This window comes from Microtus oregoni, unplaced genomic scaffold (genome assembly GCF_018167655.1).
Source record: "Microtus oregoni isolate MIOR12 unplaced genomic scaffold, Mior012 000010F_ref0000083, whole genome shotgun sequence".
Classification (NCBI taxonomy): domain Eukaryota; kingdom Metazoa; phylum Chordata; class Mammalia; order Rodentia; family Cricetidae; genus Microtus; species Microtus oregoni.
In genome coordinates this window covers 4,094,790-4,166,878 of record NW_024543069.1, presented here as the reverse complement: position 1 = coordinate 4,166,878, position 72,089 = coordinate 4,094,790, and the positions used below count along the sequence as shown (strand labels likewise).

General features: G+C 41.6%; 2 protein-coding genes across 2 annotated transcripts in view; one reads left to right on the top strand and one right to left on the bottom strand.

Moving 5' to 3' along the window:
• The window catches only part of Asic5 (acid sensing ion channel subunit family member 5), a 19,166-nt gene extending 14,254 nt beyond the window's left edge, over positions 1-4,912 (top strand). Inside the window, exons 8-10 of the mRNA XM_041659532.1 lie at positions 1,022-1,190; positions 3,375-3,466; positions 4,752-4,912. Of these exons, the coding sequence (XP_041515466.1) occupies positions 1,022-1,190; positions 3,375-3,466; positions 4,752-4,912 (422 nt within the window). The remainder of the gene's footprint in view (positions 1-1,021; positions 1,191-3,374; positions 3,467-4,751) is intronic.
• Positions 4,913-30,211: 25,299 nt separating this feature from the next.
• On the bottom strand, positions 30,212-71,866 carry Gucy1b1 (guanylate cyclase 1 soluble subunit beta 1). Its single transcript, XM_041659498.1, has 14 exons — positions 71,729-71,866; positions 71,135-71,208; positions 58,012-58,112; positions 55,244-55,362; positions 45,596-45,793; positions 44,212-44,442; positions 43,058-43,174; positions 42,048-42,181; positions 38,386-38,583; positions 35,797-36,034; positions 33,458-33,598; positions 32,925-33,079; positions 32,500-32,626; positions 30,212-31,419 (listed from the first exon to the last, which is right to left on the bottom strand). The coding sequence occupies exons 1-14, from the start codon at positions 71,729-71,731 to the stop codon at positions 31,396-31,398; spliced, it is 1,860 nt and encodes a 619-aa protein (XP_041515432.1). The 5' UTR covers positions 71,732-71,866; the 3' UTR covers positions 30,212-31,395.
• Between the last annotated feature and the right edge of the window lie 223 nt (positions 71,867-72,089).

Sequence of the window (72,089 nt, the reverse complement as noted above, 5' to 3'; positions counted from 1 at the left end):
GTCAAGTAGACCAAACTAACAATTTCACTCTTCTATTAAAGTCTTTCTTTTCTAACCCATTGTAGAAATATCTTTAAGATGGCAACAGCAGAGGAAACATTTTTCTTTTAAGTGGTGATCAAATATTTCAAGGTCTGGATATAAAGTAGATTTATATTCTTTAGTTTCCAAACCAATTACACAAATGCCATAATGCCACATTGAAAACAAAGAATAAGAACTACACTGTCAAGTTTGTTTTCCCATCACTGAAAGCAAGAGGAAGAGCCTGGGAAAAACAAATGCATACAGTCGTTGTTTGGAGATGGCTGTGGGATAACAGAATCCCAAAGCTCTTCATACAATTGTGTGAATACAGTGTGCACGAGCATATGAGTGTGGCAGAATATGTGCATGTGGGTATGAGTATATGTGTAGGGTGTTACTGTATATGCATGTGTCAAGGCACATGCATTCATGTGTCTGTATGAGAATAGCACATGTGAGTACGTGGGTATGCTAGATTGTGTGTGGGAGGGTGTAGGAATGTGTAGTAGTGTGCAGGTGTAGGTAAAAAGGTGGCAACCTGCTCAACAGAGAACCTCAGTGGCCATCTGAGAATCTAACAAGGAAATAAGGAACCATAAGTCAACAGTGTTTCACAGCAATTTACAACAAGTCTAAAGTTAAGAGTAGATTAAGCCATGGACCTTCAGAATTATGTCTGCAGGTTCCTTTCAAAAAAGGGGGCATGGCACAGACCACTCTCAATCCTGTTCTATCCAAACAGTTGATCTTTTATAGAAATAATCTAGGAACGTCCTAGAATTTCTCATTCCTAACGAAGATCTGACCCCAGTGACTCAGTGGATGAAAGATTCACATTCTGTCCTGTTGGTTGGTTAACAATAAAATACAAACCTGTTTGAGGTTGTGGGCGTAGTTAACGATTTCTTTTTGACGTGATGTGCCTGAGAAGGCGCAGGCTTCCCATTGTGGAGTCATGTCTGAGTCCGCTACTCTCCTCTCATGTTCCTTTCAGACCACATTGAGCTCGGGGGGCTGTGCACGATGGGAACACACAACTCCAGCTGCCCCGTGTCATGTGAAGAAATAGAATACCCAGCTACTGTTTCCTATTCTACTTTCCCAAGCCAGAGAGCATTAAAGTTTCTTGCGAAGAAATTGAATCAAAGCCAAGAATATCTCAGGTAATCTGGTTAATTTTACAATAATTAACATGAAATTCTCTTTAATGAACACTTGAAGTTTCAGGAAATGACACAGTGGTCAGTTGAGGAAGGCAGTTTGGAGGTCATTGAGCTAACAGTGACAATAGGACTTTAGAGTGAGGGACAGTCATTACAACATCTATTAGCCCCTTATTTCAGCTTGGGAAGTTAAACTGTATTATTAGCCTGCGTGCAAATTAAGAGCACAATGGAGAACAAGAAGTCAGGAATGTTAGTAAAATTTAACTCCCATGACAACACTGTAACTTCTTTCATTTTGATAGCTGTTTTATAACTTGTAAACATGATAACTTCATCTGATGAGCTATTTAAATATTGTACATTTTCCTGTTACCTAACATTAGACTAATGGAAATTAACACATTAATGGTGCATTTTGAACTAAGTATATTAGAGTATTGACTCCACAAACAGTAAACAATAAGGAAATTGGTGTTTAGAGCTATGTTCCTTAGATATGTTAGAGAATACCTTGTTTCAGGAAGCATTGCTAATAGAGCCCTTTCTTAAAATTGTTTTTGCTGTCTAAAAATCATGTGGTAATTGATTTCAACTTCATTTTACAGCAGAGACAAGTTAATATTTAGCCACCTGTTGGTTAAGTCCATCTTTACGCTGTTGCAATTTTAACAAATACATAAAAAGCATGTGTTGGGTGTTCAGAGTTTGGTAGGCATGGGAATTCCTCAATGAATGAAGTTTACAAGCCATGCCTTATTGGACATATTTCTATTGCGGTGGAAATGGATCATAAGTATGTAAGTTAAATAAAATGATGCTAGATGCTGTAACAGAAAAGATAGAGGGAAAGTCATCCAGAGAAGTAGGAGAAAAGACTTGCCTTCAGATTTGCGGAAAGGCTTTGAGCAGAAGTGAACCAAACTCTACAGCCATTGGTCTCTAAAGTCCATGCAGATGTTTCTCAGAGTTCCCTGTGAGTATCAGCGAGAGCAGCCAGAGTGTCCCGATTCAGCAGGTCAAAGAATAATTAGTGGGGGCTGGAGAGATGGCTCAGTGGTTAAGAGCATTGCCTGCTCTTCCAAAGGTCCTGAGTTCAATTCCCGGCAACCACATGGTGGCTCACAACCATCTGTAAAGAGGTCTGGTACCCTCTTCTGGCCTGCAGACATGCACACAGACAGAATATGGTATACTAAATAAATAAGTAAATAAATATTTTAAAATAATTAGTTATTGTATGAAGAGCAGAGGGTATTTGCTGAGGTGAAGTAATGAAAATTGTATGCATTAAGCACAATCTCCAGTCAGATATCTCTAACAAACTCTTGAGAGTATGATGGCTTGGGTAGCAATGAGAAGAGTAGTTAGTAGTGTGTGTGGCAATGGGACTCTATATAGATGCTGATGGTTTCACAAACAGGGTTTCCTGTTAGACCACATGGGGGTGCTAAATGAAAAATAGCAAGGGTTTGCCTTGGAATGTGTTGGAATATGCTAAATTATTAGACAAGCAAACGGAATTACCAAATCAAATACATGATTGGAATTCTAAAGCATAGGTCTTGGTAGAAAGAAAAGAGTTGGGACCCTTGACTGTATCAATATAGGTTTTAATGTCATATTGAACCACTCTGGACATGCATGAAGGTTTACAGAGGGCATTAATAAAATACAATCTTTGCTCAAGTATGTCAACAATAAATGGGAAATTGCACTTATCAGCAGGGCAGCTTCTACTTTGGTCCATGTTTAATTTCTCACCAAATTGCACTTATCAGCAGGGCAGCTTCTACTTTGGTCCATGTTTAATTTCTCACCAAAACCTGTGAGCCCAGCTCTACTACACTAATAGAACAATGAAAAGATGCTACTTCTTCAGGATAATTTAGGCAACTTGAAAAGTCACAAATTGAATTATTTATAAATGTAATGGGCCACAATTAGATGATCATATGTACTGTCTTCAGAATGAAGTACAGAAACATTATGTGGGGGCTGTTTTCTTTTTTTTCCCCCAAATGTCCCCATGGCAAGAGTACCTTCCAGATAATGCTAAAGGAATTAACACTGAGCTCATACATGCTGGATCTAATGCAATGGTAAATAGCTTTTGAATCTATGACGAGGATTAAAAGTAGTGGTGACAGCTGTAAGCTATGTTCATTCTGTTTCCACCCCCAGCGAGAATCTTGTGAACATTGAAATAAACTATAGTGACTTAAACTATAAGATAACACAGCAACAGAAGGCAGTGAGCATCCCTGAGTTACTCGGTAAGTCTGTTGACTTCTTCCTCAGCTGTTTCCTGTTTAGGGGTTGGTTAGGCTATCAGAGGAAAAAGGATCAATTGCCCTGTCTCTTATGAGGGACTAAGGACCAGGGACCAAGTGTTTATCCTCCCTAGGAACCACCAGTGACTACACCACACAGGATTTTGCCAAAGCAGCCACTGATGTGTATTCTAGAGTTTCATGTAGTTATCTTCCCTTCAGGCTGCTCCCATCACCACATGACTACTGTAGAGTATTTCAGGAGGTTCAAATCTTCGGTCTTTCACCAAGGGCTTCATCCCCCAGGGAAGGGGGAAGAAAGTTCCCAAGCAAGCAATCTTATTCATTCCCTTTATGACCGCTGACAGCGTATGCTATTTATAACTTGGAGTCTTTAACCAACTGCTGATTTCCTAGCTCCAGTTATACACTAGAGGAAGCCACCCAGGAGTCAGGGGGAGAACATTCAGTTCAGGCATCAGCTTAGATGGAGCCAATGAGAGCGAGTTCGCAAGGAATTATCCCAGTTCTTTAGGAGTCCTGCAGAAAACACAGAACACATCAGTTTCCTAAAGACGGGTGCAGGTGGAATATGAACAAACGCAATCTTCCTTAGAAGGCAGTACTAGAGCAAGGATGGGGAGAAACAAAGGGGTGGTTGCTGGGCAATTAGGGCATTAGGTTTCATAGGAGTTCTGGGGAATGAGGGAAGGTTTTAGAGGTGGCAATGATGAAGGAAAAAATAAGAGTGCACACTGTGTCTTAGAACTGCACCTTATAAAGTGTTCAAACATAAATGTATATGCCAATGTAAATTAAGACCATTTTTAAAAATGCAGTGTGTTAAATATATTTTTGGTTAAATGGATCAAGATGAATGCTTAATACAAAATATAATTAGGACCCTAGCAGGGTAATTTGCATGCAAATTGTCTTGAAAAACAGCACGGATCCTGTAAGACCATATGGTACCAAGATCCAGGTCTGCTTTGCATTTCATGAGGGCACGTTACATTGTGGTTAGTTTTACCTGGCATTCAGATCTTCCAAAGTCTAAAGTCAATCCATGGAAACATAGTTTCATACCTTCTCCTGTTGGGGATGATTTGTGTGAATACTGCTGTCAGGTATTACTAGTTTGTATTACCTTATACTAACTTTCAAAATATGATTAATGGATATTCACATGTCAGCCATGATCAACTTATTGGACTCAAATGTATACTATAACAATGTTTACTTTTGTTTCATGAAAAATATGTAATTTCTTTATGGATTTTTATTGCAGCCGATGTTGGCGGTCAGCTGGGACTATTTTGTGGAGCTAGTCTGATTACAATAATAGAAATTATTGAATATGTATTGACCAATTTCTACTGGATATTCATTTTCCTTTTGATGAAAATACTTGAAATGATCCAGAGGTCTCCTCCACCTCAGGCAGTATAGAAGAATGTTAATATTATGTTAGAACAAAGCATTGTTTTTTTTCTTCATAATACATATAATTATAATGGCTCATTCATTGTTACAGACTTTGTCATAGTTTGGAAAGTCTAATAAAATCATTGAAGATTCCTATTTCTGTATTGTTTAATATAGTCTGTATTTGTCTAATTATTTTTTTTCCATTTTTTTATTGAGAAAAGGAGAAAAAAAACAAGTTTCCACCTCCTCCCAGCCTCCCATTTCCCTCCCCCTCCTCCCACCCTTCTCCCCCTCCTCCCACCCTTCTACCCCTCCCCCCACACCTCTCCCTCTCCAGTCCAAAGAGCAGTCAGGGTTCCCTGCCCTGTGGTAAGTCCTAGGTCCTCCCCTCTCCGTCCATTTCTAGGAAGGTGAACATCCAAACTGGCTAGGCTCCCACAAAGCCAGCACATTACGTAGGTTCAAAACCCCGTGCCATTGTCCTTGGCTTCTCATCAGCCCTCATTGTTCACCATGTTCAGAGAGTCCGGTTTTATCCCATGCTTTTTCAGTCACAGTCCAGCTGGCCTTGGTGAGCTCTCAATAGATCAGCTCCACTGTCTCAGTGGGTGGGTGCACCCCTCATGGTCCCGACTTCTTTGCTCATGTTCTCCCTCCTTCTGCTCCTCATTGGGACCTTGGGAGCTCAGTCCAGTGCTCCAGTGTGGGTCTCTGTCTCTATCTCCATCCATCACCAGATGAAGGTTCTATGATGATATGCAAGATATTCGTCAGTATTGCTATAGGATAGGGTCATTTCAGGTTCCCTATCCTCAGCTGCCCAAGGAACTAACTGGGGACCTTGGCTTGGGCATCTGGGAGCCACTCTAGTTTCAAGTCTCTTGCCAACTCTAAGGTGGCTCCCTTAACTAAGAATTGTGCTTCCGTGCTCCCCTATCCAACCTTCCTTTATCCCAATCCTCCTTTTTCCCCAAGTTCCCCCCATTCTCCCCTTCTCCCTTTTCTCTCCCCATCTCCCCTTACCCCCATCCCATCCCACCCCCAAGATCTCAATTTTCTCCCTGGCCATTTTGTCTACTTCCCATAGCCAAGAGGACAACTATATGTTTTTCCTTTGGTTCACCTTCTTACTTAGCTTTTTTGGGATCACCAATTGTAGATTCCGTGACCCTTGTTTATGGCTAGAAACCAATTATGAGTGAGTACATCCCATATTCATCTTTTTGGGTCTGGGTTACCTCACTCAGGATAGTGTTTTCTATTTCCATCCATTTGCATGCAAAATTCGCGAAGTCATTGTTTTTTACCGCAGCGTAGTACTCTAATGTGTAGATATTCCACACTTTCTTCATCCATTCTTCCATTGAAGGGCATCTAGGTTGTTTCCAGGTTCTGGCTATTACAAATAATACTGCTATGAACATAGTTGAACAAATGCTCATGTCGTATGATAGGGCATCTCTTGGGTATGTTCCCAGGAGTGGTATTGCTGGGTCCAGGGGTAGGTTGATCCCGAATTTCCTGAGAAACCGAAACACCAATTTCCAAAGTGGTTGCACAAGATTGCATTCCCACCAGCAATGGATGAGGGTACCCCTTCCTCCACAGCCTCTCCAACAAAGGCTATCATTGGAGTTTTTTATTTTAGCCATTCTGACAGGTGTAAGATGATATCTCAAAGTTGTTTTGATTTGCATTTCCCTGATCGCTAAGGAGGTTGAGCATGACTTTAAGTGTCTCTTGGCCATTTGAACTTCCTCTGCTGAGAATTCTCTGTTCAGTTCAGTGCCCCATTTTTTAATTGGGTTAATTAGCATTTTAAAGTCTAGTTTCCTGAGTTCTCTATATATTTTGGTCTGTTGCGGGGTTGGTGAAGATCTTCTCCCAGTCAGTAGGTTGCCTTTTTGTCTTGGTGACAGTGTCCTTTGCTTTACAGAAGCTTCTCAGTTTTAGTAGGTCCCATTTATTCAATGTTGCCCTTAATGTCTGTGCTGTTGGGGTTACACATAGAAAGCGATCTCCTGAGCCCATCTGCTGTAGGGTATTTCCCACTTTCTCTTCTATCAGGTTCAATGTGTTCTGACTGATAGTAAGGTCTTTAATCCATTTGGACTTGAGTTTTGTGCATGGTGATAGATATGGGTCTATTTTCATTCTTCTACAGGTTGACATCCAGTTATGCCAGCACCATTTGTTGAAGATGCTTTCTTTCTTCCATTGTATACTTTTGGCTCCTTTATCAAAAATGAGGTGTTCATAGGATTGTGGGTTAAAATCCGGGTCTTCTATACGATTCCATTGGTCGACTTCTCTGTTTTTATGCCAGTACCACACTGTTTTCATCACTGTAGCTCTGTAATAGAGTTTGAAGTCAGGGATGGTAATGCCTCCAGACAATCCTTTATTGTATAGGATTGTTTTGGCTATCCTGGGTTTTTTGTTTTTCCATATAAAGTTGATTATTGTCCTCTCAAGATCTGTGAAGAATTTTGATGGGACCTTGATGGGGATTGCATTGAATCTATAAATTGCCTTTGGTAGAATTGCCATTTTTACTATGTTGATCCTCCCAATCCAAGAGCAAGGGAGGTCCTTCCATTTTCTGGTATACTCCTCAGTTTCTTTCTTCAATGCCTTAAAGTTCTTGTCAAATAGATCTTTCACTTCCTTGGTTAGAGTTACCCCAGGATATTTTATGCTGTTTGTGGCTATCGTGAATGGTGAAGCTTCTCTGATTTCCCTCTCTGCTTCCATATCCTTTGTGTGTAAGAGGGCGACTGATTTTTTTGGAGTTGATCTTGTATCCTGCCACATTACTAAAGGTGTTTATCAGCTGTAAAAGTTCTTTGGAGTTTTGGGGTCGCTTATGTACACTATCATATCATCTGCAAATAACGAAAGTTTAACTTCTTCCTTTCCAATTCGAATCCACTTGATCCCCTTATGTTGTCTTATTGCTATTGCTAGAACTTCAAGCACTATATTGAAGAGGTATGGCGAGAGTGGACAGCCGTGTCGTGTTCCTGAGTTTAGTGGGATGGCTTTAAGTTTCTCTCCATTTAATTTGATGTTAGCTGTCGGCTTGCTGTATATAGCTTTTATTATATTTAGGTATGACCGTTGTATCCCTAATCTCTCCAAGACTTTTATCATAAAGGGATGCTGAATTTTGTCAAATGCTTTTTCAGCATCTAATGAAATGATCATATGGTGTTTTTCTTTCAGTTTATTTATATGATGGAATACATTGATAAATTTTCGTATGTTGAACCAGCCCTGCATCCCTGGGATGAAGCCTACTTGATCATAATGGCTAATTTTTCTAATGTGTTCATGGATACAGTTTGCCAGTATTTTGTTGAGAATTTTTGCGTCGAAGTTCATGAGTAAGATTGGCCTGTAATTCTCTTTCTTGGTTGAGTCTTTGTGTGGTTTTGGTATCAGAGTGAATGTAGCTTCATAAAAGGAATTTGCCAATGACTCTTCTGTTTCTATATTGTGAAATACATTAAGGAGTATAGGTATTAGTTCTTCTTGGAAGTTCTGGTAGAATTCCGCATTGAAACCATCTGGTCCTGGGCTTTTTTTGGTAGGGAGGTTTTTGATAACCTCTTCTAATTCTTCGCGAATAAAAGGTCTATTTAGATTGTTCACCTGGTCCTGGTTTAACTTTGGTATATGGTATTTATCTAAAAAAGTGTCCATTTCCTTTACATTTTCCAGTTTTGTGGCATATAGGCTTTTGCAGTAAGATCTAATGATTCTCTGAATTTCCTCTTTGTCTGTGGTTATGTCCCCCTTTCAGTTCTGATCTTATTAATTTGCAAATTCTCTCTCTGCCCTTTAATTAGTTTGGATAGGGGTTTGTCAATCTTGTTGATTTTCTCCAGGAACCAGCTTTTTGTTTCATTGATTCTTTGTATTGTTTTCTGTGTTTCTATTTTGTTGATTTCAGCCCTCAGTTTGATTATTTCCAGTCTTCTACTCCTCCTAGGTGAGTCTGCTTCTTTTTTTTCTAGAGCTTTCAGGTGGGCTGTTAAGTCTCCAATGTGAGCTTTCTCTGTTTTCTTTAAGTGGGCACTTAGTGCTATGAACTTTCCTCTTAGGACTGCTTTCATAGTGTCCCATAAGTTTAAGTATGTTGTTTCTTTATTTTCATTGAATTCCAGGAAGACTTTAATTTCTTTCTTAATTTCTTCCTTAATCCAGGTATGGTTCAGTAGTTGACTATTCAGTTTCCATGAGTTTGTAGGCTTTCTGGGGGTAGCATTGTTGTTGAATTCTAACTTTAATCCATGGTGATCTGATAAGACACAGGTGGTTACTAATATTTTTTTGTAACTGTGGATGTTTGCTTTGTTACCGACTATGTGGTCGATTTTTGAGAAGGTTCCATGAGCTGCAGAGAAGAAGGTATATTCTTTCCTATTTGGGTCAAAAGTTCTATAGATGTCTGTTAAGTCCATTTGATTCATTACCTCCATTAATTCTCTTATTTCTCTGTTAGGTTTCTGTCTGATTGACCTGTCCATTGGTGAGAGAGGAGTGTTGAAGTCTCCTACTATTAGTGTGTGCGGTTTGATGGCTGCCTTGAGTTTTAGCAATGTTTCTTTTATGTACGTGGGTGCTTTTATATTAGGGGCATAGATGTTCAGGATTGAGACTTCATCCTGATGAACTGTTCCTGTTATGAGTATAAAATGCCCCTCTCCATCTCTTCTGATTGATTTAAGTTTGAAATCTACTTTGTTAGAGATTAGTATGGCCACACCTGCTTGTTTCTTAGGTCCATTTGCTTGATAAGCCTTTTCCCAGCCCTTTACTCTGAGTAGGTGCCTGTCTTTTTGGTTGAGGTGTGTTTCTTGTAAACAGCAGAATGTTGGATCTTGTTTTCGTATTTAATCTCTTAGCCTGTGCCTTTTAATAGGTGAGTTAAGTCCATTGACATTAAGTGATATTAATGACCAGTGGTTGTTAACACCGGTCATTTTTTTAGTAGTAGAGTTTGTGTGTTTCCCTTCTTTGATTTGTGTTTGTGAAGGGTCTCTAGATATCTGAGTTATTGTGGTCATTGTTGGACTCCTTGGTTAGTGATTTTCCTTCTAATACTTTCTGTAAGGCTGGATTTGTGGCTGCGTATTGTTTAAATTTGTTTTTATCGTGGAAAATTTTATTTTCTCCATTTATAGTGAACGAAAGCTTGGCTGGGTATAGTAATCTGGGCTTGCATCCATGGTCTCTTAGTTTCTGTAGTACATCTATCCAGGACCTTCTGGCTTTCATGGTTTCCATGGAGAAGTCAGGTGTAAGTCTGATAGGTTTACCTTTATAAGTAATTTGGCCTTTTTCCTTTGCAGCTCTTAATATTCTTTCCTTATTCTGTATGCTTTGTGTTTTGATAATTATATGCTGAGGGAATGTTTTTTTTTTGATCCAGCCTATTCGGTGTTCTGTATGCTTCTTGCACCTTCATAGGTATATCTTTCTTTAGGCTGGGAAAGTTTTCTTCTATAATTTTATTAAATATATTTTCTGGACCATTGAGCTGCACTTCTCCTTCTTCTACTCCTATTATTCTTAGGTTTGGTCTTTTTATTGTGTCCCATATTTCCTGAATATTTTGTGATGAGAGTTTGTTGGACTTGCTGTTTTCTTTGATCAGTGTGTTTTTCTCTATGGTATCTTCAGAATCTGAGATTCTTTCTTCTAACTCTTGTATTCTGTTGGTTATGCTTGTTTCTGTAGACTCTGTTTACTTAAATTTTCCATGTCCAGCAGGCCCTCTGTTTGTGTTTTCTTCTTTGCCTCCAGTTCAGTTTTCAAGTCTTGAACTGTTTCCATTATTTGTTTGATTGTTTTTCCTTGGTTTTCTAGGGTATCATTCACTGATTTATTCAGTTCTTCAAACTTTCTGTTATATTTCTCATCCATTTCTATAAGGGCGTTTTTTACATGCTGTTTAAGGGCATCAATCCCTTTCATGAAGTCAATCTTTTCTACTTCTTCTTGATTAAGGTGTTCATGTCCTCCCGTTGTGAGGTCGCTGGTTTCTGGTGGCTTCATGTTGCTTTTCAGCTTGTTGGGCGAATTCTTGCCTTGGCGTCTCCCCATCTCTTCTTCCAAATGCTCCCTTATGAATCTTCTTTTACCGGATCAGGTCTCCTTGCCTACCCAACGCTGGCTCTCCCCAACATTGGCTCTCCCAAATGCTGTTTCTCTTGGCGCTGAGTGGGACGGTCGCAAACAAAGAGCCTACCCTGCTTGGTGCAGGCAGGCGATAGAAACAAAGGGAGTCCCGCCCACTTGAGTGCCCTGAGGATTCGGACCCAGTGCCCAGACAGGCTGGGCTGGGTGATGTTATTTGCAGAAAGAGGACAGTGGGGCCGAAGTGGGGAGGGTTCTGGATGGGAGCTGGGTGGGCTAGGAAGAAAGAGGAGGTATGCAGGGAGTGGAGGCTCTGCAGAGAGCCCAAGAAGGATAGGGGGCCAAGGAACCTCTGAGCTCCCCTTCGGAGGCTGGCGCCGCGGGGCCAGAAACTCACCCCAATAATGCTGTCTCTCCTGGCGCCGAGAGATCAGGCCTCCGTGCTGGTGGGCAGGTCACAAACAAAGCGCTTACCCTGCTTGGTGCAGGCAGGCGATAGAAACAAAGGGAGTCCCGCCCGCTTGAGTGCCCCGAGGATTCGGACCCAGTGCCCAGACAGGCTGAGCTGGGTGATGTTATGTGCAGAAAGAGGGCAGTGGGGCCGAAGTGGGGAGGGTTCTGGATGGGAGCTGGGTGGGCTAGGAAGAAAGAGGAGGTATGCAGGGAGTGGAGGCCCTGCAGAGAGCCCAAGAAGGATAGGGGGCCAAGTAACCTCTGAGCTCCCCTTCGGAGGCTGGCGCCGCGGGGCCAGAAACTCACCCCAATCTAATAATTTTTCTATTGTAAACTGGGCACAGAAAATAGTAACAATTACATAATGAATGGAAAAAATATTTTATAACTAAATATGGTAATCACATCTATTGAACTGTATATGGTTGTGAGGATTATTTTAAATGTCAACCTGCCACAACCTACAATCACCCTCAAATAGTCTTTGAAGAATTCTGTAGTCTGGGTTGGCCCGTGGACAGATCTGCTGTTAACTGACTCAGCTCAGTATAGGCAGCACCATTCCCTAGGCTGGGCCTGAACTTAAAAAACTGAAGGAAGCTACAAGCAGTCAAGAGAACCCATACATCTATCTGCTCTCTGCTCTTGACTGTGGATGTCAGGTTTTAAGTTCCTGCCTTGACTCCCACTCGGGGATGGACTGTGATCTGGAATCGTAAGTCAAAGAAACCCTTTCTTCCTTGGTTGCTTTTTGTTGAGGGTATTTTTATCATAACATCAAAATCAAAGCTAGAACAATGGATCATTAAGACAATTGTTCATTTAGGAACTAGTGTACATAACTTATGCTTTCTAAACTTAGAATTATTTTCATTAAATCAGAGCATTTTTGATCTTTCTTCTGCATGGTTTTATAACTGATTAGGGGATGCAGGAATCTGCATTCCCTGTACAGATGGATTTATAAAATCAATGTAATTGAAACTGGAGCCGAATCTGTGGGGTAGAGAGGGCTGCACATTCCCTTCTAGCAACTCTTATGTGCTTATTTAAGCTAGACAAAAACCCAGTAGTTCCTTTTGTTATGTTTTAGGCAATCAACCACTTTCAGCCTCTCAGAATGCTCATTCAATAGAGAATTGCTCAAAAGCCTTCTTTAACATACAAAATGATAATCAAAGAACTCTAACTCCCGGGCTGAGGGTGCAATTAGTTTCAGTCTGCTGCAAAAACAATATCTAATTCCTAGTTCTTTCTGTTTGGTTACATTTTCTTCCCGGCTGCATGGCATCGCCACTCTTGTTGGCTCAGGTAGTTAAGGGAGAAATGGCCTGACAACCATCACATACTGACGTGAAGGACATTGTTGAGAATGAATATTGATTATCAACTGTCTACACTGGTTCCCAGAATCCAGGTAATTCCTGTCATTTAAATATATAAGTGTTATCTGTTTGGGAATTGGTGGTGAGAAAAGAAAATACCTGTGCTTTGAAAAAAGTTTTAAATCTTACCTTGAGGAAAGTGGGCTAACCTCCAAGAGCATTGTGAAGTCTGTGACAGGATCAATCTTGGGGAATGATTGCCGCAATGAGCCACCCCCAAATGTTACACTCTTGACTCAAACAGAAGTTGATGTAATAACAAAATCAAACACCTTATGCAACCTCTTATCAAAAAGGGACAGGTCACATGATATCCTCAGTCTGATCTGTTTGGTAGAAGTCACGTGCATATAAATAATGAGCAAAAAAAAAAAAATCTGAGTTAACCCAAGGAGAGGAACCTGTATTGAGCAATACACAATAATAAGGAATATTAGGTGAAAAAATACTAAAGCAAAACATGATACTTTGGGAATGTCTGAAAAGCAACAGGAGAGAGGAACCTGACAAGTTCATGATGGCAGAGACAGTGACTTTTTCAGGGTGTAAAGACACTCCCACCTTTAGATCCAGTAGAGTGTGGGACATTCCCTGCCTTACCCAATGGGATGAGTTTCATAACAACACAAAAGTGGAGCAGGAGGAAGGAGACAGAAACAAATGCTGAATGTCCTCTTCTCAGAAGTTGGCAGGAAAAGGATGATTGAGTGGCTTGATGATTGAAATCTCGGTACTAAAGCCTATAATTGTTAGTGCTAAAATCCACTGAGCTGGCAATCCTACACAAACCAGTTCACTTAGCCTTGGAGAAAAGGCAAGGGCACTCCTGAAAATCAAGAGGAGCAGTTGGAAGGTGCAGTTCTGGGATAGTTGGGTACCAGAGCTAAATAACAAAGTGAAGTCTGCAGTTTAAGGAGCAGAAGATGCCTGTGAGAAGCAGCCATTACACCCCAGCCTGCCAGAATACACTAGCTGTGTGAACACCGGACTTTACCTGACTGTCTTAGAGTCTCGATCTCTCCTCCTCATCTTTCTCTAACCTGTGACTTCACCTCTGGAAGGATAACCAACTCTTAGGACTCCGCACTGCTCCTCAACAAATATCATGGGATACAGTGACAGAATTCAGTTTCTTAAATAACACTATTGTGCTGCTTCTCCTTAGGCATAATTCATTAATTCTTGTCTCATCTCTTATCAGATTAATCATATTAAGTAGCACTTTTAGATACTTTTAAACGCATTTATGAAGGCTAGTTTGGCAGGGCAGGATATACTTTAATATTTCATCAGTTTCTTTTTCAGAATAATTTCCTTTTCATAAAAATGCTCATCTTTCCCTGAGTTTTGTGCTCTCTGCATTCTCTGACAAATAACCTCCACTGGCTTTAACCATGATTTAAGTTTTCATCAAAATGTAAGACATTTGAGCAGTAAGAAACATTTACCTACAACATCACAATGAATCAGTATATCCAACTAGACAATTGGATGCATTTTATGTAAAAATTAATATAGAAAAGTATGTTCATGCAATCTCTACTTTCTTGAGTATTAAATGTTTCAAAAACTGGAAACTTCAAATCAGAATTAAATGAAATGAAAGGTCATATATTCACTACTCAGGTTTAACCTAACCAGCATCATCAAGATTACTTCCTTCAGACTTTGCATTCATGGAGTCCTCTATGCATATTCTTAACACAATGTTTCTGCCCTTAGATTTAGAGCCATTTTTAGCCTTGGCCAGAGGAGCCACTTTTGCTGTGGGAAACAACACAGAATTTCATAGCTCTGGTCAGAGTGCTGTGAATTACTGACCATTGACAGCTCAGCACTAAGGAGACATCTGTTTCAACCATCTCACTCTGCAAGGACATTGTGTGAGACATTGGGTCAGACTATAAGATCCAGAGGACAGAAAGGGATTCCACAGGATGCTGTCTTCTGCACACAACATGCTCATGGCACTTAGGAACTCACTGGAGTTATGATTGCTTGCACAAGCTCTATACAAGGCCAGGTCAACAAGATCCGTCAACACCCCAGTAGGTAGCTCTAACTGGACTCAGTAGGCTACAAAAAAATATAGAAGTAGATGAAAATTGAAGGGGACATTGTTGCAGGAGGTCCTCCCACTCCTCCAGCCTATCACCGCTGAGGTACCAGCCCATTGGGGTGTGGTTTCTCTCCCTTTAAAAAAGCGGCCACTTCCCTCTCCTCTCCACTTCCTGCTCCGCTGGCGACTAGACTCCTTTCCTGGTTGCGTAGAGGGCTGTTGCCTGGGACAGTGATCTGTAAGTTTTTTCCCCTTTAAATAAATACCACCCTAATAATCATAATCCCAAATTGGTGTGGCATTGTTTGTGACTTACGCCTTCATTTTGGCACCCAACGTTTGGTTTCAGAACCTTTCCTTTCCCTGCTCGCAGCTGCGAGTTCGGCTTGGCAGCCACAAGTTCGGCTTGGCGGCCACAAGTTCGGCTTGGCAGCCACGAGTTCTGCTTGGTGGGCACTAGTTCGGCTTGGCAGGAGCCCTCTCTTCCTCAGCTGCTGCCTGTGCCTTGCAGCTGTGGCCTTGGACTCCCCACGTGGATTTAAACTCCACAGGCCCACATAGTCTCTGCCCACGTGGTTTGCTCTTTTCTGAGTCGCTTTTAAATCTCCCTTGCAAGCACAGCTCTTAAGTGGCGCGAACCAGAGCATGTGGTTGCTGAAAGCTGCAACCCCTCAGGGTGACTCTGTCACGTGGAGGCATAAGCGGCTTCCAGATTGCTCTTCTCTACCCCGGGATTCTGGGTTTCTGGTTCCGTCTCTGGAATTGATTTAATTACATTTACTTTGTTGAGAAACTTGCATTTTCCAGTTTTTAACATCTACTAAGGCACTGAAACAGGACCATGTTTTCACCGCGACTCTGCAACAGCGCCACCTGCTGGATAATAGGTAATATGGCAGTTTTCGTTTCTAACGCAAATTTTACTGCTTTGTTTTCACTAATACAATGGATTAGTAAATTTATATTTACTAATACAATGAATTACATCATACAAGGTTTATATGATTATGGGGATACCTTAATTTGCTTGTTACTAGGCTTCAGTTTTCTTTTCCATATTCTATCATTAAGGAAGAATATGGCACTCCTAAGAACAATTGAATCTTTACGTACTAATAATGAACAGAAGAATATGGTACTCCTAAGAACGATCGAATCTTTACATACTAATAATGAACAGAAGAATATGGCACTCCTAAGAACGATAGAATCTTTACAAACTAATAATGAACAGAAGAATATGGCACTCCTAAGAATGATAGAATCTTTACGAACTAATAATGTACAACTAATTGACAGGATTAAAATTATTGAAAATCAGAGGTTATCTGAACAAGTGGATACTATGACAGACAAAATTGATTCCATATCCAAGGGTATTAGAAAGTTACCTGAAAGGGTTCAGGCTGTTGAATTTGACCTTCAGACTTTATCACAAAGTTTTGATAAGGTAACAGACAGAATGTACCTCCAAGATGGGAATCTACATGATATACAAGAAAAGTTTAAGGAGGACATGGTATCTTTGAAGGAAAAAATTAAAGCTTTGGAATCACAGGTGCAGAATGGGGACCAAAAAATTGATACCTCAGTGAAATCACTGGAAATATATACAGGTCAGGAGATTCAGGATTTAAGAGAGACAATGATAAAAAGATTTGAAAAGATTGGAAAAATTATTGCAGCTGGTGAACAGAGTAAGGAGGCACAAAGACAGGATACAATGCCTCCACCAGCTATTAGAACTGGCTTACCCAGGGTTCTAGCGACATACCCTATACTTAATTCTGACAAAGCGTCAACTTCTAAAGGCTCAAAGGGAGTCAGAGAAGCTAGATGGACGCCAATAGCAATGAATGATCTGAAAGAAATTAAGCAAGCTGTTGTTAATTTTGGCTTGCACAATGCATATGTAAAGGAAATGATAAGGACTTGGGCTTCTAATGCTAGAGCTACCCCCCATGATTTCCATCAGTTAGTGTCTGCAGTTTTAGATAATGGACCTTCCTTGATGTTTGGAATTTATTTCAGAGAAGAATCTAAACATATGGAACAGCAAGGAAGAGCAAAAGGTATTGAGGTTTCCCAAGATCAAATTCTTGGTACAGGAGAATATGCTGATCCACAGGTCCAAGCTCTTTATGACGATGAAGTACTGTGTCTATGCCACCAAGCAGCTTTAAATGCTTGGAATAGGATACAAGATCCAGCAAAAAGCGTTGAATCATATACCAGAATTAGGCAGGGACAGAGAGAACCCTTTATTGACTTTTTGCAAAGATTAATTAAGGCTCTGGACATAGGGGTAACAGACCCAGAAGCTAGACGAATACTTCTTGAATCTCTAGCTTTTGAGAATGCAAAGGAATTGCAGGCAAAGAATTTCTAGGAATAATATCTCTTCTGGGAATGACAAAATAGGAGACCTCGGCCTTCAGGTAAATGTAGGAGATGCGGTAAAGGCCGACATTGGTCCAACGAATGTAGGTCAACAACAGACAGACGGGGCAATCCGATATCATCGGGAAACTCCTTGGGGGGCCTCTCGCAGGCCCCCAAGCCAACAGTGGCCCAGTCATTCCCAGTCACAGTGGAGAACGTGCCTCACCAAGAAAATTAAAAGCTCCAATTTCTGCTGTAAAAAGTAATACTGGTCTAAATGAAGAATTACGTGTGGAGGATGAGTCAAAAAACCCAATAGGACAGAGTAAACGTATATTTTGGCAGACTTCTATTAATGATCAAAGACCAAAGCTAAGAGTCTGTATAAATGGCACTTTTATTGAAGGCTTATTAGACACAGGTGCAGATGTAAGTATCATTACCCCAGAATCTTGGCATCCGAATTGGCCTCTTCAAGAGGTAGATGTTCAGTTCCTGGGAATTGGAACCCTATCTCGTGTAAAACAAAGCACAAGATGGGTTGAATGCATAGGGCCCGAAGGGCAAATAGGAAGACTAAGGCCATATATAGCCAATATTGCCATAAATTTATGGGGCCATGACCTGCTACAGCAATGGGATACCCAGATTAACATTCCTGTATTTCCAGGAACTCATAATTCTGGGAAGGATATGATGAGGTATTATGGAAAAAGGTCACCAGCCATTCAGGCTGTACAAGAACATACAGCAAATACCAAACCTTTAAAGGTACCAACAGCCCTACCTTTAAAATGGCTAACTGAGAAGCCAATATGGACCAAACAATGGCCTCTAGCTGAAGATAAACTACAGGCATTGGAACAGCTGGTGCAAGAGCAACTAGATGCTCACCATATTGAAGAATCAACCAGCCCTTGGAATTCTCCTGTGTTTGTTGTAAAAAAATCTGGTAAATGGAGAATGGTGACAGATCTAAGAGCTGTCAACAAAGTAATTCAACCTATGGGCCCACTACAATCTGGAATTCCTTTGCCCTCTCTGTTACCAAAAGGATGGCCTCTTATAGTTATTGATTTGAAAGATTGTTTTTTCACTATACCGTTACCAGAAAAGGATAGAGAAAAATTTGCCTTCACAGTGCCTACTTATAATAATTCTCAGCCTAATAGGAGATATCAATGGACTGTCCTCCCACAGGGTATGTTCAATAGTCCTACACTGTGCCAATATTTTGTAAGTAAGCCATTGGAAATAATTCGTAAACAATTCCCCAAGTCCATCATTTATCATTACATGGATGACATCTTGTTATCTGATTCAAATATAGATACTTTAGAAAGGATGTTTGAAGAAGTAAAGAAAGTCTTGCCTAGGTGGGGATTACAAATTGCCCCTGAAAAGATTCAAAGAGGAAATTCTATTAATTACCTAGGTTACAGAATAGGGTTAGGGAAAATTAAAACGCAAAAGGCACAAATTAGGAGAGACCGGTTAAAGACTCTTAATGACTTCCAAAGATTGTTAGGAGACATTTCCAGTCTACGACCAGCTCTTGGGATAACACCTGATCTAATAGTTCATTTAAACAAAACCTTAGATGGTGATAAAGATTTGAATAGTCCAAGAGAACTGACAGCTGAAGCAGAAAAGGAACTGACAATGATTGAGGAAAAATTACAGGAGGCACATGTGGATAGGGTGAACCCAAATCTTAGCTGCATCCTAGTCATATTGCCTTCCAGAATTTCTCCTACAGGGATTCTAATGCAGAGGGAAGATATTATTTTAGAGTGGATATTTATACCTAATAAACCAAGTAAAAAATTAAAAACTTATGTGGAAAAAGTCTCTGAATTAATTATAAAAGGTAAGCTGAGACTTCGTCAACTATCAGGTATAGACCCAGCAGAAATTATAGTGCCTTTTACTACTGAAGAAATAAAAAAGTTATGGGAAGACAATGAACCGTGGCAAAGAGCTTGTGCTAACTTTTTGGGAGAAATTAATAGCAACTACCCCAAAAGTGATAGACTTAATCTCATAAAAAGAACTTCTTGGATTCTTCCTAGAATTGTACGTGATGCTCCAATAACTGGAGCCCGTACGTTCTATACTGATGCAAATAAATCAGGGAAAGCAGGTTACAAGTCAGATGAATTGAGTAAGGTGGAACAAAGCCCTTATAATTCTGTCCAGAAGGCAGAATTATATGCCATTCTTATGGTGCTAAGGGATTTTAAAGAACCTCTTAATATAGTTACAGATTCACAATATGCAGAAAGAGTTATCTTGCATATTGAAACCGCTGAATTTATACCAGATGACACAGAGTTGACTTCATTGTTTATCCAGGTACAAGACATAATCAGGAACAGGCTTTGTCCGATGTACATAACACACATCCGGTCCCATACAGGTCTGCCTGGTCCTCTAGCCCAAGGCAATGCTGAGATTGATCAGTTATTCATTGTAAGTGTGTTGCAGGCCTCAGAATTTCATAAGAATCATGTCAATAGTAAAGGCCTAAAGAAAGAATTTTCCATTACTTGGCAACAAGCTAAGGACATTATAAAGAGATGTCCTACTTGTTCTTTCTATAATCAAACACCGTTGCCTGCAGGGAGTAACCCAAAGGGTACTAAGAGAAATGAAATTTGGCAGATGGATGTGTTCCACTTTATGGAATTTGGTAAATTAAAATATGTACACCACACCATAGACACGTATTCAGGTTTTCAATGGGCTACTGCCCTGAGCTCAGAAAAGGCTGATTCAGTAATCACACATTTATTGGAAGTTATGGCCATCATGGGTATACCTGCACAAATAAAGACAAATAATGGTCCAGCATATGTATCTAAGAAAATGAAATGCTTTTTTGATTATTATAATATAAAACACATTACAGGTATACCAAATAATCCTACAGGTCAGGCAGTTATAGAAAGATCAAATCGTACTATAAAGGATATGCTGAACAAACAGAAAGGGACCGAAAATATCCCCAGAAATAGATTACATAATGCTTTATTAACCTTGAATTTTCTTAACGCTAATGAGAAAGGAACGACAGCAGCAGAAAGACATTGGATAATGGAAAAGTCTGCTGAACTAAATCAACCGATTTATTTCAAAGATGTGCTGACCTCTCAGTGGAAGCCAGGAGATGTGCTACGTTGGGGAAGGGGTTTTGCTCTTGTTTCCACAGGAGAAGAAAAATTGTGGATACCATCAAAATTAATAAAGTTTCGATTTGAAGAGGAGAAACCTCTTGGAAAGGAGAAATGACAACTCATCCACAATGATGATATTCATACAGGTGGTAAGAAAAACATAGAATGGGGGCAGGGTTCTGTTCTTATCTCCACAGGAAAACACTCATCTTTGAGAAATTCAAGGGACCCTGGATGTTTGGATACTGACAGATGGAAAAATACCTGCCCAATAGGAAATATCAAGACAACTGAATGGATTGTGTAAGTAATATTAAACCATATTTCTAAATTTATAAAGCTGGTTTTGAAGTTGGACTCTGGCTCAGTCCCTCTCCAATTCCAAGCCTGTTAGTAAGAGAAAAACCCAGAGTTTCTGGAGTTTCTGTCTCATGTCAAGAGCCATGATATGGGACAGAAAGAAATATGAGTTTAGAAAACATCTTTGCTTTTCTTCATATCTATCATACTTTTCATTGAATATATCTATCATGTCTTTCATTGAATATATATATATGTTTATATATGTCTATATGATTAATGTTTAAGTTTTTCATAATGAACAATGAGTTTTTCCTGAAGTGACATTTGAAGTTTCCAGAAAGAAGATGGGGCCCCATAACAACAACTCCACCTGGTTGATATGACGTCATGATACTGATAGCACTACTACAAGACCTGCTTTTGGTACCAGCTGCACAAGACAGTTCCAACTTGGTTAGCTGAAATGGTGCACATCTTATACAACATTTTGGCCAGACCTGCACAAAATACTCAGAGACTATTGGCAATTTTAAAAGACATTGATCTTGAAATTTAACCATCATTTCACTTTCACAGGATCCCCCAGAAAGAACGTCGCCCCCATGACAGCTGGAAGTAATTCTAGAGGACGACGTCCCCTTTCCCAATAAAACTTGCCCTTGGGTTTAGGGACATCATTTAGGGGTTGATTATAATTAGTATACGATTGAGGGTTGGGGGAGGAATTTTATACGCTCAGGGATCATTTTAAAAAAAAAAGAGGGATGATGGGATAATAGATTTGTAATTGTGAGTTACTGTTTTTAGACAAATACATTGGTATAGATTCTTGTATATTGATACAAAGTTAAATTATATTGACTATTGTACGCATGCATGTTTCTACCTCTGTTTAAAACATTTTTTCTGTATTGACATATATTGTATTAGTCTTTAAGTTAGATAGATATTGAGAATTATATAGACTAATAGTCATCTAAGTTTGTCATTTATAATAGACTAATCAGGTTCTTTAGATATATAGAGATTATACTCAGTATAGATAGATAATCTTTAACTTCTTCAAAGAGCTGTAGAAAATGGCCTTTAGTCTAACTCAGAGTTTTGTGGTAGTGAGACACAATTGCTCCTGGCAACACCACTCTATTCCCGAGAGAATGTTGAGCACCAAAGACACTCCACCTGGAGCCTTCTTTTTGGCAGAACTGGCCTTGGGGCAAAGAAATGCCCATACCTCAACGACTGACAAAGATACAGAGCGTGCATTAATGGATAAAACAGGACTGTCATTTCCTGCCAAGACAGGGTAAGATAGTTTTGAAAAGTTGCTTGCCTTTGAAAATGGTATGTCAGTTATGTTAGGCCTTAGCCAAAGTTGGTTGCTTCAACGCTGCTAACGTGATTTTGGGTGATTGCCCAGGTAGCCAGTTGTCTCTGTGATTTGTTGCATGTTTTGGAAGTTGTTTTACTAAACTTCCTAATTACCCAGGTAACATTATTTCCCTTCTCAGATCTTTGATGGGGTTGAAGACTATATAAATGTAGTTACTTTCTCTCATGACTTGGCCAAGTTATTTATTATACAAGACCTAAGCTAGTTAGAATTGGATATTTGTACTTATTGTATATAATTTCATAGTAGGTTTAGAACTCTCTTATTTAAACAAAAGGGGGAGGTGTTGCGGGAGGTCCTCCCACTCCTCCAGCCTATCACCGCTGATGTACCAGCCCATTGGGGCGTGGTTTCTCTCCCTTTAAAAAAGCGGCCACTTCCCTCTCCTCTCTCTCTTCACTTCCTGCTCCGCTGGTGACTAGACTCCTTTCCTGGTTGCGTAGAGGGCTGTTGCCTGGGACAGTGATCTGTAAGTTTTTTCCCCTTTAAATAAATACCACCCTAATAATCATAATCCCAAATTGGTGTGGCATTGTTTGTGACTTATGCCTTCAGGACATGTTTGGGGTGGTTTGGGAGACAAAGAGGAAAATAGGAGTAGATATGATTAAGATATGCTGTGTGCACGTATAAAATTGTCAATGGATAAATGAAACATTAAAAAATTAACAGAAAGCTGTTTGATAATGTGACGATATATGTTAACATGAATGTTTTCTAGGTTTCTATAAAGCACAAATGGCATCTTTCATAAGGATGGCCTGAGATGCAATGCTCGTGGTCTATCGGGACAGCAGGGGAGGAGTCTGGGGTAAACAAATAACAGTCTGGGGGAGTCTGGTGAAGCCTCGCCCCACAGAGAGCAAAGGATCACCAGGTTGTAAATGACAACTGTTCCCAGCATACCAGGTGGAAGATAAGTAAACATCTTCTTCCTCTGAAGAGATAAGACTGCATGTTTAACTTGCCTGGTTTCCCTCATGTGTATCTGTGTGCACAGGGACCTCGAACCCTCTACACTAGTGCTTTTTAGGTTGAATTATTACTTACAGTGCTGAGCTATGTTTAAGGAAACACAAATTTCAAAAAGGAATGGTATGACTTAAAATGTCGCTACTGTTTTTTGGACAGAAACAGTAAAGGGGCATTAAATGTCAAGATGTGCGATGATCTGGAGCCAAGGGGTTTTGAATGTTAAATGCTGATGAATCAGAGGAAATATCAGTAAATTCACAGACAAGAGCACACTTAGCATGGTTAGAGACACTTGCTTCCCAAAGCCTGAAAGGTTCTTGTAATTTTGGAATATTTGAGTACAAGTCAATTAAAAAATGTGTTCATCTGGCATAGGTATGCAGATCTTCTGGTCTTCATTGCAGGTTTCTCCTTCTGGCCATACTTTAAAAGAATATCCCTGCCAAGTGTGGAAGGATAGGTTGAGTTGACAGTTGGGTCATCCGTAACAGGAACACAAAAAAAGAATCATGTGGGTAGGGACTCACTGAAGAACTAGATCTTTACAAAGAGCCTTAACTTTGTCATTGGATAGTAGGTGCCACTTAGTGTCTCATAATTACTGTTCACTAAAAACAGCAAAGAGACGTCAAGTGGGAATGATGTAAGATCTCCTTTGTCATCTCAAAATATTGCATTGCTAATGTTAGCAGCTTAGAGAAAGGACCAGTTTATGGTTTTGTATTTTTTCTAAAATTCTTTCCCATAGAACCCTTTTATATTTACTTTTTCTTTCTCTTCTTGACACCACATTATGTTGTAGCACATAGAATCTTAAAATGCAAAATATTTTATTCGGTTTATTCAGTTCAGAGCTGCATACTGCAAATCAAAATAAAGTATAAATATATATTTATCATTTTCCTTTATCTAGCAACTACTTTCTCTTTCAAACATTATTATGGTTTGCATGTGAGGTCTCCCCTAAATGCTCATTTACTGATTCTTTTTGATGGTCAACATGGCCCAAACTTGAGGCATCTGGGAAGAAGTGGGTGGGTCAGATTAGCTTATGGACATACCTGTGAGAGATTGTCTTGATTGAATTGCAAGGGGCCCAGCTCACTGTGGGCAGCACCATCCCTAGACAGAGAAGCTCAGGCTGCCTAAGAAAGATGGTCTTCTGGACATAGCAAGGTAGTTGATCTGGGAGAAGCTATGGGAGTGATCGTGATCAAGATGTATATTATACGAAACTCTCAATGATCTAATGAGCATTATTTAAAAAGAAAAACAGGCTAAACAAGCCAGAGGGAGTAAGGCAGTACCTCTGTGTTTTCTGCTGCAGGCGCAGCTCTGAATGCCTGCCTTGACTTCCTTTCGTGATATTACCTGAAACTGCAAGCCAGCAGAACCCTTTCTCCTCTCAGTTGCTGTTGGTCATGGTGTTTATGAATGCAACAGGAAATCAAACTAGACCAGCTCATGTGTCTTTGCTCCAGGCACTGATTTCAGCAGTGAGAAGTGATTGAGCCAAAAGAATGAAAAAAAGCTATGACCGAATTACTGGATTAATCCAACGTTTGCTCAGTTTGGTGTCATTATTGGTGGGTGGGTGGTAGAAAATTCTAGAGATAGGACCTATTTGGAGCAAGAAGGTAACTGGGACATGTTTGTTCTAGGGTTATGTCTTAAGCCCCTTCCTTCTTTACTCCCTGGTTGCTACAAGGTGAGCAACTTTGCTTTGAGAAGCTATCATCCATGGTGTCTTTGTTGCTATTTGCTGCTTCGACTGGATCCTCTGTGATGGTCTTCTGTTTTATACCTGACACAGTGGATACATTGAAAGCAAGGAGAAAACAAGCCGGTCAAACATTTCAAATCACTTCAGGTCTTCTAGAAGATCTGGGCAACCGCCTGTGCTCTTATCTCGTACAGACTATGAAAGCTTTGTGTGACCTTTAAGCCCTGGAATGTGGCTGACTTTAGATGTGCTGAGAATATGGAATCTAGCTGTGATTTCAGACTTAGGAAGGAACAAAGCAAGTAGAAGAGCCAACAATTTTTTTCCAGTGGGGGTTTATAGAAGCTGTTTTATTAATTTAGCTCATGTGAACTCCCTGCTGCTCTGTTCCTAATTTTGTTTCATGAAATATGTTTAAAGAGCTGTAAATCTTTTATTACTATGTAAGCAGGGTCCTCATTTAATCATGATTGGTTTTCTTTTCCTTACCATGGTTACAAAACAATGTAGAAAACAATTAAAACAATAACTCATTATTCTCTAGAATCTCAATCTTTTCTAGATTACAAATTGATGGTGATAGCAAGAGGCAAAAGTGGAATTTTTCTTCATATGATAGTGCTTTAGATAAATGCATTCCTTTATAAACAATGAAATACTAACATCATGCTATAAGAATGTAAAGCTTTTCTGACACTGTTGGTTTTATTTACAAAGACCGTTGTTTTCTCAGTTAGGGTTCCTGTTGCTGTGATGAAACACCATGACCACAGAAACTTGGGGAGGAAACGGGTTTGCTTGGCTCATGCATCCACATCACTGTTCATCGTTGAAGGAAGTCAGGCCAGGAACTCAGTGCAGGTACCTGGAGGCAGGAACCAATGCAGAGGCCATGGAGGAGTGCTGCTTACTGACGTGTTCCTCATGGCTTGCTTAAACAGCTTTCTTAGAGAACCCAAGACTGCTAGTCCCAGGGTGACGTCACCCGCAATAGGCCCCGCCTCCCCATCAATCACTAATTAAGAAAATGCCGTACAGACTTGCCTACAGCCTGATCTTAGAATCCATTTTCTCAGTTGAGTATCTCTCCTCTTCCCATTTGTGTAAAACAGACATGAAACTAGCTGGTACAGCAGACCCCTTGTCAACTTGGCATACAAACACAAATACTTTTCAGTTAGAACCTTTCCTGCTTCATTTATCCCCGAGATGGGATGTGGGAACTAGAAGAAGGGAATTGTGGGAAATATGATCAAGATACACTGTATACAAGTATGGAAATTTTAAATAACAAAAAAGAGGCCAGTTAAGCCCCTTGTCAGATTCTGAACTCAAATTTTATAAGTTTCCTCTGATTTGCATTTCTTTCTGACCTTGTCCTCATCTTGGCTTAGGATTTAGGACACGGACTCATCATGGCCACCTGTGTATGCCCCAGCATTGGCCAGGGAACAGAGGACCCAGCAGCAGGCTTGGCACATACTGAGGTGGATATGAAAGAGCTCTCAGGTCTATGATTTGTACTCATGCATGGCACGTGACATCACCAACTCAGCTCGGGCGCTGCAGTCATGCACGTCTGGAGTCGCCATCTTTATGGAGTTGGGTGGTTCTGCTGAAGCTTTTTTACGTGGGGTAGAAAACCACAGGGGGAAACTATGTTTCTTAAATTAATGTTTTGATTTCATATGACTCTTCCCTTCGAAGACCTAAAGCTACCTTGTGGGCAGTTGTGATCCTCCCTGCATGAATGAGCAGGGGCGTCTAGAAAGATGGTACAGTGGATAATTGCTCACCTTACAAGAGTCAACAGAAGTTTGAATCCTCAGAACCCACAAAACACAGATGTGGTGCTGAACATCTGTAATCTCAAGGCTTCCAAAGACAGGTGGAAGGCAGATGGGGAAAAAAAAAATCTCAGTATTCAAAAGCCTACCAAGGAGGCACCAAGCTTGCCTTGGATTTATTTCTTAGAAGTTAAATTTTGTATCTCTCAATCAGGACAGTTAAAGTTCTTGCCATCGAAATTTTAGATCTTATTCCTGTCAGGTCCAGATCAAGTTCACAGCCTTGAGCACACAAGCCTTTTACAAAGAACCGCTACAACTGTAGAGTATGCCTTACTGCTGATCAGCTCATTTTCTACGATTGGAAACCTGGGTCCCCATAAACTGAGCTGTGAAGGCCATAGGGAGAGGGCCTCGCTATAACAGGGCTCGGGGTCTTTCTTCTCTATGGATGTTTCGTTCTATTTTGGTCAGATTCACTATATTCCTGTTTACTATGATAGAAATTCAAATTTAGGGTAAATTAAGGCTTTAAATAAGCAGTAATTTCTTATTGATATTTGACAGCTTTCAATAGGAGGTAGATGAACTCTGCTTTTACAGCAATATTGTGTTACCATTTCCATCACAGATTGCTTGTTCTAAAAAAAAAATTAACTCCCTACAGAACAGGCAGGGAATTGCTTGGTCAGCATTTCTGAAAAAGATATCTAAAAGTAGATTTGTTATCTCCCGATGAGTAAAACTGGCTATTTTGTGGTATTCCTTTGGATTTGTGGGAGGATAGGAATGAATTCAAGATTGCACAAGGAAGTGACTAAGTTAGTAGCTACAGGTGAACTCTATCCTTGGAGAGCAATTGTCTCCTTCCCTCAAGCTCCACCGTCTTGATGGGTTGTTCTCTGCTGCCCTCTAGAGGTTAATCAGCCATCATTGCAAATGACATAAAAGGAAATCCACTTAGGGAAAGCTTGCAGAAAACTCCTCTCTCCATTCAAGGACTAAGAAAACAGTACATCATTTGGTGAGTCAGTTACAGATTCAAACAACATGAAATCGTTATGAAACATAAGACACATGCATATTTTGCGTATTAATGAAAACGTCTTTTGTATCCAAACTGGCTGTCTTTTATACTTGAGTTTAATTTTTAGGAAATTCTGTTTGAATATTGAAATATTCCAGGTTTTGCCTGTGGATACTATTGTTTTATCATGACACGTGCTATCCCTAGTTTACTATTCAGTGTGTCACCAACAACTTGTGAATTTGCATGTCTCTGGTTATGTTTCCACTAGCCTCAAAAATGCCAAACCCGTGTTCTAACGCTACGATTTCTCCATGTTTTAATATACCAACAAATAATTTCAGCAACGGTTGTTGTACTCCCACTTTTAACAGTGAAAACCAGGACATAGATTAGGGGGACGTATCATGGTTACAGGCTGCGCGAACAGACTGTGAAACCAAAGCTGAACAGGCCCAGTGTTATTTCTACACTCGCTCACCCTGCCTCCTCGCTCAAGAGAATAGTCATTACTCTCTAAAAGGAAGCCATAGGCACTCTACACAACCCGTGTCTAATATTCTCATTGCCTTTCCCCTAAATTCCTTCTCCCTTCTGCACCCTCTGTCCCATTTCGAATTCTTGTCATCTATCAACTAACTGGACAGGTAGCCCCTGCTTACCTTTCTCCTCGTCCCCTTGGGCCCATATCTTACTACAAACTTTGAGTTATGAGCCTTGAGTTCTTGGTGGCCTTCTGTCTTTCCATCATTTTAGTGCAGGCTCAGGCCAAAGACTAACCACTGCCTAAAACCACACTCTCTAGTTCGCTGCTGTCCACTCAACCCGCATCAATGACAGCAAGACTTCCATCAAGAACCGGTTTAATCATAGCTTAATAACAGCCTTTCTGTAGCCCTTTCTTTCCTCCAATCTCTTACCTTTCCCACTTGTCCTGCAAAACTAGTTTCTACCTCCCACAGTCTACTCTTTCTGTTCCTTCACACAGAAAGTATTGATCAACTGCTTTTGATCAATACAGTATTGATCTGTGGTGGATTCCAGTGATGTGAAGGAAAAGAGGAAGTACTTTGGCTGTAAGATTCGCAGGGACAGAAAGGGATGAACAGTGTGTACTGTTGAGTACTGTGGGAACATGGAGCACATGAGTCCATATCTATTGAAAGGCTCCTGAGTTAGGCGATAGGAGAAGTCTGTCATCACAGCGTGGCCAAAGGCCTTCCAGACAGAGCAGGTACAGCCTTGCAAAGGCAGCAGCTAGCAAGTGGCACCGGCTAGGACAACACTGTTTTTTCCAAAGGGATAGAGACAATAACTGGAAATTAAGTGATTTAGAGAGGAAAGAAATTTGACAGTGTGGAATGGTGAGGGAAAAGCAAGAAATGGGCCATTTAAAGAGATTCGGCAACGTTTCAGGTTGGGCAGTTTGTACCTATTGCAGAGCGGTCCAGATGGGAGATTTTGTGTGGAAATGTTTTAAAGACAGAGATGTTTTACTTATTAGCACGCCTCATGTTTATAGCCGCTTCATGTAACAAAATACCCAGGAAAACTAGGGGGAAACCTTTTCCTTGGGTTATGATGGTGATGGGAGGCGTTTCAGCCCATGATCTTGTGTTGCACCTGTTATGAGGTGACACATCACAGCAGTGATATTACTCCCCCTATGGCAGCAAAGAAGCCCACGTGACTGGGCCCAGGGGGGTAGGTTGGATGTCTCGGTCTTTTTCAAGGGTGCTTTCTCCACAACCTAACCTCCCTACACTGGAGCTTTTTCCTTAAACAGCAGGAGGAAGACCAAGCCATCAGCACTGGAGTCCGGAGGAGTCAGTCAGATCCAAATTATAACATGCCCAAACACCTAAGCCAGTGTAAGCCCAAAGGAACCCTCAATAAGTGTGTTGGGCTTTAGGAAGATGATAATGGAATTGTCATTTTATTTGACCTTCTTTTCTCAAGTTACTCATTCAGTATCATTTCTTGGTACCAAATATCTTTCATTGCTATGAATATTAAACATGTTGGTTATCTGTGTACACTGCCTCCCACCTTAAGGCTGTGAGCTATCACAGTTGAGGACATGTTCACCGCTGTCTGCATTTTTTCTGGTGTTGCATCTTTCATTCTGTTTCTCCATGATGCAGGAGGAAAAACATCCTTTAGCGCCCCATGCCTGTCATTCCAACAATAAGGCGGGAGGACTACTTAAGTTCAGGATAGTCTGGCTAAAGAGTGAGATGTTGTCTCAAACAAATGAACAGAGTGCTAATACAAGTAACTATTAAACATTTATATCACAGATGGGCAGTGTGTGCAGCTCCCTGTCAACAGCATTTGTCCAGAGTGTGTCATGCTCTAAGATGAACACCCAGCTCTGAAAACAAATTATGAAAGTAGAAAAATCAGAATGAATTGATAGGTCAGAAACAAAGTTATAAATGCCTCTAAATAGGAAATTGAGAAAGAATGTAAGTTGTGTCAATATCATTTTATTAAATTAATACTCTCAATAGACAAGTGAAAAAAATAATTTATTGTAGATTTTTTTACACAATTAACAGGTAACATTTATACATATATTGATGTGCTGATATGAGATACTAAATTTAAAGACAAACATTTTTACATAAAAGTAGTTGTACTGTATTTTTTAAAGATAGATACCAATAAATTATCAGAGACATTTAAAGGATGATAGGCCAAATATGCCCACTCTAGATTGGGATTAAAATGATTTTTCTGAATATTCTGAATATGATGTCCTGGATGCGTTGCCATTCCTCTAAGCTAGTAACGCTCAGGCCTGGAGACAAGCCACGGTTGGCTCCAACAGTGTCCTAGCAATATATTCCCAGCCTTGTTCTTGGATATAGCTCGACCCCCAACGCTTGCTCAAGCAAATGCAACCTTTGTGTGTGAAACAATACAGCCCCATCCCAACCATCAGTAGTTTCTGAAACTCCATACAAGAACTGCACTACAAAAAAAAAAAAAAACTGCACTACAGATTTAGGGCATGTCAGAAGTTAGATAAACTAATTGGTGTGAGACTTGAATGAGCAGCCCAATTTTAAAATAAAAGAAATGTATATCCTATATTTCCAGGAGAGAATTAGCATCCTTCAAAATAGCCACTCATTTCTTAGTATAGCATATAAATTCATACTTCAGAAGTCTAGAAATTGCATTTTTCCTAAAACTTAGATCCACTCCTTTAGAAAATGGTTTCTAGAACAACATGCACCAACATGATATGAACCTTGTTTTACGTCATAGTCATTAAAATATACATGTACATATACATGGAGAATAAAACAAACCTGTTGAGGCATGATAAATACACACAAGGCCAGATTCTATTAAGTCTCATTTTGTCTAATTCAACAAATACGTATTGGGTGTCTACCACTTTTAGGTCACCAGTATAAGTAACACTTGCAGCAGAATTTCAGGAACATGACTCTCAAATCATCCACATCAAAAGCCAAACTTTACCATCACCTTAAAAGTAGTCAAAAGCAGAGCTAACATCAGATAATGAATAGTGTTGGATATGTGTACCTAGGTGAAAGCATTGGGGCATGAGAAAGGACAGCAGAAATCGATATCCACAGGGAAGAAGCGCTCCCAGGCTTGATACATCTTAGGCCATCACCAGAAGCCAAATGACAGTTCTTGTTGCCCCACAATCTGAGACTCAGTTTTCATCCTGGTTTGTTTCCTTAAGTGGAGAGAAAAAATATAGACTTTCCATATTAATGAAGCTTATGGTGTCCCCCAAACACATTTTCCTGTCTCTGACAGTGAGGTATGCATTTATAGCTATAGTTCCCATGAACCATCTCTCCAGCCCAGTTTGAGAAGAAATCATTCTTAGGGTCTTTTAATCAAGAAGACAGACAGCAAAGAGCCCGCCTCTTCAGAAGGGCACCCAGGGGCATGCCACCCCCACAAGCTAGTTATTTAGAGGAATAAAAGCAGCTGCAGTAGGGTAAGTATTTAAAAGCTGCCTTTCCTAATCCCTTTATAGTTTGTTATATCCTATGAAAACATTTTTAGGGAATGTATACAGAGCGGAAAAGAGATGTGCTCCGGTCATCTCACACCCTCTGGAGAGTTAATGTGTCAAAGAGGGAACAAGTTGTACTTGTTCTTCTGGTTTGACCCCTTGAGAGAGGCCTGGTGGGAACAGTGGAACAGTGCAGTCCTGCCTTGGCTTGGGGCTGGAGTGGAATCTCTCTGCACTTGAGAACCTAAATCTCTTCTAAGGAATTGTTTGGATTCTGAAAATCCAGAAGCCAGACATCTCTGAAGGAGAAACTCTGAGAAGACCAGATCACCAAGGGTCTTTCAAACACTGTGCAAGGAGCTTCTGGTGACCTTGGGAGAATCCTAAGCTTTCTGAGTGATAAAACCATCAGTAAATTTGGTTCATTGTGTAGACCTGCTGTACTCTGAGGGAGCATCAGAGGCCAAGAAGGCTTCTTGGGTTCCTGAGGACTCAGCACTTGGGCTGTATGAATTAGACCACAGAAGAAGCACACCCTAACCCGAACCCATGGGCCTGAGGCTTTGGTTCCTACTTCATTACAAGGCAAAAACTGAACAGCACCTTCTAAAGCAGATCTGGTTCTAACTGGTTCATCAGTACTTCAGTGAAGTCGCCCTTTACCCTTTACCGAAGGGTTCCTCTCTGTAAGCAAGAATTCTTTTCATTCCGAGGTCATTGCTGGTGTGTCTGTTGGAACTCCCTGATTTATTTTCTTAGAAACAAAAGCAAAGATGCCCTGACGGGCCATACCTCTAAGCCTGTGTTTTTTCTGGATAGGAACCAAACTTGCATTGGTTCTTTCTTGCCCTTCATGGACACCGGGCCTCTGTACTCCAAATGGAACTGTGGATCTGAATTTTCTGGAGACATGAGACACCTGAAAGACAGGAGATGGAGCAGACAGGGAAGCTGATTAAGGCCGTGGAGAGAATCCAGATAACCAGACCCCACTGTGTAGGTGTAGTTAAATACGCTTAGGATTTTAGTAATGGTGCTTACGAGAAACCTCCACTGTGATGTGGAGTTGCTTACCACGGAAGCAGCGGTACACACTTCTCAAATAAAAAATAATAATAATCCCAGAAGCAGAGGGAGAGATACAGAGGTAGCGGCTGTTTAAAGGTAGTAAAACCACACAGTTTGCCCCCACAGTCCCCTGACTTTTCCCTCCTCACCTGTATGTATATTCAGACACGTTAATCTTTCCCTTTTCTCCTGTGGTCTCTGTTCTGCTTGTGAGGTTGACGGTATTTCCAAAGAGGCAGTACCGCGGCATCCGCTGTCCTATGACACCTGTCACCACCTCCCCGGTGTGGATCCCGATTGTGATCTGGAGAAGGCAAAGTTGGACTTCGGTTGTCAACATATGCGTTATTTTACAGACTATTTCAAATGCCCTCATGCAACGTCCCTCCAAGAAGGGAAATAAGTCTGTCCAAAGAGAAAAGGTCTTAAGATATAATATGGGCCACTTCCATGGAGAGAAAAGAGAACAGAGAAAGTGGAAAATTTCCTTATCCTCAGGACGGGCTGTCTACAGAACAAATGAGGTAATTTATTCCCATGTCTGGAGGAATGTAATACAATAGTCAGTGTTCTCTCAGGATACCCCTTTTTGTACATGTTAACCATTTCCACATTAGAAGTGTACATCAGTTATTAACTGGGTTCTACCATTAGCATCCCAGTGCCTGATTTCTCCGCTCACCTGAACAGATTCACCGTCTACCTGCACTTGACCAGCGATTTCCATCATGTCCAAGGCCAGGTGACAAATGGACCGTGCATGGTGCACACAGGGTTCCGGTAATCCACTCACGGTCATGTACTTGTCGCCAACTGTCTCCACCTAAGGTGACACACACATCCACGTGTTCAAAAGGGGACATAAAGTGACTAGTTAATTACTATAAAACAGTGTTTCCCCAGAATTCCTTAAAGCTAGAGTCGTTTGAGCTCCAGCACAATGAGAACCACTAACAATTTGGAACTTACATGATATGGGCTCTTGATCATTTCCTCTGAGATCCCCTTATAACTCAATAGAACATGTATGTGTGCGTGCACATACTTGTAAAGATGCCCTTACCCATGTATGTGCAAGTGTTTGTGGGTAGGGGTGTGTGCAATGTGCTTGCCCGTGCACATAGAGACTTCAGGTTGATGAAAGCTCTCTCTCTCTACCTTAATTTTTGCCATATTTCCTTTTTGTGTGTGTGAAGCATATGCTGGTGGAGATTGAATTGGAATCCAGGTACTCAAACACTCTAGACGAGCACTCTGCCACTGAACGCACTTAGCCTCAGCCTGTTGCCTTTTTTTTCAGACAGGGTTTCTTACAAAACCTGGCGCTGAACGTTTAGTTCAGCTGAACTGGCAGGCCAGCAAATCCCCAGGATGCCCCTGCCTCCTCTTCAAACAGCACTGAGGATACAGATGTGCACTGCCCTCCTGGCTTTTCCTAACTCATGCCTGCACAGCCCTCTATAGAATAGTCTGTTAATTCACTTCTTCCTGGAGCAGCTCTGGTTCAATAGCACAGGAGCTGTTGGCTGAAGTTCATTGATTTATTGTGGCCTCTGACCACATTTTAATTTGTCAGTTAATTATTTGTTTTATTTTTAAATTAAATTTTTGTTCTGGTGCATGCATGCTGTTTAGGTAGATGTCTCTGCGAAGATGCCATATGGAGGTCAGGGGATGGATGACCTTGGGTATCATGCCGCAGACACCGCCACCTTCCTGTTTAAAATAATCCAAGTAGGCTGGGTTAAGCCCCGTACTGCTGTGATGTGCTCACCAAGTGCAGCACTGTGCCTCAGAAAAGAATCACGGAGTAACTAGTCCGTGTGGAGTTCTATTGTCCCGGGAGCCTAGCGACAGCCAGGAACGTTCTTGCCTTTATAAAAGCAGCATTCCACTGACTTCATTTTTCCGATATTATATTTGTTTCTACTTAAAACAAAGGGCAGAGATGTCTTGTAAATGTTTAGCTTCAAGTTGATGGTATCTGAAAGTAAACCTGAGCCCCAAACCCTTCCCAAGCCCCATGACTTCTTCATAGCACAAAGCATTTATGTATTTTAGGAAAAAATGTCTTTGGCGGAGCACAAAAATGAATGCTGTGTTTATACTGAATGTATTAAACAATCTGCAGAGACTCGTTAACCTAAGTGCAAAGAAACTGCCGGATACTTCATGTCAGCCCAAGATGGTCTGCTCCACAAAACCTCACTGTGGTTGCAATGAAAAGAAAGTTTCTTAAGTGGTAACTACTCAGTCTTGAAGTTTATACCATAGCCTAGTGCTGCCCTCAGCCTTGGTCCGAGAAGCTCCACTTCACAGTGAGCAGCTGCTAATGCAGACTCATAACTGGTCAAGGGACTGAGAATGATGCTGAGTGAACAGCCTAAGAACAGCATGTGTATCATCTCCAGGATCAGCAGACACTTGGGAATGTCTGTCAGTGGGGGCGGAACAAAATGTAAAAGCCGAGGTTGGGGAGGAAGGCTGTGGAATGATGTCTTCTGGGAACGTCATGGCTGTTGTACTGCAGATGACTCTGCAGCTTCAGGTGCCTCCCCAGGGCTGGTACAAGGCTGAGGTGAGTCCACGTGAAATCGTAAATGGGGCATTTGCACCTGGGGACGTGAATCACCTTGTATTCAGTGCTTTAACTACTGGTAAAGATGTTTATATGCCTATGGATCATTCGGGCTGCCCTGGTCAAACTCAAAGGGCCAGAAAACAAACAAAAGCAGGAGAGTGGGAGGGGAGGATAGCTTGTTGGGAAGAGTGAGATGGGAAGGTGGTAAGAGAAGCTGGGTGCGAATACAATCGGAATGCATTGCCCACACGTGTATGAAATTACCAAATAATGCATTCTTTACAGTGAGAAACTAAGGAAGCTAGCGGCCTGCAGGGACTCAATAGACCTTATAACACTAGGAAGCAGTTAGAGACCGGAAGCAGTGACCATGGGTTTCTGTGGGGCATCTCAGAAGACCAGAAGGGTCTGCTTGACAACAGACTCCTGTGAGGACTTACCTTATAAACGAACGGGTTTTTCCGGGAGTCAGTCAGTGTATCAAATCTGGTGTAGAGGTCATTGAGGAGATTGACAATCTTCATGGCCCCTTCTCCAGATGCATGCTTGCTACAGAAAGCATTGAAGCCCACGATGCCACTGAAGAGGATGGTCACATTGTCGTATCTTTTGGCAGGCACTGGGCGCTTGTGTCTCAGCTCATTGGCGACAGATGGAGGGAGGACGGAATACAGCAATCTGCAGGGATTAGGGGAAAGCACTCTAAGACACACTGGGAGCTGGGCCACTCCAACCTCAGCATCAGACATTGTGCTGGATTCTGATAAGAAACCCTTTAAAACCAGCGTCAAACGTTAGCTACATACAAAGCAAAGAAACACAGCAAACACTTGTCTGTTGTCATCACATACATCCCTAACCCTAAACCATTTCAAACCAACTCAAACCAAGCAAATAGGGAAAACAGAAGATCATCAATAGGCCCCCACGGTTTTCGTTTGCGGTCCCGCCTTTTCCTGTTCTTATGACAGTGAATTATTTGACATGGTCAGTATGAGAATCTTAAAACACTGCCTAAACTGCCCAGTTGACAGAAGCATGTTCACTCTATAGGAATAAAGTTTATCTCAAATATTACAAGGTGACAGAAGATAAGGTAGAATTGACTCTTTCCTGGGAGAAACTGATCAAAGAGATAAAAGGGATCCAGATGGGCAGACATCTTATTTACAGGCCACGGTGAATGAGCCGAGGAGAGAGTGTGTTCAGCAACACAGGAGGAGGGGAGCTGGTGAATTAGAAGAAAAGCAAAAACCTTTGGGCTCCAAGCCTGAAGAAACAAAAAGAAATGAGGCTCTCTTATCCGTCTCATCCTTTTAGCCAGTGGGCAAAGTTCAAATCTGAAAAACAGACCTGAGCGCTCTATTTTCTCTAGACACCGCGGAATTTCTTCAGTGATTAATTTTAGCTTCTAAACAGAAAGGATGTCGTGCAACATTGAAATCAGATCTTAATATTGAATGTGAGCAGTAGAAGAGCTTTAGAGAAAACTAGATGGTTTATAATGAAAATATTCTTAAAGTCTCCACTATAAAATCAAATCCAAATCTGTCAATCTAAAAGTCAATTGTGAAATTTAATGAAACACAGTATCCCTAAAATAGTGCAAATGGTTTTGAAAATCCACTCAACCTTGGGCAAACTGGAACAAAAAGGATCCCGTGATGGATCTTTATATACTCGTTCAGAAATCAAACTCTAGTGGCAATGGTATGACCTCCAAAGGCTGAACCATAGACTAGTGAGAGACGTGAACGCCCAAGCCACCAATTGAGGGGCAATGTGAATCAGCAGCTTGTTTAGCATGGGATGTAGAGCTTATGGATAATTCCATAACTTAAAGCACCTTGTACTGTTAGATGTCTGTTTACTAGTGGTGTAGTTTGGACCCGAGACATTTCCCCAAAGGCCCATGTGTTGAAGCCATAGTCCCCAGGCTGTGGTGCCATTGCAGACTGATGGAACATTTAAGAGGTAAGACCCAGTGGAACGAAGTTAGGTCACTTGTACACACCCTTGACATGGGTCTCATCCTTTCCGTTAGCGTCCTAGCCAGCACGACAGGAATGGCGTCCTCTGTCATGCATCCCTGCCATGATATCGCAGCCTAAAGCAACAGGGCTGGCAACAGAGGCAGAAACCTCTGAAATCCCCAACTGAATCTCTCATTTCTTCATGAGTTTATTATCTCAACAGTTCCTATAACAGAAAGCTGAGGAACATAACTATAGAGTGGATATCAGCACATATGGAACCATAATATATATAAAAAAATGAGGTCCGCATTATTTTCTGATATCACAGCCAGTGCAGAATATAGGGTAACTGGAAGTGACCAACCCATGAAACCCTGAATCTGAATCCTTGGTGCATCACACAAATATATATAGTATTTTTCATGGGTGAGTTGACTCATGAACTGATAAAACAGGTAGTCTGGGGTTTTTTGTCTTTGTTTTTTCAAGCAGTGGGTAACATTCAACTGCCTGTCCCCATGTGCTTGAAATTTACAGCACATGCAGCCAATTAAACTAGGTGTCCTTACAACCACGGAGGAAGTGAAGGGTCTCAGAGTGGACACAGCTTCAGATGAATAGTGTAAAGGGAAACACGAATGGATGAAGACAGGCATTCGCCATGACTTCTGTTTCATTCATGGTATCAATGATTTGCACGCTTGTGTTAACTGGTGTGCCCAGCATCTGGGGACAGGCATCAATGCCATGGAAACAGGGTGGACTGCACTTGTCTGTCCTCTGGTGCTGAGGTGGAGTGAATTAGTTCTGATGGAAAGCCAGTCAGTTTGTTTCAATTCTCTAAAAATACAACATCCTATTTTGCAAACAAAAATACAAAAAATTCAAGAACCTGAGGAAAACATCCTATGGGCATCCGGAAAGAACTGCTTTAAATTACTGTGTGGAGACACAGGGCTCCTAGACCCTTCTAGTGAGAGTATGGGCTGTAACATTACACAAGAGGTAGCAAATTGTGAACAAATGCCAGCCCTTTCCCTGTTCCGTTCTTACGTGTCTGTCTTTTTCTTCTCGTCCTCCAGGGCTCTCAGTGTGAGCTGTAGCCTATCGGTGAGGATTTCCAGCTCCTGGGTCAGTTTATACTCCTCCCGGAACTGTTCCCCCAAAAGAACCAGGTCTCTAGTGGCATCATGAAGAGGGATGTCACTCAGGTACAGGCCTCTTCTTGTCAGGTCGTCCAGGTTCATCACACTGTCAAACAGCAATGATGCAAAAATCAATACTGCGGGTCGACAAGGTGGGGTGAGACCTCCCTACAGGACAAGGTGGGAAGGCAGCGTTCTCCTTACCCACCTTCAGAGTTCAAAAGATCAGTCAGGAAAAACCAAGAGGAGGAGCTCACTCAAAAGGGTGAGTGTTTTTTCGGTGTACCTAAAACCCTACAGGCAAGGGCTGAACTTTTGAAGTAGGTGTTTGTGGATTTTTACTTTTTGGAGGTATCTGCATCTGCTCTCACAAAAGATGATGCAGAAAACGGCCCCACAAACATCATTTCCTTCCGTATTTAATACAGGCTACTAGTACATTTTACAGAATCATCATGCTTTTCTTTATCCCAGAAGAGCAATCTATCCTCATGCATGAATCAGGAACAATGATGTTTCTGTTGAGAAACTACCTCATCTGCCTTATGGCTCTAAGAACATCATAACTAATTGTTCTTCTATTAGAAATAGGTGCATTTCTGTGTGCATTGTAAGGGATCCCTGCCTTGTGCTTGGACGCCATTCATTGCTCAGGCTTTCTTCTCTTCCTCTATTCTTGTTTTTGTGGATTTTCCCCATTTTTAAAATGTATTAGACCTTGCTGAAGTCTGAATCTTTGCAACTTAAATCTTACCATTTTATAGCATTATTATAATCTTAATTGATTAACTGAAATTCTGATAAGCAAATGTTTATTTAAAAATTACTCATTACCTGAGCATCTTATGATTTATTTTTGGTTTGAATTAATTCTTAAAATGTAAAGTTATTATTTCCAGATATTCAGGATAGTAATTTTTCTAAAATAACAAATTTGGGTCATGAGTTTATTAAAGAATTTTGAATTAAAAGTTCCCATGAAAGCATTGTCAACAGAAATATCTAAAAGTCAAAGCAAAGTAAGCAAATGTCTGTGCAAACACAGAATAATCAAGGATGTTACTGACAGATTAGACAGGTGCTGTGTATATTTTAAAGCTCCCTTGCAAAAATAAACTCATCTAAAAAGATGACAGATAACTTGCCAAATGATCCAAATGTAACCAAAAAGATCTACCCATGAGGAATGACGCAATCAGATAATCTTAAAATTGAAATGGGATACCATACTGCCAGGTGTAATCTGCTGTCTTAGTCAGGGCCACAAGAACCTCTTTAGACAATGCAGATTCTTGTTACTCTTCTTAGCTGCATACAACCCATTGCTAAAATCCTGTTACTAAAGATACCACACATCTTGGCTGCAAGGTGTAGAGAAGCCAAGCTGGAACTGAGCTGAAAGTTTCCTTCATGCTGGGAAAGCTATCATAGCTCCAGAAGGGGTTGTATATTCCTCTAGGAAAGAAAGGCATCAATGGTTTTATCCAGCTGAACTCCATGATCTACAGGACCAACCAGCCAGGCAAGATTCCCCGACTTATAACAAAGTTGCCCAACTGTAATAAGAAGAAACAATGGCCACAAGAGTAACAGTTTAAACCTGCTGTGACTGAGAAGATCTTAAGCCCTAGCAGAGAAGGTAATAAACATGTATGTTTATACCTATAGACAAATGCCACCCGTGGCTTTAATCAGAGACCTCTGTAATGATGGAGACTGAAGAGACACAGCTGCTCAAAGTGCTAAGGATCGAGAGTTGAATGCTCAGCCTTGAGGATATTTTACGCCATCCCTGACAAGGCTCAGGAAACATCCTGGAAGAGGGTAGGAAGAATGTAAGATCTCGAAGAATGTGGCCCCTGGAGAAGGTCTACTGTGCTGCCTGCAGTAGACCTGTTCAGTCATGGCCTGAGGAGTTTAGGAGTTTTCCCTTTCCCTGATGAACTACCCCTGTTACTGATGGATTCTGTGGGACAGGCAGCTATTGTCTTCATCTGTGTGCCCCTGAGGAGCCAGCCAGGCCCTAGTGAATAGTTCCAATAGTGAATAGACCACAGTGATTGTCATTAAACTCAGGGAGTCTCAAAATAACCCAAATCCAAACAATGACAACAAAGTCATGAAGGTAGAAATAGAGCTCGTAAGGAGAAGGGGGAATAGAGGAGGCTGGGAGATTCAACAGAGGATCACAATAATCAGCGCGGAATGAATACGAGGTGAAAGGTAATTCATACTGAGGTAGAAATCTTAATGAGATTATAAACAGCTTATTCTTCTGAAAGTTCCTATGGGTCCCCTGCTGTGTCTCTTGTTAGAATGGTTGCCTGGCGTGCAAGGAAACCTCTTATTCACTCCTCAGCATCAAACAAATGGCTACCGTGGTGCACACTTGTTATGATCAGTCTTCAGGAGGTGCGGCCAGAGGATCTAGTGTTCCCCAGTATGCAAATCTATTTAACTAGTCTGAGGCTAACACGGGCTACATAACATGCTGTCTCAAAATTGAAATCCCTATTACCTTTTCTTAGTATGAATTAATCATCCTAGGATTATTCATAGGCACAACTTCCATTTTAAACAGATTTCATGATAATTAATAAATGTATCACTATAGGACTGATTTCTGCATATGAAAATTAAGATAAACACTATGAAATCTGTGATTCTTCCTCCAAATAAACCATTCTGTTCTTGATTAGAAACTCTCCCCTAAGATGAAGCTGTCATTCTCCTGACACACATCCAGAAAAATGCAGAGCAAGAGGCAGGTGACTTGGTCCCTGCCTTGTGCTAGCTTCAAAGATGCTCCATGGTTTACCGTGTTGCCTCTTCTGTCTGCATGATAATTCTCAAAAAAGTCAAAATTACTGTTATATTATGCACAAGATATCATTTAATAATAATCCCTGCAATTATCTTTTTCTATTTCTCTATAGATACATATTTCAAATCCTCTTGTATCTTTTAGTAAAGTGCTAAAACCAGCAAAACAAACCTGTTTTATCTCCTCTGCTGTTTATCATGAGTAACACATTTAACATAAATTCTATCTTAATAATACACTTTGAGCATCACAATCCAATTAAAATGGTTACATATTTTAAAGTGACTCAGGCAAAAATTGGTCTTTTTTCATTGTTGCCAACTATAGAAAAGTTCCTTATTGATGTCATCGCATCCTATGCTTTCCAGAATTGCTCTCTATGTGACGCTCTTTTTGAAAGTACAAAAATATAGAATTAGCTAACAGGTTGTTCATCCCATGATCTAACCTCATAAGTACTTCGCAGACAGATTAGGATATGACATAAAGAAGGTGGGACTTTGAGTTTTTAGAAATACCCAATGAATTGTATAATGAGGGCCTGAAAATCCAGTTTATATTTCAGCAAAAGTAAGCAATGTGGATTAAAATGATGGATTCTGAGAGGCTGATGTACATGTATGCACTGAACTATCATGCCAAATTCCATTCATATGTACAACTAACACGTACTGATCAGAGTTTTCATGGTGTTTCTGAATTCGTTTGTAACTTATGGCCATTCCAATAAAGCTAAAAGTTGTTACCTTGGTGAACAGAGGAAGAGGATGCTATCTGCTTCTGGTAAGTAGATCATTTGGCCCTTGAGACGTAAGCAGCTAATCTCTGTCCCGGTCAGTTCATCCTCACATTCAAGTTTCTCAACATCCAGCAATCCTTCCTTGAACGGGAAAGACAAAACATTATAGAATCCCCCTTTCCCTGCCTGGCAAGGCATCGGGAAGGCTTGAAAACCTTACCCTTCTCACCAACCCTAAGGGAGAGGATGCTGGCCCATTAGAACTGCAGGGGTGCTGTCCTAGGTAAGACCATCAGTGCTTGATAGGCTTCTCTGCACCTCAGGAGGCAGTAGTGGAGTTGCCTCCTACACGTGATTTTCCTGTATGGCCCCAACACACATTTCTGACTTGTACCAAAGCTAAGCCAAGTGAACCCTGTATTCACAGAACTGAAAGCAGTCCCTAGCGTGTAAAACACAAGTGGATGTGTCTTTGGGATGCCTTGTAGGGAGTATGAAGAGTGTGGATGCTGGAGAGATTGTGTTTGCTACTATTATCCCAGGCGCACAAATGAGGAAATCTGGAAACCATCTAAACTACCAACTACAAGAGTTTATGGATTTTTAATCCGTTTATTTCCCAACAGAAAAAAAATATTAACAAGAATTATAAACAATTTGCAGAAAAATAAATAGCTTTGGTGACATTATCAAAGACTTCTTGTTAGGTCTTCTGATTTCTTTTTTTAAAAGAGAAACACTGTAAAATCAAGGGAGTAGAGATGCTGGTTTTATTATGTGAGACTGAAGAGGCTTAAATGTTCCCAGCAAGACACTTTCTCAAGATGTTTTCTCCACTGGTCCTGATCAGCTGACAGAGGGCCCTGTTCCTCAGCCAAACACTGCTCTCTTGAGAGTTGTGTTTTATTTTCTTCTATCTCCACTGCATGGGCTGTGCTGGCTGATGATTTCCCCTCCCTATTACGGCTGATGGATGACATGCCTTGTTTGCAAACAGCTGAAGGAGTGTCTGCTTACCTTGCTTCTCAGGACAAAGACTGTATTGATGTGAGAAAGAATCCCATGGAAACTGATGTCAATATGAGGGCGGACCAGAGAGAAGACAGACAGAAGACTGCAGTTCCCAGGCTGAAGCTAAGAGTGGGGGGAGGAAGCAAAGAAAGCTCAGCAACTTGAAATTGACTTTTACCACTAGATATCAATCTTGAAATTAAGTCAGATCAATTGTGTTTATAAGTGAAAAAAAATCTTAAGTATTGGAGATTTATCCTATATGTGGGGCTGAGTGATTAAGCAAACATTAAATGCTTTCAGAGACAGGAAACCTAACATGGATGTTGGGTAACTAATGTTCAAATATAAGCTGGTACAAATCATTTCAAGAGAAAGGTTACCATCTAAACCATAGCATCCCATGGTAGATGCCTGTGGCTGAAAATGAGATTAAGTATTGAAACGCCAGTAAATAGTTGCTTAAAGTTTATCCAAAGGGAGATAATATTAATAGAAGCTGCAACACACACACAGCAGCTGCCTAGGATGGCACGAAACAGAACTGGATAAAAGGAACCGTGTGTCACATCAGGACACAAAGAAAATGAGTAACACACCCTGGTGAGAGCCCACACAAAACACTCTTCTTCCAGATCTACAGCTTCACATAAGACCTCTGCGTTCTAGTCCTGAATTTAAAGCAAACGGGTCCGTCCAGACATACGCATGCCATGGACGAATCCTCGCATGGAACATGGGAGGAAGAGTGTGCTGGCAACCGTCTGAGGTCCTTTAGTGCTCTACCCATGGTCGTTTCTCTGCCTCGCACCCTGAGTGTTTGTAAACTTCTTCCCCTTGTCAACAGCTGATTTTGAAAAGTATTTTTGGAAGGCCGATAGGCAGTGAATATTTATTCAATAAACAAAAACATGAGTGACATCTGGCTGCTGTTGCCAAGCCCCCCGCCCACCCCGCCTTAGCTCCCAAAGCAACTCTGCTGTTCTCATATAATTTCCTCCCCTCCCTGGGATTAAAGAAGAAACAAGTGAGTCCTAGGGAAATATTTTCAAATACATTTAGGTTATAATAAGTGTGTGGGATACTTTCTATAGTGTTGTCAAAGGTTAAAAAGGAATGAAGCCCATGAGAGCGTCAGGTCCCAGTGCTGTGCACTTTACCTGGGGGAGCACTCTGTAGATGGCATTGCCACATTGAGTGACCACCAGGTCCCGGTCAAATATGATGTGGAAAGGAAATGCCTTGCAGAAGGTGTACGGACTGATGCGTGATTCCTGGGTACCGTTTTCTTCGAATCTGTCCAGGTCTTCATAAAAATCCTCTTCCTTGGACTCTTTCTCTTCAATTAAAAACTGAGTGTGGTCACATTCTTCATTTCTTTGCTGAATAACCTGGATGTGGACGGGAGAAAATTAGTGAGTGACTGTTTACAAACATTGTGTTTAGAGAAATGCTGTGGACATGGACATGAAAAATGGAAAAACCTTTCTAGATGTTTTCAGATCTGTGAAATGTGAAGGCAGTATTCCTTTGGGATGAGGTGTTGTGTGTTCCACACAGCTCCCTTAGGATAGTTTCCAGTCAGCTGGGTAGCTGAGGATAACTTTGAACTTCAGGTCCTCTTGCCCCCATCTCCTAAGTACTGAGATCATGGGTTTGTGTCACTATGGCAGTGTTTCCCATGCTAGGGATTGAACCCAAAGCCTTGTGCGTGGTAGCCAAGCATTCTGCCAGCCGAACCACCTCCCACAGTTATTCATACAGAATTTTTCATTGTAATTCTGGTGTGAGTCCCCATAGCACATATGGCCTTTTGGGTGGCCTAGAAAGAGAGCGCCCCCTTGGCCTCATAGGGTAGACCTCCCAGACAGGCACAAGGTACAGAGAACTTATGGTTGCTCTGCATCAAAGTTGAGCAGGAGAAGCTGACCAGAAGCCACACAGATCCGAGACAGAGAAAAGAGGCAATTTTCTTCATTGCACACTTTCCCTATGGGTGCCTTGAAATTGCCACACGAAAATAACAATGGGTGTCATCAACAGTATCAGGAAAGACCAGAGCTGGCTTGGCTGTGCTCGCCAGCACAACTTGACTTTAAAAAGAGAAACAAAGAACACAAGACTTTAAGTTAACAAAATAAAATGTTCTAGGTACATTCCCTCGGAGACAAAAGAATTCACATAGAAAAGGGATCTGTAAAATCAGCTGATTTAATATGCTCTTTCCATTTCACTACCCACAATCTGATATCTTGCAGACTGAAGCTCAGCCCCCTCCCCTCTCCCAGCTGGCGTGTGTTCACAGAAAGTAACTGAATTTCCTCTTGCCTTAAGCAATGTATAATTAGAAAAAATCTGTTGCAAGGGGAAAATTTCCCAGTATAATGCATTCCCAGGCCAAATGGAGAAGACTCCCGGGGTTCACACGATTTCATCTTACAGGGATTGCTAGTGCAATTCGTGACCAGCAATCACTGTGCGGCATCGTTTCAAATATTTCCGTGCTCCTTTGTATTCAGAAACACCTTCGCTGGTGGAGATTACCTTCATGTCTATCTCAGTGCCATGTATCTGTTGAGCAACGGTCTTGATGATCCCGATCACAATGTCCTGAAGCCCCTCTCTCTCCGAGTAGTAGTGCAAAATGAGCCCTTTGCCTTTTTCCGCATCGGTGCACCGGAAAGAAGGTGCGCGCATCCCTGGGTAGATGGTAGCGAGGTGGTCATGCAGGGCATCGAGGTTCTGGAGTGGAGAGGAGAAAACGGTGATTAGAAGCTTCTAGAAGGGGAGGGGGGGGCTTAGCAATGCAAGGAGCAGACGAAGGTTCAAATCTGGGTTTGCTGGAAGGATCACTAGAGTAAACATTTACATAGGAGATCCTTCGTGGAGTCCTTGAGACAGCTCCCAGGTTTAAGCTCCACAGAGAGAGTGAAGAGAGCAGAATGATATGTCATTATTAACTGCACATTTGAAGAAATGATAAATGAGGTGAATGCATCAGGAAAAAAGCATCCTTAATGACGAAAGCAGGCATCTAAGGTTGCTGTTCATGCACATTGTAGCAAACAGTAAAAAATATTTAAACCACACACTTCCTTTTCACTTGCTCTATAATCCCCAACCGAATTTAATAAAAAAAAAATCAAAATGGTCAAAGATAGTGAAATATAAACATTACTTTGATTATTGATATTTTAAATTAAAGATGTGATTATATAAAGTAAAGATGCATAATTCCTTGTTCATCAGTAGTCTCCAACCAAGATGAGATCCCATAGCAAAGCAACCAACACATGACCGTCTCAGACTAAAGTCTTGGAAAATTAACGCTTTCTACTTCGTTGTAGCTCTGTCACATAGAACACGCTGAATTTAACAGCGTCTTCTATTAGTTCCTAAAATTCAAAACTGGTTCATACACAGATTGACCCAAAACTGTGAAAGCTGCAGTTTAACGTCAGCCTCACATCACGGCATTCAGATGACAGCATGTGTCAGGCAGGTTTGTGCGGCCGCGGGAGATACCCCCAGACACAGAGCATCATGAAGACTAAGACTTCTCCAGTCCGCTGGGAGAATCCAGTGTCGTGCCGTGTACCTCAATTTGCAATGAATTCTGTTCTCTTTCCTCTAATAACCCCTGTAAAAATTATGTCTCGCTAGTGATGAGCAAAAACATGACTTCTTCCTGATTGCCCCCAGGGGTCGCTGTTGCAGTTTAGAAGTTACCAGGCCATTCCTGGAACCCACCTGTCCCAAAACTTATCATTTTTTCCTATGGAGCTGAACAGAACAAGGGGTTCTTCTGCAGGACCCTTAGACTCCTGTGGGTCTGTTGGTGTAAAAATCTTGAGAGAAAATATCTTGAGGAGAAAATGTACTGTCAAGAGTTTTACTATTATCCCCATTTTCCATAAAGTCTCAACTGATTTTTGTGGCTGCATTAAGGACATTTTCATTATATATTACAGTCCAAGTACTGTGTTGCATTCCTTAAAATGAAAGGAAACTATGTTAAATAATGATCTAATAATATTTCATTTTCCTAAGCGAAATATTAATGTCCCCTAGTCAACATACCCATGTCACTTACTTACTGTCAGTATCCATTTTGGCTCATGACATGGCTTTGTACATTCCTACATGGGGTCAATCCAATCACTGGCAGTGAAAAGGTACCATTTCTGCTAGCTGCTGCCGTGATGTTAAGGCAGGTCTGCCGCTGTACGAAGACCCAGGATGGATGTCATTTAAGCCGGCCCCCTCCCTGTCTTTGGTGCAGCCATTTGCATGGTTTCGCACAGGCATGGGCGGTACTAAAGCTTGGACACTGGGATACGGCATCCCTTAGATGCTCTCTTAACGGCAAGCGGGTTGCCGCGAATGCTGAGTGACAGGGCTGGCGATTCAAGCCGTCTTTGTGGTAACCCAACTCTCCAGGGATTTGTTGTTATATTGAATTTGCTATTAATTAAATAGACAAGTAGAGTGCCTTGTTGGAGCATGAAAGATTTTACCACTTAATGTAATATTGATTTTATTTAGATAGTACCCAGTATAAAATACACTCTTGGGGTTTCTTCTGTTACAGTCTCCCTGACTCAGTTTTACTCAGTCAAAATTCAAGTGATTATCACAGCCTGCCTCTTCTAAGAGATTGGATTATGAATCAATTGTTTTTCACCACCCTGATGCTGCCGAGAAACGTCCAGTCTTCACATTTGCACCACAATTGTTGCAGTAACCTCAGGAAACCACAAACGAGGCCTCTTAGCAGCACGGTCGAGAGAAAAGCTTACCCAAGCTCGATAGCAGTGTCTAAACAGACTTGACAATTCATGAGCACAGCTATTTGGATACATCTGGGCAATAAAACGTTCTTCGCAAAACTGGAATTGTTTTATTTCTAAATATACCCACGGAGGTAAGAGCAGGAGGGGAGAGCAGCTGTGTGGCCAGTTAGAAGGAGTATGCGCATCTGACCAGCAGCCAAAACGTCATGGGAAAACGTAAACACGCATGCTCCAGTGTGAGCACCCTCCAGAAAGCCACGGAGCAACCTCAAGCATGCTCGAACTCATTCTCCTCTGCGTCGTTTAGAAAGGCGACGCTTTTGTTCCAATACCTAAAATTCAGTCTGAAGGTTTAATTTAATTTCTAATTGTGCTGATATCATTTTGTGCGCCCCCCCCCCCCACACCCACACAGAGAATGAATGCGCTGTTTCTATGCAGGGAATCTGCGAATGTCAGTCCAGTTAACCCGTCTCCAGATAAGAGCAAACTTCACAGCTGATCTAGATTTAGTTGAAACTGTGCAACCCGTTATTCATAGACGACTCTGACAACCTTAACATTTTTATCTTCCTTCACTTTTGTTTTTCTGTTTTAAATAAATGGAAGTCGTATTTTAATTGCAGGCTGTAGACCGTGGAGTTTAGATGTTGCTTTTGAAATTCAAAAGTTAAAACAAAGTCACTAGCGCATTTTTTCCTCCAAAATGTAAATAACTTGGGGAAGTATTAGGATTTTACAGCTGTTTAGGAACATCCCAGTCTTTCCCAAAATAGCTTTTTGCGCAAACATTTGAGAGATCGAAATTGGATCTGCTGTGAGTGCCGGGTTGCTGCTGGTGGGCTGTGTTTTATCAGCCGGAATTGGAGCCCAAGAGGAGCTGAAGGGGTGACTGAAAGTACCACAAACCCAACCGGGAGAGACAAGTCTCCAGCCAAGAATGAAAGAATATTTCAATTTTTAAATGCGGTCCTTCTGGCTATTGAAATAAGCTCATGAATACAAATCTTAACAGGTCTCTAAAACATTTTTCCAGTGTATTTTTCAAGTCAACCTGGCAGGTTTTTGTGTTGATTTTTTTTTTTTTTTTTTTTTTTTTTTTTTTTTTTGCTTATAGAACTGTTAGGGCCATAGAGAACAGACTTGGTAACAATGCAGCAGGATTAGCAATGAATGGATAGGCCTGCATCTGCCTCATTTGGGTCCCATTGCCAAAGGCCCTGCATCAGCTCACCAAGGACTTAGTCAAAGGTTCTTGACTCATTGTCCAAGAACATACATGATATAGCAAGCCACATCAGCACGGACTTGATTGAAGTACTAATTTATTGTTATCCTTGATGGTTCTCTGTGCTGTCTGAATGAGTGTGGGAAACTCCTGGCCTGCAGTCATCAGCACATTGGCAGGATGATTTTCTGAATAAATGCTAGAAACGGCCTTGATATAAGGCCAGGTCTTTGCAAGGGAATCAGGCTGACTTTTGCCCTGACCATCTGTATCGTTTGTGTGGTGTGAGCATCTCATGTTGGCTGTCTGCGTCCATAGAGCAACATGAAGACATCTTATGCTGTGGCCTAGGATGTTTCAAATTGCCACCGTTGCCATAATCTGTTGGCCAAATGATGCCCAAAGCCAATCCCTACTCAAAGGCAACAGAATTGAATCAACTGATGGAAGCCAGGCACAGGAGTGACAGGAGACACTGTCGCAGTGATCTCTGGAAAGTGTTTTCTGTCATCGTGCAGAGTGGGCTGCAGTGGAAGCGCCTCTGGCTGGACATTCCTTACCAGTGATGTTGTCAGGGAGCAAGCAAAGCTTGCACGCGCAGCAGAGCTTCTCTTAGCTCATAGAGGCCTCCGATAGGAACCTACATGTGCCTAGTGTAGGAATATAAAAGCAGAAAAGAGCTGAAAGAGCTTGCTAAAATATAGCTTTGTCCTTCTGGCAACAGTTTTAGCTAAATGCGTGTGAAATCTAATAACCACATAGAAAATACTTAAGAGCCTTCCCCTTATTGCTTTAGGTTTTCAGTTACGAAATGAACTAAAGAATAAATTAACAGCTCCAAAATGGATGGTTTCACAGACTTTAGAAAAACAGGTTGCAAAGTATGCAACCCCTAAAGACAGATTTTAAAAGCTTCCTCAGGAGTATCTCCTATATTTTATCGCTGTGTTCACCGGGAAAACTCACTTTCAAAGTCGCCATGGTGCCAAGTTTTAAACACTGGACATAGGAACACAAGAGGCATTGTATGAGGTCATAAGCTTGGTGAAGGAAGCAAAGACTCATGGGAGAAGTCCTTTCAACTGTTTAAGACAGATAATATAGAAATGGCAAAATTTCCTAGAACTAAATCACAGACGCCATCTTTACTGTGTGGCCGCAAATATACCATTTCTACAAGGGAACAGACAGAGGCATTATCCCAATGAAATAACCAATTTTGAAAAAGGTACTAATATTTCAGAACTAGGTTGCTGAGATATCTTGGTGCATAAAAACAGTTTACGCCAAGCCTGATGACAGTTTGATTCCCCGGAACCCAGAAGGTGAAAGAAACCAACTTTTGAAAACTGAACCATGACATCGATACACGTGTCTTTGCATGGACACGCATGGACACACATGTGGGTAAACTCACACACGAAATAAATAAGTGTGAAACAATTCAAAACAGCCACTCCTACTCTAGAATTAACCAATTCCCATAGGACTGAAGATGGCCTCATATATAGTTTTTGATATTCAGAAATATTTAAAAACAGATTCAAGTTTTATATGTGTGTACGGAAAAGTGTGTAAATGAGTATGTGATTGTGTACGTGTGTCTGGGTGTGTATGTGCTGAAAAGCCATTCTTGCTAATATGTCCAGAGAGACAGGGAGAGAAGATCCCAAGTCCTTTGGTGTGCTGAAAGTGACAGATATGTCAAAGGCTGGTCTAACAGTCTCCTGAGGTATAACTTCATGGCAACTTTATTGTCCTCTGAGATATTTAAATAGCAACATCAAATCCATAAGTATATTTAATATACAGACACAGCAATGTATTTAAATGCACGGATACACTATTGTGGCCTTTAAGTTAAATAATAAACATCAAGTTACCTTGTGCACCTAGAAAGAAAATTAGTTCAATGTGTATCCTTTTTTGTGTCTGTTTAGGCTTATCTCTATCAACCGAAATTCTCAGGAAAAGAAAACAATTGCAGATAAATTGGGAATTCTATAAGACTGACTGAGCAATAGGAGCTTTGAAGAGTTGGAATGCTCAGATCTGGGCTAAATTGCCTTGGGTTAGCATAGATCCTTAATAGCCCTTTTCCCCATTTGTGACCTAATATCTTTGTGTAGGACCTTCAGGTAAAACCTCTGAAACATGTTCTTAGCCTACCACTAATTTTCACCAAGAGTTAAGCATGTCATCGGATAACAAACTTGTAGTGTCATTCCCTCATTATGCTCTAACCTGTGCCTTGATTTATAATTTTCTTTGGTTCTGTAACTATAAAAGTTTGTATAGCCTGTGCCATCATGGAACATGTAACCCTACCTGGAAACCCGAATCTGTGTTCCCAAGTCATGGTCTCTCATCTTTGCCTCAGAATAAACCATCCTATCTCCTTTACGATGGGAGTTAAACTTCTCTTAAACTGCGCAGCCTCACTTTGAGTGGACGATCTTTGAGGGAATCCTTACTGGCTGAGTTCCTGCTAGGTCTGTTTATTCTGTTTCCCTCCTTGCAGGGACTATTCTTTTCTCCTTCAACTATTGATTCATCCCCCAGATTCCGACTGCAGCCTGCATCCTCTGAGCTGCTCTCAGGGTCTCTGGCCTCCCGTGGTTTACATTCCAGTGGGAGAAACAGGAAACGGTGGTGCAGTCAGTGCCAGGGCTGAGGCTGGGGACAGCGTGCTTTGAAAGTGTGAGAAAAGCCAGTAGCGACCCCATTGCAAGTAGGGCAGAATCTGGAGAAGCAATGGGACCTGGAGAACTGAGTTTACTGTGTGAAGAGGACCCAAATCCATGCTCTGGACAGAGGGAAGAGCATGCATAGGACCTCAGAGGAAAGAGGGACCATGGCCAATAAGAGAGTCTACAGAGATCAAGGCTGACTATGTTTTAAGAGACTAGAGATACAGAGGACAAATGAAGTGATTTCCATTGCCTTAAACCTGATAAGCTTGACACTTCCAGCGAGCAGTAGAGAATAACTCAGGGCTCAACATATTGAGATTATTTTCATTTTAGGCAAATCATCGGAGTTAAAGAGAAGACTGGAGAAGCTGAGAAGACTATCCAGCCTTTACATACAGGAAGACCCTTTCTGGAAGGTTTCGGGAAACTGCTAAAAAAGGCTGAGTTCTCCAAATGAAGCAGGCTCAAAGAGGATAGGTACGGATATTTGGTTATTGATTCACATTGGGGCTTGCACATGAAAGAAAAGCCTTTGAACTCTCTTAATGGTCAAGCCTGGTTCATTTCACTCTCTCCTGGATGGTGGAAGGACATGCTAAAGAAGAGTGTTTTATCAACATATGCTGGAGGAACATTTTTATATGTAAGCTAGGCCCTTAAATCAATATGTGAAAACCCAATTCTTTACATCACCGTGGAAGATACAGGAAAACAACCCCCAAATGTCTTTCTGCTTTTTAGCCTGACCATAGCAAAACCACCTCCTCTACAGTAGAGCATTGTCTTAGCAGAGTACGTTTGTCATAATAATTTCAAAACTAGAAAGACAAAAATTCACCTGTTCAAAAAGAATAAACAATAAAAATTTTGTAGTGTCCAAAAATAGCCTCATTTTTCACAGTCTTAATCATGGGGACATAGAATAAAACCAAACTTAATTTAAAGACGCTAGCAAAGTTTTTATCATTACGTTGTAAGTGAGCCATTTCTCTTTTGCAGCATCTGTGAAAGTGGGTGCCTTACTTCTTAGCTCATTTCCAGTGTGAAAGTTCGTGCCTGGTGCTGTGGGCTGAGGAAGGGCCACGGCTGGGGAGCCCCAAGGGCTTCCAGGTGAACTTCTGTTTTGCTAAATGAGCGTTTTGATGACCTAAATTGCTAGCTTCCTGCTGGTAGAGCAGCCCTATCCACAGCCTGAGTCAGAGAATCTTCTTTTGTCATGAATAGTGCTTAGTGAGGAAACTTGAGGCTTTGAAAGGGTGACCTTTGAGTCATTTTGTTCAGCCCTTGCTGTGACCACCGTAGTGTCATTTCCATGGCTCAAGGAGCATCACAGAAGGCGGGGGAAGGAACGTAAGGGCCGCAGGATGGGGAGGACGGCCATGAAACCTGGTGAACTCAGAAGCTGCGGTTGCCTTTTCTAGGCTGAACTTGTCAGCATGGGTTCTGGAGGAAACCATGGGGCCCTGGCTTTCACAGGAGAGTTATTGGTTATTGGTAGTTGCCGCTGATAAAGAGGGTAAAACGATTTTTAGTGGTGTAGCCACCAGCTCGTACTCACACCTACAGGGACAGTCTTGATTAAACCTAGCAGGTCCTGAAACAAAGCAAAACAGATATGCTAGTAGGAAGAAGACTGTTATAAAGAGTAGGTTTTGTTAGAAATGGAGTGGGTTTGAAAGAACAGGGTGGGGGGTGGGACCAAGGTCTACTACACAATGGACAATGTTGTCAAATAAGAATTACACTTTTAGCCTGGGAGGAGGTGGAAACTTGTCTTTTGTTTATGTTTTTTTTTTCTTCTTTTCGCAATAAAAAAAAAAAAAAGAATTACGCTTTTATAAAGTGATGAGGAACCTCTCCAGCTAGGGCCCCTACAGTGGGACAAGGCAGCCTAAGAGCACAGAAAAACACAGGCACAGTCAGGCATGGATGTTTATTCCTCGGCCCTGATACATTCAGCAGATGGTCAAGATGAGTACAGGTCGGGTAACGACATTGGGAAATCTACTTAAAGATGTGGGCTGCTGTGTAGATAGGGTCATCAGAGTTTCACTAACACTGAACACTGCTGGAAGGCGGGGCTGAACAGATGGCATGGCCGTCGTGTGTATGTACTTCTCCATCATAAGACCAGAGTTCAGATCCCAGCACCCACATGGGGGCTTCAGAAATTCCTGTAACTACAGCTCCAATATGCCCTCTTCTGGCCTCTGTGGGTTACCTGCACACACACACGCACACACACACACACAGCACAGCACATTTTTTAAAAATCTTTTCTGGTAAGGTGACACAGTGGTCAACCAAAAAACTTTTAGAATGGACTTTGCATTCAAAAACATAAAATCCCACCAACACTTTGAAATATCAAACTCCCATTCATTTGAAATAATCAATTTAGAAGCCATCAGGTTGGCTTTAATTTTAGCAGCTATTTCGTATGGAAGGGAAGGCTTTCTTTGGACAGCAGGACTTCAGTAAGTCCACAGCTGGAGACTGTAAACCAGCGTTCATCATGATTTAATGCTGCTTTAAGTTTATAAGAAAAATGTCCCTGTGTAAACAGCAGACATTTTGATTAAACACAAAAGTTCTTATTTTGGCTGTTAAATCAATAATGCAGCTGGCCTTGGAGTCGTTTACATTCTCCCCAAACTGGGCTTCGGTTCAGCTGGTACTGCACTGACATCATTTTCCAGCAAGGTCCAGCCACTCTCTGCAGTCAGGTTAGACACACTCTTTGCAAACAAGCCCCATGAAGCTGAGTGTTCACACGTTCATCCAGAGGGTCTCACAAACGCCAGAGTTCAAAATAGCACAGGCGGTCCAGAAATAGCATCTCGGCAAGTGAGGAATTTACTAGCACAGACTTCTACAGCAATTATTCAACACTGTAAGATAAAGGCCTTGGGTGGTGGTATTTGTTTTATCTTGTTACCTAAAATGGGCTTTAGATTTATTAGATTTTGGGGTGTGTGTGTGAGAGAGAGTGTGTGAATGATCAACTAATTAGTAACTCTAAGGCAAAGAATTAGTTTTCCTAAGCAGGATACCCGAAACAATACCCGCAACCCCACCCCAACTTTCTCCTCGTAAGGAGGCCGGTCAGCACTTCCTGATTTATGAGTATATTACAAAGAATAAAACTTTATTATATATGGAAAAGGAAAAACCACACCGTTCACATCTGTGATTCTTATTTAACACAAATGAACAAAACAGAACTGTGGACTCTAAGAGAATACTAATTGACGACTTGTATATTGAGAGTTATCAAATAGAGACTAGGAAACTACATGAAGGGAAATGCTGGAATGTGTGTAAGATCATCAGATAACTCAATGTTGTGTTAGAATGGCCATTGTTCCTCTTCAGGAGCAAGACACTCTTGTCCAATTGGCTAAAGGGAAGCATTCAAGAGCTCAAATGTACGAACTGACACCAAGAGCCTTCACTCTCAGGACCTCAAGTTTCTCACCTGCAAAAACTCCCTGACGTTAGATCCCAGGACACGCAAGATGGTGTCGTAGCCAGACTCTTGACAAAAGACGAAAAACATCTTCCCAAACATCTGAAGGATTTCACCAGCATTGAGGTCTGTGTTGTAGGTTAGAGAGGACAGAACAACAGGTAAAACACTGTCAGTGAGAAGGGAAACACAAGTCTAAATGAAAATGATTTAACATGTCCATAATTACTGTACAGTACGAACATAGACTAAGGATCTCTGAGCAGGGTACTGTGACAACACTAGAGAAGACTGTGTGCTAACATGTCAACAGCATGATTCATACTACTAGCAATGGGACCTCTTTCTCAGCTCTCATAGAGATACACTTAAATTTAATAGTTTATAATTATATGTTTAGTGTATTGTTTTGAGAAGCAGTTTATTCAAGCCAAAGACACAGGGCTAGTAAAATTTCCAGTGGGTAAGGATGCTTTCTATCAAGTTTAGTGATCAGAGGATGATGTCCAAGTCCCACGTTGTGGAAGGAAAGGACTTTCAGAAGTTCAGTTCTGTCCTCCACACAGGAACTCTGGGACATAAGCATCTGTATAACACACACACACACACACACACACACACACACACACACGTATACACACACTATAAATAAATATAACCCAATACTCCATGGAAAAATAACTTTTCTTTAAAAAACATAAAAACATTTCTTAGTGTATATCCTAATACCCTACTTTTTTCTTAATATGTAGTCATTAATACTTCCTAAACTTTAATTGGTTACTTTTTCTGTATGGATTTTGACTGACATCTTATACAACATGAGTTGTAATGATTTATTCGACCACACTTCTACTGAAAATCCAGACCCTTTGTGCTTGATTACGTACACAGTTCTCAGAAAACCACTTACACAAAAATCCTAATAAGAAGCAGATCTCATATGTCTTTGTGAAAATTCCTTAACAGTGTGGGGAGGCAGATGGAGCCTTCGGCAAAATGCCTGCCTCACAAGTATGATAACCTGTGTTTGGAGTTCAGCCCTCATATGATAACCAGATACAGTGGTGCATGGAACTCCAGCACCTGTGAGACGGAGACAGGTGGGTCACGGGTCACTGGAGCCTGTTGGCCAATGAGTCAGCGAGCCAAACCATGAGCTTCAAGTTCAGTGAGAAACCCTATCTCAGAAAATAAGGTGAAGCAACTGATCAAAATGCAGTGTTGTGGAGCCTAGCTCAAACTGATGTATCCATAACACCACTGCTCTACCTGAGGCTCGGGAACCATTTGAGAAGAGGGACCAGAAAGACCGTAAAATCCAGAGGAATGGGAAGGAAGTCTGCTCTGAGATTGTGTCCCCTACACATATCAGAAACGGTACACACGACGTCTTACCATCGTGACTCCTGACACAGGAGCTGCACGAGGGTGACACTAACAGACATAGTGATGTGGAAGGGTGCAGGAAGCTCATGAAACTGCCAGTATAGGAAGAACTACGGGCAACTAAGGAATGCTTGTCGCAGAAGCATCTTTCCCATGGAAAAGCACGCCAACTCGTATTTAATAACAGATGCTCATCCCTGAAAGCATATACATAAAAGTAGCATTATGTGGTCTGAGCAGGTGCTATTCATGTATTTAGGAATACACGTAGCATGTGTGTGTGTGGTGTGTGTGTGTGTGAGAGAGAGAGAGAGAGAGAGAGAGAGAGAGAGAACAATAAACAAAAAAGAGGGCATGGATTTGAATGTGAGGGGGTATACATGGGAGGCTGTAGAGAGAGGAAAAGGGATAGGGAAATAATTATATTATAACCTCAAACTTTTTAAAATGTTTTGAAAAAATAAAAATGATTGACAAAAACACCTGCCCATGATTTCTGGCCTCGAGATGCACACATATACACACACACAGGCACACACAAACACATGTGCCTTTCTCTGTACATGCACACACACAAACACTTAAACACCTGATATACAAAAATGAATTTAAAAATATATTGTCAGAGTTTTTAACATTTTAAGGGACTTGGATAGTATAAAATCAGTTCCCAAAGTCACCTTATCATTAAATTGAAAATGTCTTATTTCCTCTCTGGAACTCTTGACCCAAATAAGTAAGACTCTTGATCTGAACAGATATTTCAGTTTTGCAAATTGCAAAATTAGTATTTTAAATGTTTGCTTCATATTTTATTTCATAATTGCTGTCTCCTTTTTATTAACCATCTAATAGTTCTGTTTCTAATTCACGGATCGTGCCCAGTAGAGCTAAGAGTTTCATGGCTTCTGTATAGCTTACAGCCCAGACGCACGTGGGCCCCTGGCATGTGAGCACTCACAACAGTTTCACACCATGAGACCTGTCGGAATTACACTTTTTTCAGTAATGGGTCTTATCTATGAATTCATTCTCTCACTCTCTCTCTCTCTCTCTCTCTCTCTCTCTCTCTCTCTCTCTCCTCTTCTCTCTCTCTGTTGTTTCACATAGCTTATTATGGTAACACACATTTGAAAATAGTATTTTATGCACTCTACATATGATTGCTCACTCTGTGGTTGGGTTATAACCAGAGCTTTTATGACTGAAATATTAGTGCTTGCATTTTCTCCATACAAGGCCTCATAAGGGGAAGGGAGATCTCCGCTTTCCCCTTGTTGCCCACTAAATAGTGTATACTGGAAGGCTGGGCTTCCGCATAGCCCCAGCCTAGCATCTGTGAACCTGTGTCTGTTTGACCCAGAGAAGGGAAGATTCATTGAACCTACTGAGGACTTTGCTTGCCGCCGCCACCAAGTCGTATGTTTTGGAATCATCATAGATTATTCTGACAAGAAACTGGCCTTCTTCATCCAGCTGCGCCTCTTTTCTGAAAGAAAGGAAAGCGTGGTGGAGATATAAGTTAGTATAAGACATCTGTCAAGATCATAATGACAGTGAATAATGGATCTATTTCTGGAACATGATTTGGGGGGAGACAAAGTTGCTTAAATTGACACCGTGTACCTAAAAATCTAGTGATTTAGGAGAAATTGCTACGTGCTTCTATCCAAATCAAAGGAGGCATTGAGCCATATTTTCGTACTCTCATGTGTAATACAATGCCCAACACTATATATAATCAAAAATTATGTCTGTATTGGGAAAAAGTCAGAAAATATTTACGGATTCCCTACAGGTGTGGGACAGTGCCCTGGGAACTGGGATACAGACTCTACCAGAACAGACTGGAACCCACTTTCCTGGGAGGACAGATGTGTGTCTGTGAAAATGCAGTGCGTGGATCGGGGCAGCAGGGTGTACGAGCCATAATTTCACTCTAGGTGTCCATTCGGGTAAATAAAACATGGCCAGCTGAGACTGGACTGGGGAGGGCAAAGCCTCAGGGATGACAAGGAGGTCTCTGGCCAGAGCAACTGTCATCAGTAGCTGGTTTTAAACACATTAGGTTTGAGTTGCTGAGTGACCTAGTCAAACCTCTTCCCATCTATCTTTCAAACATTAAACACAGTAGCTCAAATTATACACAGTTAGTACAAGGAAATCCCAGTTATCATTTTTTTTACGGTCATCAGGATTCTATAAATACATTTATTTTGATAGGATTTGGATAGCTTCTCTCAAATAAGCGTCCGAGCAGAGGAGGAAGTCATCCTTCACACAGGGATGGGTGGAGAAAGCACTAACTAGTTCCCAGACGACTGTCTCCATGTGAAGTTCACACACAATGTGGCGAGTCATTTGCGACTCGCTCCTCCTCAGCTGAAGCTCTGTACCCACACGGTCACAGTGACACCTTCAAGGCCACCCATGGGCACACTTCTCTCAGAAACCATCCAGTCATGGGCACTGCTCATTCTGTTTATCCAAGGGCCATCTCCCCATCTGTGTCAAGTCTTATGCGCGACTGAGCATGGAACTGTTCCTAAAGACATACTGTGTTCTTCAGACCATGTCATTTATGATTGTGTTGCAGTCATGCAGAGCTGGGATGTTTTTTGCCCAGAACTCACAAGGTCTTAAATTCCATTCCTGGGACCAAGAATACACGATTTCAGAGTTCAGAATTTATTAGTTGGATGAAGTTAGGCAAATCACGTAAACAGCAGGAGCATGACAACTTAGCTTTTATGAAATGTGAGGGAGAATGTAACCCATCTCCCACGGCTATCAGGACACACAGCCATGTGAGTTTAGCTGTGCATATTAAAATGGAGTTTCATATATTTACTTTCTCAACAATATTACATTCTCAATTAATAATACAAACTCAATTATTGAGGTATATGTGGCCTTATTCTATGTCCCAAAACATACATAACTATCAAGTGGAAGGAACATAGTTCTCCAAAGTGCTTATGTCTTCTGAATAGCATGCATTGGGACAATACGGAAAAATTCTGAACATGTAATGGACAGATGTGTATCCTTTGATAATGCAGGGATTCTGGTTAGGTGTTCTATTGCGGATTGCAAGAATTCACAAGGCACAGGAAAGAAAAAAGCTAAAATTGAAATAACAAGCTTCCCTTAGCCTGAAATAACTACTGTCAATATTATATCAAGTTTTCTACACTTGAATATATAATGCTTTTCAATGCTGCCAATTTCAATGTCATATTTGATGGCTATCTTTTCATTTCAACAAATACTGCTTGCTGCCTCAATTTGCATTGTTTAAATACACTGAGTCTTGGCAGTGAGGCAGAGTGATTTTATTTTCTTCCACAAGTATAAATAATAAAATTAGCTACAAATATGTTCATCATAATTTTATTTCTATATAGAAACAGAATGAATTCCTAGGAGTGGAATTGCTGGTTTAAAGGACATGACTGTGCTGATTCTGTTATTATCCCATTAATTTTTTATTGTGAACCAACACCAATGTTCACATGGGAATTTAGAAACATCTGACCTAAAATATGAATAAATGTTAATCAAGTCTGCAATAAAATGTATGCTAATTCGCCATAGTCACCATGTTCTGTTCTCCCAAATGAATTAAATCAAATCACAACATGTATTTTTATAATAAACTTAGTTTGTATAAGACACACACCCAGCCATAGTAACCTTTAAACGAATGAGAAGCATCCACACCCCCTATGCATAAAGTGGAGAAGCAGCTTTTTGCAGAGAAATCCACTAGGCACGGCCAACCACCAACCGTTCCTATATCTTCTCTATTAATTGCAACAAGTTCCTTTATCTTCTATTCCTAAAATGATCGTAGAACATGCTCCCTGGAGGGGGGACTAAAGTCAAAGTCAGTAGCAGTGGAGACCAGAAAGTGTCTTCTTGTGGAAAGGTCATGCTGAATTCCATTGAATTATTCAGACACTTAGGACTCCTTATTAGCATCTATCTCAGAAGCCATGGGGAATATCCAGTTGTTTGTTATCTTTTCTAGTCCCTGACCCCAGAAGTTTTTTCCACACATACTCAATGTTTCTTATGCTCTAGGCTCTTTTTCAAAGCATTTTCATGACAGTAAAGAAAACTACCAAAGATACCAGCCCTAATTGACCCGTAGATAGCTGGTAGAAAGAGGTAATATGAAAAATGGGTTAAATTCTATATTATGTTGTAGCATGATAGATGCTTCAAGACGAGAAGACAAGGGAGACACAATGAGAGTGAAGGAGAAGAAGGAAACGGTGGGATTTACATACTCCATGGAGTGGCACTAAGGTCTCGGAGATGATGTGCTACGTGAGTCTTCAAAAGGGCAATTGCTGTCCACCCTCATGCACCCTGCCTTCTAGAACAAGGTCTCTCCTCTTTGCAGCTCATTCATCATCTCCCTCCAATTTCAGGGGACATGGTAACTAGAGAATCACTGGAGACTCATCCCCCCCAATTGTGCCTGGTTAACAGAAAACCCAAGCAGGAAGAGACATGAGCCACAAGGAAGGGGAGGCAGACAGCGCCACCTGCAGACGCTACCGGAAATGCCCTGTCAGTGTTCAGCACCAGTCCTGCTTTCTGATATGTTCATATGGGATCAGGTTTCATGGTGGCTAATATCTTAGCTTCCATGGAGGTACAATGAGGTGATGTGGGACAATGAGGTGATTAATGTCATCCCCCAGAATTCTTCATCACAGACCAACACCATCCGTCAGTGATCTTCATCACAGACCCTGACACCATCAGTCAGTGATCTTCATCACAGACCCTGACACCATCAGTCAGTGATCTTCATCACAGACCCTGACACCATCCGTCAGTGATCTCCATCACAGACCCTGACACCATCAGTCAGTGATCTTCATCACAGACCCTGACACCATCAGTCAGTGATCTTCATCACAGACCCTGACACCATCAGTCAGTGATCTTCATCACAGACCAACACCATCAGTCAGTGATCTTCATCACAGACCCTGACACCATCAGTCAGTGATCTTAAAATCTTGAGTGGCTCTTCTTCCATTTCTACTACACAGTCTCTCTCTCTTCAGTTTGGGAGGGTTTTCCCCCCTTCACTTTGTACCTGACTGAAATCACAGAAGGCGACTAGCAAAGGCCAGCAAATTTAGGAAACAAGCTGGTAGCTAGATTATATAAGCAGAACACGCTGCTCAAGTTCCAGTCTCTGCAATCCTGTCTCTTGCTTTGCTGACCCATGCTGTTTACACATTTTCCCATTTTCCTTAAAACCAATACCGAATGTGCATGCCTATATCTGTAATGTTTCTAATAATCTACCATTTACATTTTATATGCAGCATTTCCTTAGACCTGGAATTACCCGACTCCAGGTATACTCACCAACTTTTCTAGACCCAATCACTGTTTCAAAATCAACTTGAGCATCAACCTTGCTTAACTTCTGCATCACATGGGAGCAGCCCTTGGCCTGTCTATCATTTTGGTTTACTGATATAGCAAACTGAGGGTTTCGCTGAGATTTATAATTTGAAATTTTCTCAAATATATTGGGATACTTTTATTTACTTATTTTGTTAACCTCTCTTGGTTTTCTCCAAATTATGAGTCAATGCCCTTCTTTACAGCATGTGAAAAACAAAGAAATTCACTTCTGCATGCAGGGGTGCCGAGTCCGAGGAAGTCCACTCCCTGGGTTTCATTCCATGTCATGGGTAGAGGACAGCGTCGGCGCTCTCCTGCAGCCACTGGAGAGCATAGTCAGCCTTGGCCTCACGCTCCACACCCAGTGGGTTTGACAGGTGAGGTCCAGGTGCTGGAGAAGCAAAATGAGGAGGCCACCGGGGAGGAAGAAGGAGGGAATGTCCAGAAGAGGAGGGGGAAGACAAAAAAGGAAGAGGAAATGTTTAGGGGAGAGAAATAAGAGGAGCAACAACTCAGAAAGCCCTATGCAGCGTAAAATAAAGCTAGTGGGCTCTTTGCTGACTTGTTGGTAAAATGAATGGATTCTAATGGCCAAAAGCAAGCTCTACTTCCCTATGTGACTTAAAAGAGTGGCTAAATTCTCCAATGGTGACAAAGTGATATAGAATTATATGCTGTGTTCACTAAATAAGTATTGTGTTATAGAAGGATGACATATTTTCCTTAAAGCCGTTCTCTTCTCATTTTCACTCATTGATGGTTGTCAGCAAACTCATCTTCATATCTACTAATTACTTCCAAAAAACAGGTAGTGGGTAGATATAGCAGAATAACGTTTTGTGGATTGACTGAAATAATCACCATCTTTATACATGTGTGCACATTTTAAAACAAGGAAATGAATTAATCACTTATTCCTCATGAATGTTGTCTATACTTCATATTACAAAATCAAGCTATATTCAGTATAACTGAGAAGTCCATAGTTCATGTTTAGTATTAAGTATATTTTGGATGACTTAAAGAAAAATAATTAGATATATAGTGAGTTCAAAATGGCCAAGTTTCATTTCTCATAACTTTAAGGAACTATATCCATTGATTTCATGTGTGAACACAGAAATGCTGCCTTTGCTTCCTACCCTGAGCTGCAGCTCCTGAGTACTCCCCCAGAAAGTGTACTCCAGGGAAGGTCTGTGCTGATGGATAAAGAAGCATCCCATGGAGGTATGAGAAGGGATGTTCCGAAATGGGACAGTCTGAGGTCCGAGGAAATGACATCTCAAAACAACGGTCAGCTCCCAGCCAGAAAATGTCCACATTTACCAGACTCTCAGTTCCACCCAGCACCCCCAGAACTACTGATCCAGGAGCATCACTGGTGCACACAGATTTGGTCTTTCTAATAAATCCTAGCAATGCTGAGGAGAGAGGGAGGGAAGTGTAATAAAAACACTTAGCTGTATCTAGTCATTATGAAAATTAAAATGTTCCATTAGAAGCCACAGATAATAACTGTAGGCAACATTGAAACTGTATGTGGCTTTTTTTTTGTAAGTGGCTGGAAAAAATAGTTGCTATTTCTCATTATCTAAGTGCAGTGATTTTAATAAATCTCTGAACCCCCTAAGGTGCGACTCCAGTGTGAAGACTTTGCCCAAAGGAGAGACAGGCCCTTTAAATCTAGGGCCAGCTTCTATTTTGGATTTTCCTTGAAGCTTGGTTCCTGCAAGTGAAGCTATCACTCTTGTATGCTCTGATGAGTGACAATGGGGTCTCAGTTCTAAGCAAAACAACGCCGTCACTCTTGGTATATTTTTGTTTTCATTGTGACTTTCCTGACATGGGAGACCTGTGACAGCAATGACTGCAGCTCTGAAAGTCACTCATAAATGTCTTAAACGGGCGCCTTCCACAGCCTTATCACACAGATGGATCCATTTGGCCATCAACATTGCCTGGGGAACGCCCGATCTCAGCTCCCCTCAAAGCAAACAATCTGCTCAAGATTTCGGTGGGTATGGCTTTCTCTCACAGATGTAATGGCTGATTAAATAAAAATACCTTCAAATCGTAATAATGAGTGTCACCTGTACATACGCCGGACTATTCCAGGAAAGCAAAGACTAATGAAGAAGACACCAGCATACACGTAGAGATGGGTGGAGTCTTTGCTAAGTCAGCCCTCCCTGGGAAGGAGAGTACAGGTTCTCACTGGGAGAAAGCCCAGGGTAGGATGACTGTGCCCCAGTCCCTACTCTGTGAAGGTGTGTGAGGGAAGTTCTCTAATATCCTCCTGTTCCCTAACTTACAAAGTGACAATAAGGGTGAATGGAGTGGATGTGACTGACGGTTTGGTGATGTCATGTGTCGACAGCATGAGGGTACAGTAGACCTATAAAGGAGATGTCCAATGTGAATGAGATATTGTAATCAAAATAGAATGGTGCGCTGCCAAGTCCCCCCACACACCTAACTTCAGCATGGCATATATTTCGCTGCAATTTAGGACACTGTCCTTATCCAGCATCTCACAAATTAAGGGCCTAGATGTGTTCTGAATCATATGCATACATACATACGATGAGTATATGTTATACAAATGTCTATTGTCTCCAATTTAGAGTGTAAAAACAATTTACATGCAAATGTATGTATCATATTCATGGAGAATAAGAGGAAAATAGAGACACATTGTAATAAAGGGAAGGAAGGGAGAGAACGCGCTAATCTCTAGGTTTTACCCTAAGAATGTTAAGAAGCCTACACTCCGGTGAGGCAGGTCAGATATTAGAATATATGAATAATTCAAAGCACACTCACCCATGACTAGGAAGGGAGAATAATTCTGAATGTATGAAACAGTTCCTTCAAATGCCTTTGCTGCAGTAGGGCAAAGCTGGGAGGAGGACATTTATAGAACACAGAGAGAACATGTGGAACAGAAGAGGCTCAACTCCCCACCTCAGCATGGTTAAGTGACTGAGATCAGACCTCAGGGTGGGATGCTGAGGGCAAATGGGACACGGTGCACACTGACCTTTGTCTTCCTTACTACCGTCATCGACAGTTTATAAAGGGAAAATGTCTTTCACTTTTCTACATACAAACAATAAAGGCAACGTTTTCCTACTATTTATTCTTTAGTGCACAGACAGGCGAAACAGTGAGCACAAAAGCCGCAGAGCTTCAGGTCTGCGCGGTCGCCCAGGAACAGGGCTGGAGAGATTCCTCTTTATAGTGTTCATTTCCTTAAGTGTGCTTTCCTAGAGACATCTGCACAGCGTCAACCCTTAACTATCACCTTCCAGCACGCCATGAGGAAACATTTGCCAGGTCCCTGTTGCTGGAGGGGAAAAAAGACATCGCAAAGGACATTGCTCTCGCAAACAGCAGCCATGTTTAGTTAATATTTGCCGTCACCCCATCTTGACACAGTGAGAGTGAAAGCATGGGATTTCTGGGTTCTCTTCTAGTCCTCACTGGAACGCACACACACACACACACAAAAGCATAGAGTAGGCTAATATGATTCTGGTATATACCTAATGCACACACACACAAGAGGAAGAGTCTAAGGAAATTAAGACTCCCCTAGACCAGTCTTTGGGCTGTTGCAGATCATAGAAACAAAACTATCAGAAATGCTATGGCCTCCCTTATCATGCAGGCACCATGTTGTTCTCAAAGTGGTATGGATTCTAGAAGATTCTGTGTAGACAGCTCACCAGCAGCTGTGTGAGGCCTAAGCAGTTAGCTTCCTAGCATCAAGCAAACATACACAGTGTGTCTTCCTCTGGCTTTCACGCCACCTGGAATAATTTCCTACAGAAAAAGGTCTCACTCATAATGCACAGCTAATTGACTTATTTTTTTTTTAGCTTTTCAAGGAATTTAATTTTCAGAGGTTGTTTTTGAGTAAGAAAATGAGTATTTTGTATTGATAGTTGGAAACTCTTCTCGGGTAAACACATCTAGACGCTTACAGCCTGGTCTCAGAGGACTGGCTCCAGAGTAACTTGTGACTTTTCAGCCTCCTACACATAATGCCCCTGACAGCGTTCCTTTAATTTCTTCAAAATGCAACTTCATAGTGGAAAAAAGAAAAGACAACTATGACAAACACAGTGAGCTGGAAAGTCATTTCCTGTTTCAAATAGATATCTCAGCCCTCAGCTGAAGATGCATAGAGGAAACGGTTCTAGAAAGTTTAAAGAGTTTTCTCATATGAAGGGCCAGTCACACTTTCAAACACACATAGGCTTTTTCCTATCTGGACTCGGCTATAAAAAGGCATAAAAATTTATTTAGCTCACCCCATCATGAATGTGAAAATGCCATAAAGCATGCCAGATTATGGTGATGCCCTGGTTTGCTTGCTTTCATTGGTTTTGATAAACTCAGTATAAAGAGCACTGTCAATCTCCGTGTAGATGGCATAGTGAAATAACGATCTTCCTACAGCCTGCAGAAGGCAGAAGGTGGGCACGAGGCAGACACAGAAAACCTGGCAAGAAGGTTGTTGGAGTGTAGGGTGAGGGGAACTGATAAGGACCAGGAGGAAAGAAGCAAGGCCAAGGGATAGTCTGAAGCAAATGAGACCAGCCAGTGTGTGAAGAGGGTAGAGGAGAAAGTGAGAAGTGAGGTGAGGACCTCCAGCAAAGTGAAAGGAAACGTTTAGGTTGGACTAGCACGCTCGCACAATGGGCTATTGTTCTTGGTATTTTGTCTGGGTGTAAAGTGCTAGGCAGACTGTTTAGCATTGAGCCACACCCCTAAAGCAGGCCACTGTTGTTGAAATGGAGCTTTACAGCGTTCATGCGTGCTGCAGAAGAAAGATGTCAAAAAAACCCAGTTAACAGAGGGAAGTGGAAAACAGTGCACACTGTTACTCCGGCAGCTATTCAAGAACCATATTAAGCGTGTTTCCAGATAATACTGAAGGTCCTGCAACAACCAAGGCTATCAATTTCCCCCCATATACAACTGAAACTTGGAAAGCTTGAGCAGGTTAAGAAGCCATGTAACTATCCTCATTTTTAAAAAATTGCTTGTTTGGGCCCTAATATTGATTCATAATCAGCAAATTCAACTACACCTATGGAATCCAAACTGGAGTAGCAGTACATGCTATCCAGCAGTCAAGCCATTTCCTTATTTGAGTGACAGACAGGAAAGTTTTTTAAAAAAATGATTAAAACTAAAAATATCCTGCTATCTCTAGACATTTTCAAGGCAAGAATGACATCATTTGCTTTTCTGTCCTCGGTGCCCGAATTGTTTAACCTATGTTCATTAAAGATACGCTTAACAATGAACGAAAGAGAAAAAAGAGCCTGTGCTGAAGAAGAGCCGGTGCGGAAGAAGAGCCCGTGCACCAGCTTGAGCAAAGCCATGAGAAACACTTGGAAGGCGACGGACCACAAATTGACAACAGTGTCTGTTAACTATAAAATGATATTGCATAATTCTAGAACTTACAGATTTCATACCTACATTTGGACTGGACTGTGTATTTCTAATCTCTCAGAAAATCTGATACTAGGTAGCCAGTACTCTGGCCTGGTCACCTGTAGGCAAGTCAGTACAGTTTCCTGAACGGCGGTGTATGTGTGGGAGGGGCTGTGTTTTTTACTGTTTTGGATCCCACCTCTGAGTTACATCTTCAGCTACATCTACCACTTGTTTGGAAGAGACTTCTAATCATTTTAGAATCATTTGAACCCACCTTTAGAATTCGTGTATTTTCAAAGGTAGACAGAGAATCTCAGAGCTCACTGGCACAATATAGTTGTCAGGTTAACCAGGGCTGATGCAGTGCAACAGAAGCAGACCTATTGAGCATTTAGAAGATATGCTTATGGGAATAAAGTCTGACTACATTTTTCTAAATGAATAATAGGTATTATTTTTCTCATCACTCAAGAGACATGGCTTCTTTAAGAGGATCATCTGAAAATTTCAAACAAATTTACAAAGCAAGATCTGAAGCAGATTTGGGAGCAGGGCTTGTCTCTTACTCTTTTATGTTACTACATAGATCAAAAGTGGGTAATGACGCTATATCCAGAACACTGGATGTTCCCTGGTTCAAAACATAGCAATGATGTATACATGGCTACATTTGAGAATTTATACAGATACATCCACAACATCCTGAAGCTGGTCTTGGAAGTAGACTCAGCCTTTTCTGTCTGTCACTTTGAGATGAATTGCCTGGGCTTGGGTTTGGGGCAATTTTTACTGAAGAGGGGAGACAAAGCTCTTGGGAGTCGGTGATGCTGATGATACTAATTCATGTGGTCACCGAGTTTCCAAGGAGGTATTTTCCTGCTCATAGTCATCTAGAATTTTTATCTGGAATCTATTACTTAGAGTTTTATTTGTCATTAAGTGTGTGACTTCCTGTCTAGTAAAGGATGGATGTCCACTTCCTACTAAACTAAAAAAAAAATACTACAAAACATGTTAAAATATACAATTAGACAGTTTTTCACAGATGAAAAAAGAAGATAGAAATGTTTGGTTCGTATGGAGGCAAAATTATAAAACAGCTCTTCTCTCGTATTGAGACTTCCATAAAACTGACAGCATCTTGGGGAGTGGCTGCAGGGGAGGCTCAGGAATGGGAGGGGAGGGCCATCTTCATGGCAATAGCCTTTGGCAGTTATATTTCTCTCACCCTCTTGGGCAGATGCTCTTCCAGGAAGCATTCAGCAGCATCTGGGGAAGCCAGGCAGAGTAGCAAGGAATAGTTTTAGACCCTCAGTGCGAGAAGCAAGCCAGACTGTCCAACACATATGCAAAACTGCACCCATGACCTGAGGAATGCCTTCCTAAAGTGAAAACAGGCAACTGAGTGGCCAACCCTATTCTGTTCCTCTGGTAAGGGCACCATCCTCACAGTAATTTCAGAGAAAAATGATCTCTATGACCTGGTTCATATTTATAAGAAGTGTTTTGGATGATTGGCATTATTATCACTTGGCCAACTAAGAATTTTGTTCAACCACACCTCAAGATAAGTACACACGTCTGTACTCCAGGCCCATGAGAGGCAGAGACTGGAAGACTGTTGTGCTGTTGTGAGAACAAGCCAATCTCAACCACATGGTCATCTCCATTCATTCAAAGCTACATAGCAAGAACCAGTCTCATGTGTGTGCGTGTGCACATATGCACACACGCATGTGTACAACGTACATGAAGAAACATGTAACAATTTCAGCCACCACTTGAAAGTTAATAGAATATATATATACATATATATGTATATATATATACATATATATGTATATATATGTATATATATATAATGTTTAGGCCTTAGCTATCATAAACAAGTATCTGGATAATTTAATTATAAAAATAAACGTGTTGGTACATTCTTCTATGAAGTATGAAGTAAATTTTTTTCTACATTGACTAGTTATCAACATTGATAATACTCAGATGTGTATTCTAAGTTTTATTTAATTTGCATAGTGATTATTAACTCATCATTGTCTGTTCTTGTACTCTCAGAATCCTGAACATATCAATTGTTATGGTTTATCTGTCATGGACTTTGGGGGCTTCACTTCTAAAGGTGAAAGGTTAACACATGGGGATGTGTGCTCCCTTCACTCACAAAGAAAGGGCTTATGTTCATCCTCATGCTTGTCTACACCGCGAGGGCGTGTGCTTAGTGTCTTCAACGGTGCCTGTCTCCACTGAAAACCAAAACTATGAAAGAATGAGTAAGGTCAAAAAAATTACAATCTCTAAGTGGCCTTACTTCTTAGAGTTTTGTTTGATAGAGTCATAACTGCCTCATCCTCTGTTTATAGGATGCAGATGTGTCCTGCGAATAACATAAATATGGATAACATGAAAGACTCTGGAACATCAATTAAAACTCGTACCCAAGAGAGCTGGAGGAAGATGTTGCATTCTAGAGCTTATTTCCACAGAAACAGATAACTAAAGAAAATCACCATCCTATTACTGAACAATAAAGTCCGTGAAATCGATAGCTAATAAAATGTGCTGAGAAAAATAACAAGGGCTCGTGTGCTATCATTGAGCCCAGGAACCTATCAAATAAGAGAAGTGGGTTCCCCTCTGCCCTTCTTAATCCTCACCAATCTCCCTAGCCAGTTAGAATGTGGTGATGGCTACCTGTGATTTTAGTATAGCTAGTTGGTAGCAACACTCGGCTATGCAAGAGTTAAACGCCGGTTTCAACAAGGGAGCGAAGGAAAGATAATTCTGTTAAATGGTAAATGCTCTGCTGGGCATGGTGACGCATTCCTCTAGTGCCAGTGCTCAGAGAGGCCTGGAAGATTGGCAGGTCCAGGCCAGCCTACGCTGTATCTAGGGAGATCTCTGAAAAAAATCTAAAGGTCAGTCATGGAGCTTGGTTGCATCGTGTTCTCCTGTCACGCACAAGGCTCGGAATTCAGCCCCCAGTAAAACCCAGCCCAAAACCCACAAAAGGCTTCAGAGGTGACCAGGTCCTTAAAATCTCAACTAAGTGTATTCTTCTGTCCCATCTGAGTAGCAGGCTCTAAGTTCTACAGAAACTAGGGTGCTCTGTTAGCACTCCTAGAAGAACGCCCAGCAAAACAAGGCTGATTTGAGGAGGTTATTGGGCAGAGGTCCCTTTATTAAATATGTGCTTCACGTGACTTACTGGAGAAATAATTTCTGGGTGTACTATGGTATACCCAAACGATTTAGCCATATTATGTGTACCAGGTGTGCAAATCTCAGAGCACAACAAGTCTTCTGTTCATTTCCTGCCTCAAGCCCCAGAACCTTTCTAAGGCCCCTGCGTGGGAGCTGACCAACCCTCCGAACCTGGACTGGGAGCCTCAGGACTCTGGCAGGGTGTTCCCACGCTCAGACTGGGTGAGGAGGCCGCAGTGACCCCAAGGGGCCACGCCAGGGCCTACCCTCTTCTCCTGGTCCCGGCTCCAGAGCGTGGGAGCGGAGACCAGAGGATGCGCACCACGACCCTGCCTGGAGCATTAGGGAAGCCAGCGCGGGCACGGTGCCAGCGCGGCCCTGGGAGCAGGGCTGTTCACTTACTTGATGTCTTCCCACACCTCCGGACCATAATTGCGGATCACCAGCAGCTCCAGGGCATGGTTGACGAATCCGTACTGCAGGGCAGGGAAAGACTGAGGTCAGGGACCTGCTCCTTTCCACCGCGTCGCCCACCCCGCTCCGCTGGCCTGTCACTCGCCATCTGGTTGCGCTTTCGGGGTACCCTATACTAAAAGGAGGAGATTCCCGAGAATCAATGGACTCTCGGCTCCACCGCACCCCCCTTTCCCATCTTCTTACCCTGCTCACCTGTCACCACGGTACAACAGGGACAGCAAGGGAATCTGAGCCCCGGAGCCTCCCACCTGACCCGGCCCGCGGAAGAGAGAATCACCCGAAGTCGGAGGCTGTCGTTGCGCGGTGGGGACCTACTCGGGACCCAAAGACTCAGAGCGCTCCAGCAGATCATGTGTCCCCACCTCCCACCGAAGGCGCTGTTTCCTGCAGCCTTCCGCTCTGTGTCCCCCACCCCACCCCCGGCTTGCTCCTGCAGCACCGCGCAGTCCACTCTCTAGTCTCTTAAGGTTCACCCAGCTTAGGTGTGAGGTTCCCGCTGAGCGTCCTGACAGCACTCACCATGGTGTCTGCGCCCGGAGCCCGGGAGACAGCCTCGGCACAAGGGTACCGCGGAAGAGACCCAGACAGCGACTACAGCGGCGACAGCGCACCCCGACCAGCACAGAGCTGCAGCTAGAGCATCAGCCTGGGCCAGCCCTGATTGCCACCTCTTCCCAGCCAATGACGAGTAGAGCCACAGGAGACCAGGCGCTGTTTCTTCCCATATCTCAGCCAATCAGAGAGAGCGGAGGGAATTCGGATGGGCTCAGAGCTACTGGGCTCCAGCCTTTTCCCGCCCTAGTTTAGTTACAAGTCCTTCATTTGAGACCTTAAGGAAGATAGAGCAGAGCCAGCTACACTCCTCCCAGTAGCGGATGGG

Bases quoted from the DNA above. Each gene is read 5' to 3' on its own strand.
- Gucy1b1 (XM_041659498.1), bottom strand. The intron at 43,175-44,211 runs GTAAAGTGCACA...CCCCACTCTTAG, and splicing joins TCTACAGAGTGCTCCCCCAG to CTTCAGCCTGGGAACTGCAG. The intron at 33,599-35,796 runs GTAAGTCCTCAC...GTGTCACCTTAG, and splicing joins AAAACCCGTTCGTTTATAAG to GTGGAGACAGTTGGCGACAA.